This window comes from Silene latifolia, chromosome Y (genome assembly GCF_048544455.1).
Source record: "Silene latifolia isolate original U9 population chromosome Y, ASM4854445v1, whole genome shotgun sequence".
Lineage (NCBI taxonomy): Eukaryota > Viridiplantae > Streptophyta > Magnoliopsida > Caryophyllales > Caryophyllaceae > Silene > Silene latifolia.
Genome location: NC_133538.1, coordinates 454,366,582 through 454,438,670, shown reverse-complemented (window position 1 = coordinate 454,438,670; position 72,089 = coordinate 454,366,582). Strand labels below are relative to the sequence as shown.

Below are 72,089 nucleotides of genomic sequence, written 5' to 3'. Positions count from 1 at the left end.
ACGCATTCCGGAGTACATTCTGCTTTGAATGTACTCGATCGAGTAGGTGCAACTCGATCGAGTAGGCGGTACTCGATCGAGTAAGTCGGATTTTACGGACTTTTCCGCCGGAGTTGATAGTAAAACGTGGAGAGGTATTTAAAGTTTCTATCGATAGTTTTGTCACTTTTACTTTTACTTTTCTAAACTTTTCACAAGAAAACAAAACGACGTTCAATTCTCTCCTCCTTTTGCTATCAAATCAAGGCTAGGGTTGTCGTATTCCTAAGATCGTTATACCTTTGTGATCGTTATCATTTGGATAAGATTTCTATGTTGTTTTTATGTCAGTTTGTTAGTTTTGACTAAACCCTAATTGGGTTTTGAGGGGTTTTGGGAGTAATTGTTGTAGTAGATTGTAATTATATGATTATTGTTATAGGAGGTGATTTCGTAAAGGAAGCTTTTTGATCTGCTGCTTTTGGTTGTTGGTGATTCCGTCTCAGGCAGGGTTTTCTTACTCAGTTGACTATATAATTAAGTATAAGATAGTGTGATTGGTTTATTGGCATGATTAATGTTATTGTTACTTTGGATTTGGCATGTTTATATTGGTATTGTTGTTTTGGTTGTAATTGTATGTGGTTTGCAAGGTGCGCCCTCGGCTGAGTGGAGTCATTTTTGGAAATTGCTTTACGCCCTTGATTCTCCCCTTGTGGTTCCCGTCACAAGGGGGATTGGCACATTAATGGACATAGGTTATTCGCTCTAAGGTTTTGAGCGAGGCTTAGGTGGTACGGCTGCGGTCCCCACTGGCGGTGTGGAATATCTGTTGCGATGGGTATTCTAGCAGGGCTACACACTTTAGTGTGTAGTCAAGTGATTGGTGTTGAGCTGAAGTTGGAGGAATGTCCTTATTGTAACTGGATGTTGTTGTTTGCTTATCTTCATTATGCAGTAACTGACCCCGTTTAAATGTTTTGAAAATTGTGGTGATCCATTCAGGGATGGTGAGCAATTGATTAGCAGGTATTTCTTTGGAGTATGCGTGGAATCATAACTAGTCCGAGTCTCTTAGTCTTCTGCTGATAGATATGAAAATTTTTATTTCAGTTTGAGACGGTTGTATTTTATATTTCTAGTTTTGGGTTAAGTTGATACATTAAACTTTTAAACTTAAAGTATGTTTCTTTATGGTCTCCTTTGATTACTATACCTCGGGTAACCGAGATGGTAGCATCCCCATGGGCTAGGGTGGTCTTGGTAAGGCACATTGGTGTATGGGGGTGTTACATATCTGCACATGTATCCAAAACCATCAAAGCCTCCAACGGATCCCTAATCAGGTTGCCCGACCAAATATCATAGACTGACTCATCAACAATATCAATAGCATAACAAGTATCCGTAATCATAGGCCTTGCGAGTGTGCTTTCCAAATTAAAGGTTACTTTATCACCTCTCACCTCAAGAGTCAAGCGTCCTTGCTTGACATTTATAATAGCCCCTGTTGTACGTAAAAATGGCCTACCCAAGATTATAGGGATCTGCGTATCCTCGGCCATATATAAAACAATGAAATCAACAGGTATAAAATATTTACCTATCTTAACGGGGACATCCTCTAAGACACCTAGGGGCATTTGACCGTTCTGTCAACCATCTGAAAGGTCACATTAGTGACTTTAAGGTTTCCCATATTCAGTTTCTCGCACACTGAATAAGGCATGACACTCGCACCTACATCACATCGACCCTTATCAATCACATGAGTTCCTATTGTACAGGAAATGGAAAAACTGCTCGGGTCTTTCAGTTTGGATGGAGATTTTCTTTGTAAGAGTGCACTACACTCCTCGGTAAAAGCAATCATCTACATTTTGTAAAACCTTCTCTTACAAGTCAAGATTTCTTTCATAAATTTAACATAAGAGAGTACATAGGTAATTAGCTTAGTAAACGGAAAGTTACCTGGAGATTTTTGACGACGTCCATCAATTTATCGAACTGCTCCTGGATCTTTGTATTCTTTAACCGATTTGGAAATGTAATTTGAATAACAATAGGTGGCTTAGCAGCTTTCTTCTTCCCTTTATCAGAATTGGGCGTCTTATCAATGGTAGAAGACAACCCATCAGCAATGGCCAACAGATTAACAACTTCGTCAGACAAAAAAGTTGATCGACCAACTATGCCAATCGATAGACAACTCACTTCAGCCGATCGACTGCTTTCCCCTGCCGATCGGCGCACGGAACCAGTTGAACAACTTTTTCCATCAAGATCAACACCCTTGCCTACAATCTCATTCTCCGCGAAAACATCTAACTCCTCAGTAATGACATTTTCACTCACTTTGGGTACCTCCGGTCCATCATATGTAAGACCGTTTCGAAGATTTATCGCATTAGCCGTGTCATGTGGCTTATCAGGCTGAGATAGCAACGCACCCGGTTGCCTAGTAGATTGTTTGGACGCCAATTGCACCATTTGAGTCTCTAGCATCTTGATAGATGCATCCTTTACTTGGTAACTCTTTTGAATGTGCACCATAAGAGACTTCATCATACTCTTCAATTTCATCATTTCACTTGGATTTTGAGATGTACTTTGTTGAGGCGATGGAAATGATGGAGTTTTTAAAACCCGACTTGCTGATTTCTATGCGGCGGGACGTGACATACAACTGTTGTTGCGGAGGTGGAGTAGGATTCAACATATTTTGGCTCTTCCAAGAAAAGTTTGGGTGCTCCCTACTTAGCTCATTATAGAAATTGGAAAATGGGGTACCTTTCTTGTTGTGTTGGAAAGCAAGCATCTCTTCCTTTTCCGTCATACAATCCGCCGCATAATGTCACTCTGAACCTCATCTTTCACAAATAACCTCCTGCTGCGTCATAGCATTAACTGTATGTTAACCACTTGAAGCCTGGCCAGTCTCGAGTCTATCAAACCTGGCATTCAAAGCCTCCAATTATACAACAACAACACTAGATTCACCAATACCCTTACGCACAATTCCCCTCGGGTTTCCATACTCCGCTGTATCTATAGCCATCTCCTCAATAATGTTCCAGCCTTTATCATTGTGAATATTTTTTATGGAACCTACTATTACCAGAAGCATCAAGAATAACCCTGTGATCATCAAACAACCCATTATAGAACTGGTGGCAAAGGAACCGCTGTTGAAAACCGTGATGAGGAATAGAGCGAACAAGCCTCTTGAAACAAACCCAAGCTTTGTTTAGATCTTTAGTTGGTGATTTCTTGAAGCTAGTCATTTGTCCCCTCAAAGCATTAGTTCATTGAGGAAGGTTGTATCTGTTATAGAAAGTCATTGCCAGTGAATTACAATCAGTTATACCAACAACTTCCGTGTCTAAATCGCGGTACCACTCACGAGCATTATCCCTCAAGGAGAAAGGAAATAGCATCTCCTTCACCTTTTCTGCTGTCACTCCAATAGTAAGCAGAATAGTGGAGTAATAATCGGTAAATATCTCCATATGCTTTCTGGGGTCTTTACCTCCTACACCCCCGAATTGATTTCACTCCACTAGATTGATGAATTTCCTTCCAAAAGTTTCGCCTAGCAAGAAAAGTCTTCTTTGGTTCGGGATCAAATGGTATGAGCTCAGACCAGTGTGAGACCTGGGCATAAACAAAAACTAAAGGAAAAGAATAAGAATGGTCTCAAGGAACTAAAGTTCCCTGAGACAAATGACAAACTAAAACAAACAAATGGAAAGTAAAATGTTCTATTCGCTAGATTAAAATCTGTCTAGTCACAATTTCGGGGTTTGTTTGTTTGTTTCCTAAATTAATGTAGCGAAAAAAAGAGAAATAAAGTGTAGGAAATGAGTCTAAAAATATAAGGAGAAAGAGTTAAGACATCGGGTCACCCTGGAAAACAACGGTCAAGTCTAGGGTCAAAGGTAATTCATAAAACGGTCTCCGGGATAGTGAAAAGGTCCCCTCGGATCATTATCCGCCCTAGAATACTTCTAACGGGCTCTCACAACTTATTAGGGCAGTTTATTGATTGTAGCAGGTCTAGCTCTCATCCGACTTTTAATCTTAGGTCGGAATTGACCGGTTCAATTAATTGATTACGTGCACTTAACCAATTGATCATAATTAATTGCTACAATTAACAATACAGATACGATAATTATGAAAGATCTAATAACCGATTTAAGACCGTCATTATAACCATGATTCCCCTAAATCCTAGCAAAGGTGTTTAGCTACGCATAATGGAATGAACGAAATAACAATAATGAAGATAGCGAATGATTTCATGATTAAAAGACAAAAAAAAGGATTAAGCATAAAACTAATAGCAAAGAAAGAGAAAGATGAAAGTAAAGTAATGATTAAATATAAACAACGAAGGTTAATTAAATTACCGAATTCGAAAGATTAGAGAAGAAAGGTTAAAAAGTTTAGATCTAAAAGTTATAGAGAAAAGCAACGTAGAATTGTTTAACAATATAAAGAGATAACCTAAAATATTTACAAGCTTCTCTTAAATACTAAGAAGTCAAAAGTTATCACTCAAGAAAGAAACAAATGGGCTGAAATAACAACTTCGAAATCACGGCCAGAGTAAAATCAAGTCGATCACTAAAGGTAGTAGTCGATCGACTTATACGAACTCAGCAGATCCAAATCGAACACGTCAATCGATCGACAGGTTAGGGTGGTCGATCGACTTATGCACCAAAGCAGCAGTACCTTTCTTCACTCTAACTCGCCTCTCATCGTCTTCACGCATCCCGAGGAAAAGGTTCCTAACAGATTATGTACCAAGGACGAGGTTGCAACTCCGGAGATGAGTTTTGGCTTGTTTGCGTACACTTGGGCGTACACCCTGCATAGAATATAATGCAACCCAAAGTAACCAAAACAAGGGAGAATAGTAGCTAAACGCTCTCAATATGCATAGAAATGCGTGTAAAACGATGGAATAAATGCATATAAAAGGCATGCATCAGGGACGTTTGAGACACTAAGTACTAATAGAATTGAAATATGATTGACATCCTTGTTGAGCTACTTTGTTCGTCTTTCTATGGGTTGTTCCAAGGTTAGGTTAGCTTAGGATCGATTAGCTTCATATTTTGTTTATCAGGTTGTATTAGTTCATAATTATTAGGTTTTTTGTTTCAAGTTTATCATGTTGAAACGAATCATTTTCAATCTTCTATTTATCTGAATTGAGTCAGATCATTCAGATCAAATTAGTTTTGAAAAAGGTCCATTTTCAAGCATGTACTTTCCTTTCAGTAGTGCATTAAAGATTTTTGCATTTTTGCAACTCTGTAAGACCAAGGATTAGTGCTGGAAAGGTTGATACGACTGATTCGCTCCACAAAGGTACAAAGGCTTCCCATTCGAAAAAAAAATTGGTACCTAGACTCTGGTCAGTGCCATCGACCAGCCTTGTCTTCGAGTGAGTACCTATTTTTGAGCTCAAGTAGTCTCCACATCTGGCTTTGACAGTATGTCCAAGTGACGTAAAATCCAAGGTGAATGCGACCTATTGACCTCTTCAAAATTTGGCCAACTTACAATGTTTGATATTGAGTATCCACGAAATAGAATTGACAATAATTAATCACACCGAATCGACTTCGCTTTCCTAATAGAACAATTCGACCCTTATTTGTGCCCAGGTTAATACGAATTTTCTATTAGAGATAAGACGGTGTCCCTCTATTTTTTGGCACAAACAAAAAATCAGAGAAGTAATTCAGAAGTATTGTGTGTAGATTGTTATGTCGTTCTATGATACAGAAGATGAGATTGTTTTTCTATATTCAAAACATCTTCAATCCATGTCTATTTATATATATATGAAAACGTACAGGGAAATGTATTTGTAAAGAGTTGTAACTTTTCACAAATTGTGATATATTTAATGTCTATTGTGGGAATTAAAACCTGTCAAAGTTTCCCGGGCATTGCCCCAAAGCCCCTCGTCGTAGTTGTTCAAATGAAAACTATTCCGTAAATTCGTAAATAATTATGCAAATGTACACTCCGTACTGCCCGAACTTACATTTTATTATAACGAACTTACCCATCTACGAACCAAACTTGAACACGCTAAAATGTATCAGTAATTACACTTAAATTACAAACATTCCTCCCTCATTTAAGCGTAATTCAAGATTTTAAATAAGCTAACAAACATACCAATTTATGCATAAATGAAAATGTCACGAAGATTGAATTTCCACATAGTGAAATTACACTTTTTAAATATTCGAGTATCGGGGTATGACTTAGCATTGAACCCTTTCTACCCATTTTGAATATATGAAGATAACTCACATATAAATTAATTTACTTCTAAAGTTACGAAATCGATACTTATTTTCAAGCCTAGTGTCACATATCTATTCATAAACATATCAGGAGTCAAACCCATACTCCCTTGAAGCGGTTGTACTTCATGTTCATATAGGTTGATTCTTTTTATCATGTCCTTGCAAACACATTTTTTCAAAAGATTAATTAAGAAGATAGACTTCAACCTACAGCATGCAAGTCTAAGCACACACCTCGGGATATAAATTATCGTGTGCTTCAATCTCTTAACAATAGGTCTTCTACATTGAATTCAGCCTTTAACATTGTATTAGAGGGGGATTGGGTATCCTATTGCTAACGATTTATAAGAGTTTTAAACTCATCCCGTCAATTGACTTTATAACCAAGTCCTTAATTGATCCTTTATGCAAAGTGATCACTAAGAATTGAGATCTCACAAAACAACCGATATCATTCTATTTTGACAGTTTATATATAACGTTTGTATAACGTCTTGGTGCGGCCGTCACCATAATTAACTTGATTAAAAACTTAGCCAAATTAACATCCCTATCAGAATATAGGTCGACTTGGTCTCCTTCATAAATAAAACTCATAAATCAATTTCTTTAGCCAATTAACCTCTTTACCGGCGGCTATAGCCAGCTAACACTACGAATTCCTACTCTAACGCCGACTTTGTAATGCGAAATTGGCTTATATGAAACCCATGTTGAATTACTCAAGCAATAATACACTACCATTTGTAGAGAATACCAACTACAAAGTAGTACCATTTGCATACAACCATTCTTTTAAAACCGAAGAAAACCGACATATGACAAACCATAATTCATGATTTACTTTATACATTTTCACACTTGCCTAATGACTTTTCAAATATGAGTACTAACTATAGTAGCTATACTTACCCAACATGTCAGAACACAATACTCAAGCCCTTGTGAAAACCCGAGTCATGACTCCACAATCATTATTGGAAAAAAGCATCATACTCGACCCTTGGGAGTATTATCTGGAGAATAATAATCATACTCTTTATGGTGATTTAAGTTAATCATGATATCATTTGAATGCAATCGGAATTTGGGCAAAAATCGTAGCAAGTTTGACCGTTATAATATGGGTTAGGGAGTGTGGAGTACACGCTCATATAAACGAGTTTGAATGTGCGATTTTAAAGAATAAGTTACAATGCAAATTAGTCGATATTATCGTAGCTCGAAAATGAAGAATTGGCTAACCCCGATAGGGGTTGCTAACCCCAATCAGGGTTGATGATGCTTAGCCAAAAATTCAACAAGTTGAATTTACATAAATTGGGAAAGCTAAGTGCCCAATCGGGGACACTAACCCCGATCGGGGTGAGTGATGTTTATCGGATTTTTTCAATTAATTGCTATAAACCGTGTTGCATTGTTTCATACTTGTCCTAAAAGGTACCACTTGGAAATAACCAATTATTTCCTTTAGGGTATCCATACAGAACATGTATAAATACATGTTGATGCATAATTGAAAATGATGAGAAAAATCATAGAATTTCCGACTTTAAAAGAACAAACAAATTACAAACTTCATTTGTATTCTCTCGATTATATTTGCCTAGAACGAGAGGGAGTCGATAGTCTTATCCTACAAGAGATTTCGTGCAACCCGAGGCAAATGTAAGGGTCGAAATACTCTTTAAGGAAAATGACTCGTGATTCTATCATTATCCAAGTTTATCATTTGCCATTTGCGGTCGACGGAGTGTCAACCACCATGTATATATCCAACATTCTTAAAGAGTATTTTTCTATTTTGGATTAATGATAGAATCAGTACTCGATAGTTCATCGAATTGAAATGGTGTAGTGGCTGTATGAAAATGTGGGAGTTTGATGATTGGGAAAAGCATGTTTGGTCAACGACAAGTATTGGTACACCAAATCTGTAAAATTCATGTACTCCGTATGTTTCAATGATGAGAAACGGTTATTCCATTTGAATTGTGGAGGCTTCATTTTGGAAATTATGAATCTTATAATGCAACTTTACAAGATTTAGGATTCAAGCAACCGATTAGTATATGGATGTTCGGTTACGGATTCATGATGATTTCGGTTACGGATTCATGATGATACGAATATCTTACACTCTCAGTGACGCGGTGGAGTACTAGCCAAATATATGTACATCACAGTCCATAAAGATATGTTTACATACTGTATTTCTATATTATGTGCATGTGATGTTTAATAGTCAAAATGACATGAAACAAATGACATGGTCATATTTTCTATCTTGAACTCCATAGTTAATATGGTTGACTTTCGTTCACATGCATGTTTCATAGTGTCAGGCACTATGATGTTTGTTGGTTTTGGTTTGGAAATGATTATTTAACAAAGTTAATCATTAGTGGTTTAACTAAGGTGGCATAAATTTGGACTTTCTTGATTTATTTGTTTCGGGAATTATGATTGACATGCCTTTACTGTTTGGTTGATGTTTGACATCATGGTTATTTATGTAAAATGAATATGTAACGAAATATTTATGAATTATGATGTTTTGATCAATGGATATTTGATCGGCTGTTTAATATGTTATTAGTGTACTAACTGTTTGTAATGATTGTTTAACATGTTTATGTTTTGTGTAAAGCATTTTAAAGTTTGATTATGTAATTGATTTTACCATATAGTCTCGGAAATGATGGTTTGTGATAACCATGGTGAGATTATGGAGTCATGATGGTTTAGCCATGTAAGAGGTACATCAATAGCATTGAATGTACAGTTATTTGACGAGTCCGGTAAAGGAATAGTCATTTGTTGTAAGATTATTGACATGTTGATCTTTGGCATAGACTAAAGATGATTTACCTTGTAAAAGGTAGTTCTGTCATCATGTTCTTCTATGAAGGACATGGGGGAGGTAATATGATTATTTTTATTAGGATCAAGTGTGAGAGTATGATTATTATTCACCGGTAATTGCTCCCATGGTTCGAGTATGACGTTTATCTTCAATATGATACAAGCGGAGTCATATCTCAAGTATTCACATGGTCTTGTATTGTTTATGCAATTCATAAGATTGAGTAAGAATGGTACTCATGTTTGGTAAGAATTAAGACAAGTGTGAAAGTATAAAAGTAAGCCATGATTAATGATTTGTATTATGTCGGATTTCTTTGGTTTAGAAGAATGGTTGTATGCAAATGATATTATCTTGAAAGAAGGTTATTTTCTACAAGAGTGGCGTATTATTGCTTGGGGAAGGAACCATTAGTATATTTGTTTCCAAGAAGCTAATTTGCATTACAAGGTCGACATTGGAGTATGAATTCGAAGTGTTAGTTATAGCCGGTAAAAAGGCTAAAGGATTAAAGAAATTGATTGACTAGTTTCAATTTATGAATGAGACCGAGTTTACCCATGTTGATAGGGGATACTAACTTGACTAAGTTTATAGTCAAGTGAATTATGGTGATGGCCGCACATGGACGTTATTATTATAACGTGATATATAAACTATCAAATATGGATGATATGGTTGTTTTAAGAGATCTCAATGTCTAGTTGATCATTTTGTATAAAGGATCAATTAGGGACTTGGTTCATAAGTCGGTGTCGGGATGTTTAAAGCCTGTATAAAACTTTGGTGGTAGGACACCCAATTCCCCTCTAATATGACGTTAGAGGCAGAATTCAATGTGGAATGCCTATTATCAAATATTGGAGCACATTGTTTATATTTCCTGAAAGTGTGTGCTCGGACCTGCATGATAAGTTAGGGTAAAGTTAATCTTTTTAATAGATCTTTTGAAAAAAAGTGCATTGTAGGGCACGATAAAAAGAGTCCACCTAAATGAGTGTGAAGTATGGCCGCTTCTTAAAGCTCGGGCATGGCTTTGTAAGCACTCATGAATGGATAGGGACACTAGGCCATGTAAAATAGTGTCGGTAATAAACTTATGGAGTTGTCTTGAACTTGTATGTGTTCTATCTTCATGTATTCATATGACTTGACGGGTTCAATCCATAGAGACACCCCGATACTCGAATGCAGAATGCATAGTTCACTAAGGTGGAAATTCAATCTGCGTGACATTTTCACTTTATGTATGAGTTTGGTTTGGTTTGTTGTTTTGAATCAAGGATTACATTTAAATGGGGGAGGAATGTTGGTGATTTAAGTTAATCACGATATCATTTGAATGCAATCGGGATTTGGGTAAAAATCGTAACAAGTTTGACCGTTATAATATGGGTTAGGGAGTGTGGAGTACACACTCATATAAATGAGTTTGAATGTGCGATTTAAATAATAAGTTACAATGCAAATTAGTCGATGTTATCGTAGCTCGAAAATGAAGAATTGGCTAACCCCGATCGGGGTTGATAATGCTTAGCCAAAAATTCAACAAGTTTAATTTACATTATTGGGAAAGCTGCGTCCCCGATCGGGGACACTAACCCCGATCGGGGTGAGTGATGTTTATCGGGTTTTTGTAATTAATTACTATAAACCGTGTTGCATTAGTTCATACTTGTCCCAAAAGGTACCTCTTGGAAATAACCGATTATTTCTTTTAGGGTATGCATACAGAACATGTATAAATACATGTTGATGCATGATTGAAAATGATGAGAAAAATCATAGAATTTCCGACTTTGAAAGAACAAACAAATTACAAACTTCATTTGTATTCTCTTGATTCTATTTTCCTAGAACGAGAGGGAATCGATAGTCTTATCCTACAAGAGATTTCGTGCAACCCGAGACAAATGTAAGGGTCGAAATACTCTTTAAGGAAAACGACTCGTGATTATATCGTTATCCAAGTTTATCATTTGCCATTGGCGGTCGACGGAGTGTCAACCACCATGTATATATCCAACAACTCTCACCCTTGATCCTAATATCAAGGATCATATTACCTCTCCCGTGCCGTCCTTCATACAAGAACACTATGACATAACCACCTTTTACAAGGTAAATCATCTTTTGTCTATGCCAAAGATTGACTTGTCATTAATCCTATAACAAATGACAACAACCGGACTTGTCAACAATTGTACATTCAATATTGTTGATTTACCTCTTACATGGCTAAACCACCACGACTTCATAATCTCATCATGGTTATCACAAACCACCATTCCCGAAATTATATGATAAATCGATGATATCAACAAACTTTGAATGCTTTACATAAGACATTAACTTGTTAAAACTATCATTACAAAACAATTAGCTCTCTAACAACCATTATTAAATAAATGATTAAATATCAATTGATCAAAACACTAATTTCCATAGATATTCTTCAGACATATTCATCTCCCACTATTAGTAATTAATGTGAGATTTAACACAAAACTTGAATATTTATGCTCCGTCCTACATGGGTTCCTTGAATAAAACATGCCACTTAAGGTACCATATGCAAGTCTTTTATACCGCCTTAAATCAATACACTGTGTGTTCAAACCACATATGTGAATCCATATGTTACCACTCATTATTCATATTTCAATGTATTACATTCAAGAAAGCTTATATAATATACTCATTTCTACTCTATAGGACTCACCTTTTTGTTATACTACACTGTATAATGATGAAATATAAATAAATAAAAATAACAAAAGTGTATGTTTTAGTGTACAAGCATAGTATAAATACTACAAACAATCATATCAAGAGCTAATAGAGTGTCATAGATATACCAATTTAATACCATTATTATCAAAGTTACAATGATACCCATCATAAACATAGTCATCACGATATGATATCACATAATCTATCTTAACATGATTATAATTCTTACTACTTAATGATCAAAATAGCAAAGAGAATATTAATCATATTATACATACTATGACGACGATTCATGATGGACAAAATAGTTCTTTAACCACAACACAATTCAAATCTCATCTTTATCATTAAATCAAATATTCATACAAATCTTATTAAATTAAATTTGCCCCTTATAAGATACAAGGCTAAGCATCTATGAGACGAAACTTGACATAAACTATGTCCGTTTTTCATGGGTGAGTTTCCAACTACTCCTTAAACCGACCTAGGGTATCTAAAGTTACCCTTAATACCGAAAGTTAACACCATCCAAAAACCAATACACTATTCTATTGAGCCATATGATCACATATATGATATCGCTCAATCCCGTATTCTTGTATATCATACTCCTTCCATACCAGACAAATGGTAACGTGGTAAAAAATGTGCTTTTTGTGACACCCCTCGATGAGGCATCAAAAGAACTATTAAATCTAAGCGGAAAATATGGGATTTTTAAAATCTTTAAAGTTTAAAGTGTGAAATCCACCATAAGTGATTAAACGAAAATGAAAAGTAAGATGAATAAGTTTTACAATTAAAAACAAAGTGCGTTGGGGAAAAGATATCCCACGAATAGGCACAAGTCTAAAGATAGGTGAGTCTAAGAAAACGATAACTAAAGTCCAAGGGTCAACGTTCTCGCTAGCTCACACGTCTTCCCCATAATCTGCATCACAAACCTGTCATTCATGTAAACATGAACGCACGGTCGGTGGGGAGTAACTCGTGGTTCTCCCAGCCACAATATGTCAAAATGCACATAAGCAAGAACTTAATTAAACATATTGATCATGCATCATACTTGAATAATATGAACAAGGGAATATAAACGATAATCATAATGAGATAGGCACATTGCATTCTTAATGAGATAGGCATCGAATCATATGAAGAAGGTAAACAACGGATCAATTGAATAGAAAATACATGGATGGAAACCAATAGCCATTACTTGAAAACCTCTTAACAACCATAGCACGGGACGTGGCTACTAATGTCACATTCATACTTATGGCTTGCATCTCACCATAAGAACGGATGGGAACATCAATCCCGGCGATCATATCGCAACTAGGGGCTTGCATCTCACCACTAGTATCCGATAGGACCAAGACTCTCACAAACAATCATAGAAGACGTGCACTCTCGTATATAAGAACACGCCAATGACCGTAACAAGCAAGACATTTACAAAGGATTGACTCAAAACAAGACAAACCCCTAGACTCCAACCTCCTGGTAGGACGACGCTCATAATACGGTCCTAGTCTAAATCTGGCCGGACTCTCGGGATGGGCGACACCCGATTTGACATACAATCCCAAATCGTATCCAAGACTCGATCCATGACACCTAGCCGTGCCCCAAGGTCGAGTAACCCCAAATCGGAACCATGGTACCTAGCCGTACCCCAAAGTCCGAAGAGGCGGAAGGAAGATAGCCCAACTCGGAAACAATGGCACTTAATCGTGACCCAATGTCCGAGGGCAAATAAATAAGGAATGTCGAGTAGTCACACAATGTAAATCGTCACACTTGGGTCCAAAAGAGAGCAACAATAATTCGCATTATCATAACATAAACAAATCCTAAATTGACCATTTACCAATCATAAGAAGGATGCATAATTAAATAAATGATTAATAGAAGTTATAAGTGAAGAGAAACCATAAGAGAACTCCCAGCCGGTTGGGGACCAAACCCGCACCATTTATGAGCATTGGAGCAAAGAGTAAGAAGCTTATGAAGTAAATCGTGCAACATAACGTATAAAAACACTTAACTTAACCAAGTAGATGGTCACTTGATAAGAAAACAACCTTAAAATGAATGTTGTCCACAATGAGCTGAAGCTCAAACTTTACAGCATTTAAAATGTCACTTCCCAAAAATTCTGTCAAGGATGAGCTTTGGCTCATTTGCACCAGAATTTAAATAACACCATTATAATGAAGAAATTCAACCAACACACCACCAATTTTACCCAAAGTTGCTTCAACATCATTGTTGGACACATAATCAACCTCCAAGCATCAATTATACAATGAAAAACAAGAATCCACAACATACAACATTCATAAATTACTCCATGTTCATGAATAAGACTTAATAAGGTAAACTCAACATAAAGATTCCATCTTTTTCACTCAAAAGCTTAGATCTCAACATACCCACATACTAAATCACCATTTAAGACATATTTCAAAACAACCATACTACCAACTTCATCATTTATAATATTAATCCAATAAATAATCTCATGACATAATTAAACATGTCAACTAAGCATGATTAAGACGGATTTTTTTCTCTAATTAACATATGTAAACAACCCATTTAATCCAATTGAACAAACATGTGACAAAAGACTAGAAATTAGTCAAACAACCATAAGACGGTTTCAAAAACCAATTCATCCAACAATGAACATGTGAAACATGTAAAGATTCATACTTTAACAAACACAAGAATAAACCACAACATATAAACACATTAAATTGACATAATGTCGAGTAACCCATCACCGTTACCTTTTAGCTCTTTAATCCACAATAGAATCGTCTACCTTTCAAGAATCCACTTCCGGGTCAACTAAACTTTCTCCTAAACATAAGAAAACACAAAATAAGACTAAGAATCGAAACTAGAAAAAGGTTACCAAGTGTAAAATGGTTCGACAGCCCTTTATAAGGAGGAAAGTCGGACTCTTTCTTACCTAGAAAGATGGAGGGCGATGGGAGGAAGAGATAGACGCGAAAATCACTTGATTCGAACAAGAATTGAGCAAGTTATGGAGTTTTGAAGATTTGTAAGAGGAAAGTGTAAAAATGGTGTTTGTGTTTGTGGTGGTGTTGCTGAAATTGTGAGGAAGGAGGAGGGGTTAGGGTTTCCTTCATTATTCATATGAGGAGGAAGGAGTAGTATGTGAGCCCATTGGTCATACTAGGCCCAATAAGCAAAATTGAGTCGATATACACATGAATTTACGTCTCAAGCCCACTACAACTCAAGACGGAGAATATTATTATTATTATCATTATTATCCGACCAAAATATTTATTTTGTATAACTTAAGCTTTAAAAATATAATATTTATAAAAATCATGTTTAATAATGTAATTAATTAAATTAAATAATTAAAAATATAAATAAGACAATAGAACGGTTAATTAAATTATAAATGTCAAAGTGGAAAATTCGCGGGTGTTACAAGTCACCCCATCTTTTTAAAAAGTTTCGCCTCGAAACTTGAAGGTAGAAAAGAAGGTTATAAAAAGTAAAACTGAACTTTTAAAATCGGTAACCAAAACATTAAAAGGTTACTTGCTTGTAAGAATTAAAATTCTTTTAGAAGTTCCAAATAAAATTTTCCGACAGGACCAACTTCTCATCAAAGGAACGGAAGTGTTCTTGTTACGTATTCAAGAATATCACATTCCAAATCAAAGATATGGTCAAAAGCAAAACATTTGTATAAATCGAAAATCAAAACACTTTCAAAAATATTAATGAAGAGTTTTCAAAAGTATAAGTCTCATTCATGGAACGAAATTGCTCTTGTCGTGCACACAAGAACGCTAACTTTCCAAGTCAAAGACAAATCTAAGACAAAAGTAACTCGTCGACAAGCGTAGAACAAGTTATTAAACGTTTCAAATAACGAGTTCTAACATCCGATCAACGTCAAAATCAAAAGAAAAGGCAATTCACTCAAATTTTCTTTTGCAGAGGTCAAAATAGAAATAGAGATTTCATTTCTAAATTCAAAAGGAAGTCAAATTCGAAAAATATAATATTAAATTCTTGACAACGAAATCATAAGTAGATCAAAGCTAGTTAGAAATTGAGCAAAGTTAAAAGTAACTCGGGTTTAGCAATTAAAATCAATAAAAAGGAGTTGTACTCATAGAACAAAAGGAGAACTAAATAAAATTCCCATTTTCAAACCTTTAAAATAGGTAGGGTTTTATAAAAGTAACATAAACTTTTAACAATGGATCAAAAGTGGTAGCTTGAAATGTTTAGAAATAGTACGAAATGAAGAGAACTTAGATATCATGAACACAAGGTACGCTAAGAGGGTTCAAACTTTACCAACGAAAGAGCTATGATGAACTTCCTAGGAGAAGTGTTGAAATCGAGTCTACGAGGATATCAAAGATTGAATTTCACAAGTTACGAGTATCAAATTTAAAGGAGGAGCATGATGAAGCGAAGAAGAGAGGTATGAACGGAAATGCTCATGCTTAAGGAAGGAAGGAATTTAAACAACAAGGAAACGCAGAAAGTCAAATATCAAACAACAAAGTCATCCTGAACGGTAACTCATGACCACATAACTCCCAAGAATTTCCTCAAAATACTTGCACACTTTACTCCTATGCTATCCCGTGGGTCAAGTCACTCCACCACAATTGTGATTCCATAACCCTCAAATATAAGTCATCTATAAACGATTTCCATGAAAGATCAAAACTACTAACAGAGTTACACACATAACCGACTATCGACTACTAGGAGTTCTCACTATGGTAAAATCCTTAATCAAAGGTCAAAATCTCAAGGTCTTCATACTTTCTAACACTCCAAACCAAAATCTTATTCACACCCGAATTCACAAGCATAGATGATCACATTCCCCAAATCATAAAGACCACCAACCAAAAATAAATAGGTTTGTCATACAATTTTTCCTACCCAACTCAACTCGAGTTCCACTAATCCAATTTTGACGAAATCAAGGTTCACAAAGAATCCTCAAAGAGCATCTCACTCACTCTACAACGTAGCCAACAATGCCATCACTCCACTAAAGAAACAAGAGCAATAACTAGGTCAAGAAATGATAGGAAATTTCAATGGGATACATGAACATGACGAGGTGTGAGATTAAAGGAGTCCATAGTAAAGGTAACTAGTTAACACCAGTAAGAGACATTAGAATTAGAGAGGTATTCAAGGCAAGGAAACGACAAGTAAACTTTTATACTTAAGAAATAAATCTAATCAAGGTATGAACGAAGGGAAGGAAGATGAATAAAGGTACGAGGGGGATTTTAGGGCTTAAACCATACACTTTCTAAGACTTAAGGTTCTCTCTAACAAGGTCACGCCTATTAGGATATTGTACCATCATAACAAAACGACCAAATTCCAAAACGAGGGTCAAGACAATTCATCTCATTCCTTATATGCAAGTCTCTCTTAAAGGATTACACCTCTATGATTGATCAAGGTAAAAATAAACGCTCGCTTAAGGGTTGATGAATTGGTTAGATTCGTTGTTCACCTATCCTATCACATATTAGGATTTCTCTAAAGCAAATCTACCACTCAAGTATAAAAGCACCCATTTATCTCAAGTACTTGATACAACCTCAATGTTTTAAAAACCAAAGAAAGAATTAACAAAGACTTCTCAACAAAATTCCCAAGGGACAACTAACCTCAAATCGCATCACCAATCTATACGGAATCATTAACATCTAAAAATGGGTCTCCTTCCAAGCTCATATCATAAATTTATCTCATGTTTACTCCTAAGGTGACGACGCTCAACCTACTAAGCTTTCAAATCCCAAACATAAACAACAAAGCCAAGTTCTATAACTATAATCACATAGGCAACTCATTCCTAACACAAAGAATCCACCAATTAATTATACTCACTTGGTCAAGGCACTAGGTATAAGAATCACTAAGTATTTATCATCACATTACCTAAGCCTTTCTAACATCACGACCTCTCAAAACCGGGGTTAAGGGTCAAACACAAACAAACTCCACAAAAGCCAACTTATCTGACCGAAGTTAACATTCCATAAGGCAAAAATGAAGGTATACAAGAGGGGCATTATAAGGAGAAAAGGTACAAAGACTGCTCCCAAGATATGGAATAAGAGTTGCGAAAGGCATAGAAGCACAAGGATAAGGGAATATGACAAGGTGCTCGAAGAGAGGGAGGTATCTTCAAGACGGTAAAGACACCCTTCAAGAGAAAGAGATCTACAAGCAAGATGTTATGGAAGGAGAAACAAAAACGAAGGATAGGTCGGGTGGGTACCAAACTAGCTTCCAAGGTAAAGCAAAAGGGAGTTTAGAAAGGAAGGATGAGCATCACGGGATAAAAGTAAGGAAATGTGGATCAAGGATAGAAAACACACCCATAACGGTGTCGGGAGGAACGGCGGTTCCGACTTGATTCTCGACAAGAATGACTCTTCTTGGCTCGGCTTTCGGAGCATGAGGGAGAGGAGGGGGGGTAGTCTTCTTCTCGGGGCAATTCTTGAAGAGATGTCCAGGCTTCTTGCAATGGTAACACTTCAAGGGCATATCATAGCATCCAATCCCGGGGTGATAAGCTTGCCCACACTTGAAGCACTTGCGGCCCTCCCTAAGCCTATTAGTAGATGTAGGGACTTGTCCTTTTGGCTCTTGCACTATTGGTTCTTGTCCTCCATGGTCTTGTACTATTTGTCCTTGGACTCTCGGCACCAACCTCTTCTTGCTAGAAGGTGATGAAGGTGAGGGCACAAAGGGTCTCTTGCCACGACGGATAGGGCGATGATTCACTTGAGCATTGGCATTCCGTTGATTCCGAAGAATTAGAGTAAGAGCTTCCATGATAGTATTCTCCACCTTGGTTGGTCGTACCATCTTCTCAAGACACCCAAAGAGTCAACCATGTTAGCACCTAACAAATAGCATGCACAAAGAGACTACAAACTTAGGTCCTTAGTTCCACCCATCTCTCATTCATTATTCAAGGTCAAGTTCAAGGTTAAATTCGGGGTACACGTGGGTGCGTCGGGAGCAACATATGCTCTGATACCAACTGTGACACCCCTCGATGAGGCATCAAAAGAACTATTAAATCTAAGCGGAAAATACGGGATTTTTAAAATCTTTAAAGTTTAAAGTGTGAAATCCACCATAAGTGATTAAACGAAAATGAAAAGTAAGATGAATAAGTTTTACAATTAAAAACAAAGTGCGTTGGGGAAAAGATATCCCACGAATAGGCACAAGTCTAAAGATAGGTGAGTCTAAGAAAACGATAACTAAAGTCCAAGGGTCAACGTTCTCGCTAGCTCACACGTCTTCCCCATAATCTGCATCACAAACCTGTCATTCATGTAAACATGAACGCCACAGTCAGTGGGGAGTAACTCAGGGTTCTCCCAGCCACAATATGTCAAAATGCACATAAGCAAGAACTTAATTAAACATATTGATCATGCATCATACTTGAATAATATGAACAAGGGAATATAAACGATAATCATAATGAGATAGGCACATTGCATTCTTAATGAGATAGGCATCGAATCATATGAAGAAGGTAAACAACGGATCAATTGAATAGAAAATACATGGATGGAAACCAATAGCCATTACTTGAAAACCTCTTAACAACCATAGCACGGGACGTGGCTACTAATGTCACATTCATACTTATGGCTTGCATCTCACAATAAGAACGGATGGGAACATCAATCCCGGCGATCATATCGCAACTAGGGGCTTGCATCTCACCACTAGTATCCGATAGGACCAAGACTCTCACAAACAATCATAGAAGACGTGCACTCTCGTATATAAGAACACGCCAATGACCGTAACAAGCAAGACATTTACAAAGGATTGACTCAAAACAAGACAAACCCCTAGACTCCAACCTCCGGGTAGGACGACGATCATAATACGGTCCTAGTCTAAATCGGGCCAGACTCTCGGGATGGACGACACCCGATTCGACATACAATCCCAAATCGTATCCAAGACTCGATCCATGACACCTAGCCGTGCCCCAAGGTCGAGTAACCCCAAATCGGAACCATGGTACCTAGCCGTACCCCAAAGTCCGAAGAGGCGGAAGGAAGATAGCCCAACTCGGAAACAATGGCACTTAATCGTGACCCAATGTCCGAGGGCAAATAAATAAGGAATGTCGAGTAGTCACACAATGTAAATCGTCACACTTGGGTCCAAAAGAGAGCAACAATAATTCGCATTATCATAACATAAACAAATCCTAAATTGACCATTTACCAATCATAAGAAGGATGCATAATTAAATATATGATTAATAGAAGTTATAAGTGAAGAGAAACCATAAGAGAACTCCCACCTACTGGGACCAAACCCGCACCATTTATGAGCATTGGAGCAAAGAGTAAGAAGCTTATGAAGTAAATCGTGCAACATAACGTATAAAAACACTTAACTTAACCAAGTAGATGGTCACTTGATAAGAAAACAACCTTAAAATGAATGTTGTCCACAATGAGTCAAGCTCAAACTTTACAAACATTTAAAATGTCACTTCCCAAAAATTCTGTCAAGGATGAGCTTTGGCTCATTTGCACCGTAATTTAAATAACACCATTATAATGAAGAAATTCAACCAACACACCACCAATTTTACCCAAAGTTGCTTCAACATCATTGTTGGACACATAATCAACCTCCAAGCATCAATTATACAATGAAAAACAAGAATCCACAACATACAACATTCATAAATTACTCCATGTTCATGAATAAGACTTAATAAGGTAAACTCAACATAAAGATTCCATCTTTTTCACTCAAAAGCTTAGATCTCAACATACCCACATACTAAATCACCATTTAAGACATATTTCAAAACAACCATACTACCAACTTCATCATTTATAATATTAATCCAATAAATAATCTCATGACATAATTAAACATGTCAACTAAGCATGATTAAGACGGATTTTTCTCTAATTAACATATGTAAACAACCCATTTAATCCAATTGAACAAACATGTGACAAAAGACTAGAAATTAGTCAAACAACCATAAGACGGTTTCAAAAACCAATTCATCCAACAATGAACATGTGAAACATGTAAAGATTCATACTTTAACAAACACAAGAATAAACCACAACATATAAACACATTAAATTGACATAATGTCGAGTAACCCATCACCGTTACCTTTTAGCTCTTTAATCCACAATAGAATCGTCTACCTTTCAAGAATCCACTTAGGGTCAACTAAACTTTCTCCTAAACATAAGAAAACACAAAATAAGACTAAGAATCGAAACTAGAAAAAGGTTACCAAGTGTAAAATGGTTCGACGTGACCCTTTATAAGGAGGAAAGTCGGACTCTTTCTTACCTAGAAAGATGGAGGGCGATGGGAGGAAGAGATAGACGCGAAAATCACTTGATTCGAACAAGAATTGAGCAAGTTATGGAGTTTTGAAGATTTGTAAGAGGAAAGTGTAAAAATGGTGTTTGTGTTTGTGGTGGTGTTGCTGAAATTGTGAGGAAGGAGGAGGGGTTAGGGTTTCCTTCATTATTCATATGAGGAGGAAGGAGTAGTATGTGAGCCCATTGGTCATACTAGGCCCAATAAGCAAAATTGAGTCGATATACACATGAATTTACGTCTCAAGCCCACTACAACTCAAGACGGAGAATATTATTATTATTATCATTATTATCCGACCAAAATATTTATTTTGTATAACTTAAGCTTTAAAAATATAATATTTATAAAAATCATGTTTAATAATGTAATTAATTAAATTAAATAATTAAAAATATAAATAAGACAATAGAACGGTTAATTAAATTATAAATGTCAAAGTGGAAAATTCGCGGGTGTTACACTTTTTAAGAAAAGAGGGTAAAAGAAGGGGTAAAGAGGGGAAAAAATAGGTGTGGTATGTAATTGTGGGTTCATAGGTGGGGTATGTAATGACATTTTGTGTAAATATAAAAAAGGTATAAGGATAACTTGGTAATGTTGTGGGCCAAATAAGAAATATTACCGTTGGTGTGATACGGTCGTATTAAGTAAGTGTTACCATTGATCTGGTATGGAGGGAGTATCAATTAAGGATAGGACAACCACCAACGGTGTGACATTGTAATTTCAATAAAAGAGACTTTTTCATAGTCATAACAAACCGTCAAAGCTTTGTACAACCACTCAATATTGACCATATTAAATATTTAACCAATTAATATACATGTCTCACCGTGAAAATTTGAGTCATCGTAAAGCCATAGACGTAAATTATCGTACAATACACTGTACATTGATCAAGAATGCCACTTCTCGGATAGTCATGAAACAAAACAATTTCAATTACAATCACAAAATATATTCATATTTTTTTTTTTGAAGGGGTGTAGACAACATATATTCATATTTTTTTTGATGACAAGGGGGTTGAATTCCCCCGGGTCCATGCATTCCCGTACCACCACATGGACCATGTAAGCCACCCCCTTCGGGGGCTGCAGTGGCCAAGTGATCATCGCCCCAGCTGATAGTCAAACCCGGAACCTCTCAACTCCTGCATTTCTGCAAACTTTAAGGTTTAACCCGGCTACCACTGGACTAACACCACTTGGTTAAACATACATCCCCTTAAACATACATCCCCTTAACATTATATTCAAACAAACGTAACATGGAGGAAGCCACTAACTTTCATATTAATGATCATGAATCTTTAATACAAACATACATCCCCTTAACTTTATATCATGGCAAGATTTCAACCATAACTTACAATGAATAAACATGTTCCAAAAGGTCTAAAACATTTGATACTACTATCATCCAAAAAAAAGAACTTATCAAAACTTATCATCAAACAAGAACTTGCATTTCATAATTATTAACATAATATGTGCATGAGCAATTAATCGTGTTTACATAAACGAAAACAACAACCATCATGATCATAAAAATTGAACTGATATCGTCATCAATAATGGTCTATTAGCAGTAGATATGAAGACCGCAACAATTATGCATATCAAACACATTGCAACTTATTACATTGAATGATCATATGATTATTTCATTTATGAGATATTCATTGTAAATTTTTTCATGAGGCAACCGTGGTTCTAAACTAAATATGGAAGTGCAAAATGCAAATACAGTATCGTTAATTGGCGAAAACGAAATGCCGCCAAGAACCATAAACCATTTGACAATGTTACACGCATTCACCGCTGTTTTTGTCAAAGCAACAAACAACATTTCACCAAATTACCACTCTCAGAATTAAAATTAACATGCATTTTACTGCAAAATATAGTGAAGTAAATGATTGTTATAAGCACTTATCTCATTTGAAATTTTCACGTTGGAAGAGCCATCAACAGTCCCATAAATTCTTATCCAATAACCCATAACCCACTTGAAATACATAAATTTCCAAAGCAAATTCTTTTTTTTTCTTTTTTTGACAGCACTAAAAAAAGGGTAGCTTACACCTTACATCTCTGACTCTCGGAGTCGGATTTAATTATTACATTATGCGACTTAGAAATTAAACTAAGGGTTGGGGTGCTAATCAAAGTAGACTTCTTTAGGGGACGACGAGAACTCGCCAACGGATCAAACATGTCTTTTCTCTTCTTCATCAACCGAGCTTCGGAGGAGTACCTACAACAAGACACACTTACACCACCAGGACGTAGGAAGTTATGGGTGAAAGATCTACTTTTAAAAGAAGTAGAAAAATTGTGTCTTGGAGATTCTTCTCCTCGGCTAAAATTCTTCTTAGAAGTGAGCATTCTCCTTTTGTGTTTCTCATGACGTTTAAAAGGGTACATGCAACGTGACATACTAGGTGTGATACTACGGATTTTATTAAGCTAAGTACTTGACCGAGTAGAGCCTACTCGGCCGAGTAGTGCTAAGTGTATGTTCTGTTTAGCTTCTTCCGAGGAATACTCGGCCGAGTATGATGAATACTCGACCGAGTAGAGGATACTCGGCCGAGTATACTCTATAATCGACCGAGTATCAGGTCTAGCGAGTAATATTTTAGCGGTTTAATTCGGAAGTAATTAGAACGATATATATTTCGTTAAGCAATTTCCTAAACATAATTTACAAAACCTAATCATCGTACGACGCTCTAATCACTCCGAATCTCTCCTCTGTGTGTGTGGATAATCGTAGCAATCGCATTCGATCCTTTATTCCTCTGTCTGTAAGTCTTTATCCCCATGTTTGTTGATGATTATTCTAGGGTTTGTCTTTGATTATGAATTTGGGAGAAATGGGGTTTTGCATATAGTGTTTGCGTTATGTGATTGTTGAATATCATTGTTGTAGGTGACGATGTGGTATTTTTTATGCATATTGTATGATTGATTGCAGCATAGCGGGTTGCGAAAAGGTAGGATTTCCCTACTCAGTTACTGTTAATTGATTTAAGACCGTGCTTGTGTTGTAATTGTTGTTATCTGCTGATCATCGAAGTATGGGTGTTGTGATGACGGTGGTGATGTGGTTGTTGTGACGGTTATGGTGTTGTGACAGCTGTGATGCTGTGGTGTTGTGTGATTGTGGTGGAGTCACTTGCGGGAGTGGCTTCACACCCTAGTTCGCCCTCCGTGGAACCCATCACGGGAGGGGATGTGCACATTAAGGGACAAGGATTGTTAGTCGCTCGTTGATGAGCTAGACTTGGTGGGGATGGGCTGTGGTTACCCACTGGCGGAGTGGATTACATGTTGTGATGGGTAATCTGGCAGGGCTACACACTTCGGTGTGTAGTCAGTTACTGTGGAGGATGATGAACTGGTTACATTATTTGTTTGTCGTATCTTGATGGAACGGTACTGACCCCGTGTTATTGTTTTGTAAAACCTGCAGTGATCCATTTGGGGATGGTGAGCAGATTATGACAGGTAATGCAGATGTTGAGCTATGGGACAGTCATGGGGAGTCATCACTCGAGTCTAGCTTCCGCCGTCAAGAGACTTAGCTTGCATTCTTTGTAGTTGTTAGACCTTTCACAGTTATACTTTGGTTTGGTTTTGGAAACATGTGATCACTAACTCTTTATACTTTAATAAAGGTTGTTTGGAATTGGTAACTTTGATATGCTAACCTCGGGAAACCGAGATGGTAACAGTCTTTCATGCTGGGGTAGTCCTTGATAAGATACCTTGGTATGAGGGGGTGTTACAAAGTGGTATCAGAGCCGAAGATTCTGGCACCTAAAACTAATCAATCCAATGAACTTAGCGAGTCTAAATAAAATGAACCCAGGGAGAGTTGTTGGGAGCTACCGCAAAGACTTAGGAGACGTCCCGAAGTCGCACTAAGGCCCTTACGATCTCTAACCGGTCACATGGGGGAGTCTTGGAAACTGTTGTATGTCGAGTCATGTATGTGTATTACTTGTAACTTGAATTTTGTGATATGAATGGATGAAATGATTGGATGAAATGGTGAAATTGATGGAATATTGTAATATATGAGAGGTGGATTGTGAATTCGTATATGATGGATCTTGAGCATGAAGAATGTGATCATTTTACCTGTTTGATAGAATCTTTAGCATGAAGTATGGAAGTAGTATTTGTACATATGAACATGATGATGTTAATGTTTGGTTGTTGGTAGTAGCATGTGATTAAGGTCATGCATCAATATATATGAATTTTATGTTTAATTTTCATGTGGGTATGATAAAAGTTCAGTTATGTACTGGTTTCTTGAAGTATTGAGTTGTTGTTTTTGCCTTATGTATGTTTAAATTTTTTTGGTTTAGAAAATTTGATTTGTATGAAGATCGGTTACGGAAGGGTTGTCTTAAAACTGTCATAAGTCGAGTTCCAGTAATGATATTGCTGTGACTCCAAGTTGAGGTGATAGCTTGTCTTCTTACGATTCTAACGATAGGTCACACGCCCAGAATGACCAAGTAACGAGTGGGATATGACTGTTTTACGGAAAATGGACGATGCTGAGAACTTTGTTAGTACTCGACCGAGTAAAGTAATACTCGACCGAGTAAGGGCTACTCGGCCGGGTATTCCCAATACTCGACCGAGTAATCCTGTAATACTACGGATTTTCTTTGGTGACTACTCGACCGAGTAGAGCCTACTCGGCCGAGTAGTGCTGTTGTTGTAGTCTGTTTTGGTTCTGCCGAGTAATACTCGGCCGAGTATAGTGAATACTCGACCGAGTAGAGGATACTCGGCCTAGTATACACTTTACTCGACCGAGTATCCGGTCTGGCGAAGCGTATTTTGAAGGTTTGGTTAGGGAATGTTTAGGGTTATTTTTATATCACGCGTCAGTTTCTAAAACCTTATTTCAAACTTCATCATTTCCACAATTACCCTAATCACTTCCTAATCATCCCCTAGCATCGTGGTGTGTGCGATATTCGTGGTTCTTGTGTATAATTCCTCTTTCTACTGTTGGTAGGTTCTATTTCTATGTTGTTTGTATTCTTTGGGGTTACTGTATACATATATGGAGTTGGGATTATGGGGGTTTGTGCAATGTGTAATTGTGTTATGTGATCATTGTATAGGAGAAGACATCGTAGAGGAGCCTTTCTGATTGTCCGAGTTTCGTGCTACTGTTGATAGCTAAGGTAGGGTTTCCCTACTCAGGTTACTGTTCATTGTTAAGACATGTTTGTTTTGTAAAAATTATTATCTGCTGATCATCAGAGTATGGGTGTTGTGGTGACGGTGTTGGTGTGGAGATGTTGTGACGGCTGTGATGTTGTATGATTGTGATTGTGGTGGAGTCACTTGCGGGAGTGGCTTCACACCCTAGTTCGCCCTCCGTGGAACCCGCCACGGGAGGGGATGTGCACATTAAGGGACAGGGATTGTTAGTCGCTCGTTGATGAGTTGGACTAGGTGGAGCGCAGTGCGGTCCCACTGGCGCCGAGGATTACCTGTTGCGATGGGTAGTCTGGCAGGGCTACACACTTTGGTGTGTAGTTGGTTACTGTGTAAGATCGGGAGACTGGGGTTGGAGGATGATCAGCTGATTGTCTCATTTGTTTTTCTTATATTAATTGAGTAATACTGACCCCGTTGTTGTTTGTGGAATCTGCGGTGATCCATTCGGGGATGGTGAATAGGCTTGACAGGTATTGCTAGTGGTGAGCTTGGGGCAGTCATGGGAGCGTTGTCATCACCAGTCATAGCATCGCCGTCCGAGTCTTAGTTTTGATTTTATTAGTTGTTAGACATTAGAGTTGTATTGTTGAATCAGTTTTTTGTTTTTGGTATGATCTAAACTTTAACCCTTTACGGCATTTAATAAATGTGCTCAGTTCAGAAGCTTTTGATATGTACTAACCTCGGGTAACCGAGATGGTAACACACTTTCATGGTAGGGTGGTCCTGGTAAGGCACCTTGGTATGAGGGGGTGTTACAAAGTGGTATCAGAGCCGAAGATGCCGGCACCTAAACCAATGAATCTAATGAACTTAGGGAGTCTAAATAAAATGAACCTGGGGAGAATTGTTTGGAGCTACCGCCAAGACTCGGGAGACGTCCCGGAGTCGCAATTTGGCCCTCATTAACTCGAGCCGGTCACATGGAGAAGTGTGATGAGAGTTATGTCTTGTATGTGCATGTTTGTGAAGGTTCATGTTGATGATAATTGATGGTTGGAAACGTAAATGTGGAATTTTTAGTTTGGTGATTTGAGAAATAGTTGAGGGGACGGGTTTGTGAACTTTTGGTGCATCGGATTTAGCATGTGCATGATTTATATGATTATATGTGCTTACGTTTCCTTGTTTCTTATCAGCTCAAAATGCCGCCCAAAAGAACCCCCGCACAGATCCAAGCTTCCGAGATGACTCTTGATGAGGTTGCTCGCATGATTGAGCAACAAGAGGCTCTCCTTGAAGCTCTCAAAAATGTGGGATAGGGCAATGAGAAGTCGATGGATGCTACTCAGCTCAGCATCATCATTGCTCGCTTCAACCCTCCCACATATGAAGGGGTAGGTGAACCAAAGCTGCTCGACAAGTGGCACCGTGAGATTGAAGCTCTAATGGAAATGGTTAAGTGCCCCGAGAACATTATCGTTGAACATGTAGTATACTACCTGAGAGGTGAAGCTGCAGTTTGGTGGCAAAATGTCAAGGAGGATGCTAGAGCTTATTACCAGGCTGAGGGTCTGGGAGCTATTCCTTGGTCCGGGTTAAAGAGCGCTATGAGAGAGCAGTTTGTGCCGGAGCATATCCGACACAAAATGAAATCCGAGTTTCATTCCTTCACCATGACTGAGGAGATGACAGTCACTGACTACTATCATCAGTTTCTGAAGCTATCTCGTTATGTTGACGACATGCAGCTAGGACCGAGGGTTTAGCTCTCCGTTTTGAGAGGGGTTTATCTGCCAAGATCGTGAGTCGTATGCCAGCTGGGGTTGCTACTGATCTCAAAGAAGTGTACCTGAGAGTGGGCCAAGCTGAGAGAATGGTGGATCTCTCAAGAGATATTGATGAGAGGACTGCTGCTGAAAAGAGGAAGGCTGATAGTGGAAGCAACAGTCAGTCGGCCAACAAGAAAGGGAACTTTAATCATGCAAAGGCTTTTTCTGGTGGAGCCGGTTTCTCGGGGGGATCTCGTGGCTGGGGAAAGAATGGAGGTTGGAGTGTGAGTGAAAACTCTAACCTTACATGCTTCAACTGTGGTGGTGTAGGCCACAGGAGATGGGAATGCACGAGTTACAGGCTCGACACTGGTTCAGGAGCTCGGCAAGGGAATTTCTCTCGGGGCCAACTCGAGTTTTGCTAGTAACCGACCGGGAGGTTCATGGGGGGCAAAGTGGACGGGGCTACCGGGCGATTATAACCGCAGATGGTGGTGGGTCGTATCAACCGTCGAACAACAAAGCACCACCCAGATTCAAGAAGAAAGCCAAGTACCTCCAATGCTTCAGTTCAGGGTGGAGGACAGAATAACAGTGGGAAGCTTTTCATGATGGACAAACAGGAAGCACAGGATGATGCTCATGTAGTTACCGGTACCTTTCTTGTTCATAATGTATCATCCTTTGTTTTGTTTGATTCAGGGGCTACACACTCTTTTGTGTCTAAGAGTCATGTCATGTCTATGGGTTTGGGTAAGTTTGAGGTTGTAAAAGATGATGTGTTCATACCTTCAGGGGAGTCTGTGTCGTGTCTCAAGTTGTATAAGGGTGTGTCCATGGTGGTTGGAGGGGTAGATTTACCGATAGATCTGTTAGACTTTCCTATGGATGTGTTTGAGGTGATTGTCGGGATGGATTGGCTGGGTAAGTATGATGCCAGGATAGATTGTCGGCAGAAGAGAGTGTCTTTAAAGGGTCCTAAGGGTGTTAGGGTGTCCTATAGAGGGTTTGTGGTAAAACCTAAGTGTAAGTTCATAGGTGTGATGACTTTAAAGTCATGTTTGAGGAAGAAGTGCCCCTTGATTCTCTGTCATGTGAGGGATCACCGAGTAGAGCTACCGACAGCTTCTGAGATATCTGTGGTGAGAGAGTTCGAAGATGTCTTTCCTGAGGAGATATCGAGTTTGCCTCCCAAGAGGGATGTTGATTTCAACGTGGAGCTTAAACCGGGAACAGGTCCGATATCCAAAGCACCTTACCGTATGGCACCTAAAGAGTTAGCAGAGTTGAAAAAGCAGATACATGAGTTGCTAAGCAAGGGTTATATCAGCCTAGGGTGTCACCGTGGGGAACCCCAGTTATTTTTGTAAAGAAGAAAGATGGGAGTATGAGACTGTGCATTGATTACCGAGAGCTGAATCGTGTCATAGTGAAGAACAAGTATCCTTTGCCTAGGATTGATGACCTGTTAGATCAGCTAAGTGGAGCAGGTGTGTTTTCCAAGATTGATCTGAGGTGAGGCTATCACCAGCTGAGGATAGAAGATGAGGATATTCCTAAGACCGCGTTCCGATCTCGATATGGTCACTATGAGTACGTGGTGATGCCTTTTGGGTTGACCAATGCACCAGCAACTTTCATAGATTTGATGAACCGGATCTTTACACCGTTTTTAGACAGGTTTGTGGTTGTTTTCATCGACGACATCTTAGTCTATTCTAAGACTAAGGAAGAGCATGAGGAGCACTTGAGGATAGTCTTGCAGACTGTGAGAGAGAATCAACTTTATGCCAAGCTATCTAAGTGCGAGTTCTGGCTGGAGGAGGTGGCTTTTCTGGGCCATGTGATATCTAAGAAGGGGGTATCTGTGGATCCTAGTAAGATTGAGGCTGTAACCAAGTGGGAATCACCGAAGAATGTTCTTTGAGATTCAGAGTTTCTTAGGCCTTGTTGGCTACTACAGGAGATTTGTGAAAGATTTCTCTACCATAGCACGGCCTATGACATCTTTGATGAGGAAAGAGACCAGATTTGTTTGGGACGAGAGTTGTGAGACAGTGTTTCAGACCTTAAAGGAACGCTTGACCACAGCTCCTATCCTAGCTTTGTCAGAGGGATGCGAGAACTTTGTGGTAGATACCGATGCTTCAAAGAATAGTCTTGGTTGTGTTTTGATGCATGCAGGGAAAGTCATCGCTTATGCTTCGAGGCATGAAGCCATATGAGGAGGACTAACCTACTCATGATCTGGAGCTGGGTGCAGTTGTTTTCGCTCTTAAGATTTGGAGGCACTACCTTTATGGAGCGACCTTTAAGGTGTTTTCTTATCATAAGAGCTTAAAATATATCTACACTCAGAAGGAGCTTAACATGCGACAGAGACGGTGGATGGAGCTTATCGGAGATTATGATATGGAGATCATCTATCACGAGGGTAAGGCTAATGTTGTTGCAGATGCTCTGAGTAGGAAGAGCATTCATTCGCTATGTACCGCCATGTCCTTGCTAAAGTTAAGGGATGAGGTGTCTAGGATGGGAATCTTTATGTTAAGAAAGTGGGATTCCATCGGGGATTTGACGATCGAGCCAGAGTTGTACGAGAACATCAAGAGTAAGCAGGAGCTTGATCTTAAGATCCAAGAGTGGAAGTCAAGAGTAGAGAGTGGGACGGTTTCTAGGTTTTCTATCCATACAGATGGGAGTGTTCGTTTTGATGGGAGATGGTGTGTTACTGAGGATGCAGAGTTGAGGAGAGTTATTTTGACGGAGTCTCACTATACTCCTTATTCAGTTCGCCCGGGTGGTGACAAGCTTTACAAAGATCTTAAGAAGACTTTCTGGTGGCCAAACATGAAGAAAGATGTAGCTGAGTTTGTGGCCAGATGTTTGACTTGTCAGAGGGTCAAGGGTGAACAAAGGAGACCACAATGTAAGATACAGTCTTTGGAAGTACCTGCGTGGAAGTGGGAGTCGATCTCTATGGACTTCATTGTGGGGTTGCCTAGGTTACAGCAAGTTAACAACATGATATGGGTGATTGTTGATCGGAGGCATGTGGTTCGGTTATATGGTATACCTTAAGATATCGTTTCTGATCGTGATGCGAGGTTTATATCCAAGTTTTGGCAAGAACTGCAGGAGTTGATGGGTACAACTTTGGAGATGAGTACAGCCGTTTATCCGGCAACCGATGGTCAAACAGAACGAACCATCAAGACCATAGAGGACATGTTGAGGGCATATGTTATGGAGTTTGGGGGCAGCTGGGAAGACAGGCTTGATCTGATCGAGTTTTCATACAACAACAGTTATCATACGAGCATCGGGATGACACCTTTTGAGGCTTTGTATGTCCGGAAGTGCCGAAGTCCAGTTTGTTGGGATGATAGTTCTGAGATGGTGGTTTTAGGGCCACAACTAGTACAAGATATGGTCGAGCAAGTCCAGTTAATTCGGCAAAAGAATGAGAGCAGCTCAAGATCGTCAGAAGAGCTATTCCGATTTACACCGCAGGGACATTGAATTTGCAGTAGGTGACAAGGTCCTTTTGAAAGTGTCACCTATGCGAGGTGTGATGAGTTTGGTAAGAGAGGTAAGCTAAGCCAGAAGTTCATATGTCCTTATGAGATTATGGACCGTATAGGCGAGGTAGCCTATAGATTAGCTTTGCCACCAGCTTTGGATAGAGTTCACAATGTTTTCCGTATTTCTCAGCTTCGGAAGTATGTGAGTGATCCATCGCATATCCTTGAGATGGAGAACATCGAGCTTGATGAATCCTTGTCCTAAAGAGATTCTTGATCGCAAGATTTGTAAGACAAGAAATGGTGAGACGGTCTTACTCAAGGTCCTTTTGTCTATTCATAATGTGGAAGAGGCCATATGGGAACCCGAGGAATCCATGCAAGAACGTTTTCCTAGTCTTTTTGATCAGGTATGTTTGGTTACGGGGACGTAACCGTTGTCTTTTTAGGGGGGTAAGAGATGGTCGCGGTTGTGTTTTATCTTATTTTGAGTCGGGTTGATGAGTTTTGTGGTGTTTTGTGTGGTTCTTTGGCGTTGATAGATGTTGTTAGTGTTGTCCTTTTGTGTTGTGTAGTGTCTTGTTTAAGGGTGGAGTGTGAACTTCGGGACGAAGTTCTTTTTAAGGGGGGAAGACTGTAATACTACGGATTTTCTTTGGTGACTACTCGACCGAGTAGAGCCTACTCGGCCGAGTAGTGCTGTTGTTGTAGTCTGTTTTGGTTCTGCCAAGGAATACTCGGCCGAGTATACACTTTACTCGACCGAGTATCCGGTCTGGAGAAGCGTATTTTGATAGTTTGATTAGGGAATTTTTAGGGTTATTTTTATATCCCGCGTCAGTTTCTAAAACCTTATTTCAAAGATCATCATTTCTACGAATACCCTAATCACTCCCTAATCACTTTCTAATCATCCCCTAGCATCGTGGTGTGTGCGATCTTCGTGGTTCTTGTGTATAATTCCTCTTTCTACTGTTGGTAAGTTTTATTTCTATGTTGTTTGTATTCTTTGGGGTTACTGTATACATATATGGAATTGGGATTATGGGGGTTTGTGCAATGTGTAATTGTGTTATGTGATCATTTTATAGGAGAAGACTTCGTAGAGGAGCCTTTCTGATTGTCCGAGTTTCGTGCTACTGTTGATTGCTAAGGTAGGGTTTCCCTACTCAGGTTACTGTTCATTGTTAAGACATGTTTGTTTTGTAAAAATTGTTATCTGCTGATCATCGGAGTATGGGTGTTGTGGTGACGGTGTTGGTGTGGAGATGTTGTGACGGCTGTGATGTTGTGTGATTGTGATTGTGGTGGAGTCACTTGCGGGAGTGGCTTCACACCCTAGTTCGCCCTCCGTGGAACTCGCCACGGGAGGGGATGTGCACATTAAGGGACAAGGATTGTTAGTCGCTCGTTGATGAGCTGGACTAGGTGGGAGCGGCGAGGATTACCTGTTGCGATGGGTAGTCTGGCAAGGCTACACACTTTGGTGTGTAGTCGGTTACTTTGTGAGATCGGGAGACTGGGGTTGGAGGATGATCAGCTGGTTGTCTCGTTTGTTTGTCTTATATTGATTGAGTAATACTGACCCTGTTGTTGTTTGTGGAATCTGTGGTGATCCATTCGGGGATGGTGAGCAGGCTTGACAGGTATTGCTAGTGGTGAGCTTGGGGCAGTCATGGGAGCGTTGTCATCACCAGTCATAGCATCACCGTCCGAGTATTAGTTTTGATTTTATTAGTTGTCAGACATTAGAGTTGTATTGTTGAATCAGTTTTTGGTTTTTGGTATGATGTAAACTTTAACCCTTTATGGCATTTAATAAATGTGCTCAGTTCAGACGCTTTTGATATGTACTAACCTCGGGTAACCGAGATGGTAACACACTTTCATGGTAGGGTGGTCCTGGTAAGGCACCTTGGTATGAGGGGGTGTTACAAATCCTCTGTGATAATTGCGTTCACTTATGGAGTCGAAAACTCGGCCGAGTAATATAGTTACTCGACCGAGTACCCTGTAGTCGGCCTAGTATGCCACGTACTCGACCGAGTACCTCAGTGGGCGACCATTTTGAGTCGGTGGCCATATTTTCACCTTAACTTTGAGTCGGTGGCTATGTTCTTACATTTGTTTTGAGTCGTGGGGTATGTGCACACGTATGTTTTGAGTCTTAACGCATTCTTTTATATATGTGATGGTCTGGATACGTAAGTTACCAAAGGCTATGACGAGAAGAATTCCGGCTTGTGAAGGACATGTGTTGGGTAAGGAAGACATGTGTTAATATGGTTGTGAGGGATAGTGGAAAAAGGAAAGGGGGGAATGATTAGCTAATCAAGGTGAGGAACATGTTGGTGAAATATGGTGGGAGATATAGTCGTGTATTGAGTAATATAAAAGTCAGTGTTTATGGGCAAGAGTGATATAAGTGTAAAGAAATGTGAGGATGAAAGGTCGAGATGAGGGATGCGAATAGTGGCAAATTGGGATGTGTAAGGATTTATGGAGGGAGACGGTTAGGATTGTGTTGCTTAAGGATATATGTAATGAAGGGTTACTTTAGAGGGATGAAGTAAAGGGGTATGTAGTGAACGTAGATGGAGTTATGTCGCGACGTGGATTTGTAGATAGTGACTGAGTTTGGGAATTTGGAATATCAAGAGGAGAGCCTAGTGTGTAATTATTTGGGAAATTAACAGTAGGAGATAAATTTTTGGTTTCCTAGAGATACGACAGGGAGATACGGCTTATTGAAGAGTAATCGTTAGTGTGTAGACTTGATGGTGACAAGGGTGAGAGAGAAGCAAGACGAGAGGGGATAAATGATAAGAAAGAATGGCAAGATATTGATATGAATTAATGGAATTTGAGTTGTGGAGTAACAAGAAGGTAATCGGATTATTAAAGAGTTAGGTAGAAGAAGGAAGAAGATAAATTATTAAGTGGTATTACTGGATTGAGGTAAATGGGGAGAACGTTGATCAAAGTTATGGGACATAGAAATAAGGTATCAAGGAAAGGCAAGATAGCATTATGGGAGGATGTGAGTTAATAGTTATATAGGAATTCAGGACGACATGTTAGCTGTCGATCTTGAGGTATTAAGCAAGTAAGAAGCTGGTCGAGTGTTCATGCGATATGAGATTTTGGTGGGAGGTTAGGTTACGACGCGATAAAAGATAGAATTGAAAATAATGTTGAGGTAAATTTTGTTGATGGATTTGATGTTCACTATTTGGGATGCTAACCAAAGAGATGAAAAAGATTGTGATATTAAGAAGTGATAGTAAGAGAGTAGTCACATGAAGGATGTTGGTGTCATAGTATTGTCACTAGTGGTTGAGGATGATGTTACTTTAGGGAAGTTAGTTGTTCTAATGAGGTTGATTTTGTGGAGGTGATTAGTATGTTTGGTTGTGAGGGAGTATAAGATGTGGATATATGAGGTGTTCGCTGGAAGTTGAGCACTGATGTTATGGCTACATTTGCCGGAGGGGTGATAATTGTGTGTATGGGAGGATATGTTATGAAAGGCACTTGAGTTAAGTCCGGATAAGAGGTATTCATTGCCAAGTGGTAACTTACGTGATCAGGATTGGCTAGTTAGATTCGATTATGGGTCCTTGAGGTGTGTAAAACTTTGTGTGAGATCCTGGCCTCACGAGTAATGGTGTGGCGTGATAGATACGAGTCGTTATATGTGTGTCCTGCATCATATGTTATACTTATATGTGTATGTATGATATCTGTAAGTAATGGTGTGAGGTTCCGGCCTCAAGAGTCATGGCATGGATAATATTCATAAGGTTGGTATTTGTGATCCCGTCTAATGTGCTGCTTCGTGATCTGGTAGAGCAGTTTTAAGAAAGTCTTGTGGTCAAGGAAGTTGTGCTGAGTCAGTGTTATGAGATTGTAAAAGTTGTGATGGCTATCGAAGTGGTTTTGTGCACTGTGCACAATAATTCGTGTGGTGATAAGAGTATTTTCGTGGTGTCATAGATTTTTGTTGGTTACTGCTATTTCGTGTCAGTGTCGGTCGGGGAATATAAACCGTTGTTTTGTTTCTCGATGTTTCTTACCAGTGTCGGTATGGGTATGGTTCTGTTGTTGTCATGGTATAGTAATAAGCTGTTAATGGGACATAGTTGTGAGGGGTTGTGGAGTACTTTTGATCTTGTTTTAGATGAGACGTTGGTGGACATAGTTGTGGCAAAAGATTGTGGAGCATGTGTGGTATTGATCTGGAACTACATGTGGTTTAGCACCTTTTTCTTGGGACAGCGAGTACGGAGTTTTAGGACTTAGTATCATGTCAAGTCAAGGGTGAGTTTTGTGGTAATAGAAGAGATGAACTTGAGAAGTTAATGTGAGTATGTGTAACACTTGAGGATTGTGAGATAAGATTGTGGAGATGAGTGTATATGTATATAGAAGTATGTCGTTTTGTGGTAATGTAGAAGAGATGGAGTAGTGGTTATACTGAGGATTTTATGATATATGTTATGGGGGTATAGAATAATTGGGGGCACGAGAACTATTAGAGAAAGAGAGTCCTGGATATAGGAATGGTTGTAGGTGTTGAGGTTATAGTGGGTTATCGTTGTCATGCGGTAGTAATGAGGTTTATGGGAAGCATAGCAAAGGTCCTAGTATTAGTGAGTTACGAGGACGTAACAGATGCGACAAGAGAGTTTGATGGTCATACAGGTGGCAATTGGAAATTTGAGTGTTGGTGTAGAGTAAGGATGGATTTGTGTTGGGGTTGATTTTATCACAGGTAATGGCAGTGCTCGTAGTAGTATGATGTTTAGGAGTGTGAGTAACGGATTGTGTGAGGATGTTTACGTGTGTGAGTAAACTTCGAGGACGAAGTTCGTTTTAAGGGTGGTGGAATGTAACATTCTGTCTTGATGGTTGATCTTATTTTGTGGATTTTCTTGGTATTGAGTTGCTAGTGAGTGTTATGGAAGTGAGACAAGGTTGGCAACATTATATTGTGGTTATTCGATAATATTATGGAGTCAGTATTAGGAGGCTATGTTGTAGTTGAGATGTTATCGTGAGCCGTGTTTTGGAAGTAAGCGTGGTTGGTGGACTTAGCGTTAGGTGTCCAGGTTTTTTATAGGTTGGGTTGGAACTTCGGGGACGAATTTCTTTTTAAGGGGGGAAGACTGTAATACTACGGATTTTATTAAGCTAAGTACTCGACCGAGTAGAGCCTACTCGGCCGAGTAGTGCTAAGTGTATGTTCTGTTTAGCTTCTGCCGAGGAATACTCGACCGAGTATGATGAATATTCGACCGAGTAGAGGATACTCGGCCGAGTATACTCTATACTCGACCGAGTATCCGGTCTGACGAGTAATATTTCAGCGGTTTGATTCGGAAGTAATTAGAACGATATATATTTCATTAAGCACATTCCTAAACATAATTTACAAAACCTAATCATCTTACGATGCTCTAATCACTCCGAATCTCTCCTCTGTGTGTGTGTGGATAATCGTAAAAATCGCATTCGATCCTTTATTCCTCCGTCGATAAGTCTTTATCCCCATGTTTGTTGATGATTATTCTAGGGTTTGTTTTTGATTATGAATTGGGGGAAATAGGGTTTTGCATATAGTGTTTGCGTTATGTGATTGTTGATTATCATTGTTGTAGGTGACGATGTGGTATTTGTTATGCACATTGTATGATTGATTGCAGCATAGCGGATTGCAAAAAGGTAGGGTTTTCCTAATCAGTTACTGTTAATTGATTTAAGACTGTGCTTGTGTTGTAATTGTTGTTATCTGCTGATCATCAGAGTATGGGTGTTGTGATGACGGTGGTGATGTGGTTGCTGTGACGGTTGTGGTGTTGTGCGTTTGTGATCTTTGTGGTGTTGTGTGATTGTGGTGGAGTCACTTGCGGGAGTGGCTTCACACCCTAGTTCACCCTCCGTGGAACCCGTCACGGGAGGGGATGTGCACATTAAGGGACAGGGATTGTTAGTCACTCGTTGATGAGCTTGACTTGGTGGGGATGGGCTGCGGTCACCCACTGGCGGAGTGGATTACCTGTTGCGAAGGGTAATCTGGCAGGGCTACACACTTCGGTGTGTAGTCAGTTATTGTGGAGGATGATCAGCCGGTTACATTATTTGTTTGTCTTATCTTGATTGAAGCAGTCGACCCGTGTTGTTGTTTTGTAAAACTGCGGTGATCCATTCGGGAAGGTGAGCGATTATGGCGGTAATGCGAGATGTTTAGCAATGGGACAGTCATGGGGAGTCATCACTCGAGTCTAGCTTCCGACGTCAAGAGACTTAGCTTGCATTCTTTGTAGTTGTTAGACCTTTCACAGTTATACTTTGGTTTGGTTTTGGAAACATGTAATCACTAACTCTTTATACTTTAATAAAGGTTGTTTGGAATTGATAACTTTGATATGCTAACCTCGGGAAACCGAGATGGTAACAGTCTTTCATGCTGGGGTAGTCCTTGGTAAGGTACCTTGGTATGAGGGGGTGTTACACTAGGGGTACACGATATCTTACCCTTCTTTGAGCAAGCAGAAAATAAGAAATACCGGTGATCATTAGAATCAGAGTGAGCGTGAGTGCAAATTGAAGTAGCGTCATCAATTGTAGAAGAAACAGGCAAACTTGATTCTTGAGAAACGACCGTGCTGCTTGGCACTTTGAGGACGTGACTACCAGAAGGAATCACGTTGTCACATATGGAGGATGTGCTCAAACTTGCATCGGGAACAAGAGGCTTAACATTATTCATATCTGAAGGAGACATGTCTTCGTTCATGAGTGGCATTGCCTTAAACTTCCTCTTTCTCCTCCTCCTCTTTGCCTTCTTCTTCTTCTTCTTCTTACACATAACTTTTGAAATGTCTTTTTCCTTTGTTATCTCATTGTTAAGGATCCGAATTGTTATGGTTGACAAATCTCTTTTATGATAAAAGCTCACCTTTTTGCCTTCAAGGAGCTTTTGATAAGATTGATCACGGACCCTTAGCCGGAACTTTCCTCCACCCTTTTTGGAGAACTCCAGCATTTAAGACTCATCAAAAACATACTCATTCGCCTGAAAACTAGTGTCCATGTCCATGCCACAAATATTTTGAGCATCTGTCATCTCCACAACCACCCTCTCGTTAACCTTTATACTCTTATTCCTTCCCATGCCATGATTATTTTGAGTCCCTGTCACCTCCATCTTCACCTTCTCGCTATCCTTAATACTCATACAAGTTTCCGAAACATGTACAAACTTCTTCGTCCTATCCACATCAACCGCGGGGGTATTCTCCAACACTCTTTTTCCATTTTCCTTTATAAGAAGCTGATTTTTTACCACTTCCAATTCCCTTAAAACATCCTTATTCTTAGGTTCTACTCCCAACGCGTCGACCAGATCAAATTTAGCTTCTGAAAAGCTTTTCAACTTCATGAATGCTAACGCTCTACGAAAAAGAGCCTTAACATTACGAGGAAAAGAGTGCAAAATCATAGAGCATAAGTCCAAAGTAGCTTGGAATTCCTCAAGCTTGAGGCCACATGCAGCAAGATTAGAATTAAGGGAAACATCAAGGTCAGATAACGACAAAACATCTTCGCCCCCAACAACACCCATACTCAAACTTAGCAGCTTACAACCTTCATCGTAACAAGCAGCAGCCCTATCAAAACAATTCTGTCTAAAGAAACCATTACCCCTGTCTTTAAGCTCCTTAACCTCAAGCAAAGGTGACCCCTGAAGATTCATAAGATAGCCTAACATCCTCTCCCCATCACCATCCATAAAACCATCACTTACATGAGCACAAGAAAAATCTTCAAGAAATTTTTGATAACAGACTATAGATGTCATACTTCCAGTGAAACTTGAAAACCCAAAAAACCTAACAATTCAGACAACAACCCCAGAGAGACCAACAAACCCGAGTCTACCAAGGACGATTATTAACCAATTAATACCCCAAAACCAGAGAAATTAAACTATGATAATCAAGGAAAGACACCAGAGATACTTATTAAACTATACAAAAGACTTAAATTAACAATAAAGAACCACAAAAAAGGGAAACGATGTCACCGGTGGTGTTGCAAGAGACGCAAATCAGAGAAGATAAAACGCTCCAAGGTAATCCCATCACAAGATGGTAATCGCGACACTCGATCGAAACACGATCGACCATAAAAGCGAAGCCACAAACCGGATGAACAACAAAATCCCTCTAACTGCAACAACGAACTACCCGACGATCAAAGGTTAAAACGTTCGGCTCGCCGGCGACGAGAAGGATGATATCGCAGAGGAAGGCAGCCGGCGAGCCGAAACAATCAGGCGAGATGGGTAATTTTTAATCGGGGGAACTTTCTCTCACTAAAAGGGGCATAGTAACATTAATCCAAAGCAAATTCTTGAACACGGACATTCTGATTTGAATGTAGACAACCACAATAAAATAAAATTTGACAAAACAAACTTCTATTGTCAATTCCTTAACATTCGTCATCTTGAAAGATTTGGAATTGTTCTATTAGATTGTTGGATATTGAGTATGCACGAAATAGAATTGATAGTAATTAATCACACCGAATCGACTTTGATTTCCTAATAGAACAATTCGACCCTTATTTGTGCCGGGTTAATCCAAATTTCCTATTTGAGATAAGACAGTGTCCCTCTGTTTTTGGGCACAAACCAAAAATCGGAGAAATAATTCAGAAGTATGATGCAGAAGATGAGATTGTTTTTCTATATTCCAAACATCTTCAATCCATGTATATTTATATAGATATGAAAAGGTATGAAAAGGTACATGAAAATGTATTTGTGAAGAGTTGTAGCTTTTCACAAATTTTGACATATTTAATGTCTATTGTCGAAATTAAAACCCGTCAAAGTTTCCTGGGCATTGCCCCGAAGCCCCCCGTCATAGTTGTTCAAATGAAAACTATTCCGTAAATTTGTAAATAATTATGCAAGTGTACACTCCGTACTGCCCGACCTTACATTATATTATAACGAACTTACCCATCTACGAACCAAACTTGAATACGCTAAAATGAACCGGTAATTACACTTAAATTACCAACATACAAGACTATCATACAATATTTACATGTTACAATTGACTGAAACCTGAAAAGAAGAAATTATTTGGGTACAGAAATCAAAGCTTCAAACTAATCAAACCATAAAATTCCTCTTATTTTGCTCTGCTAAAACCCGGCACATAGACTTGTCAGCTATGGGGAGTTCAACGGAAATAATGAAGGTCGAGCTGTCAGCTGATCTCAGATACTGGATATCTCCATTCATTAGCCTCACTAGTTTCCTGCTCACTACCAGGCTTATTCCCTCTTCTGATGCATCTCCTTGGCTCTCGAACATTTGGCTAAGCAATTCTTCTGATATCCCTCCGCCAGTGTGCATTATCCTGATACCATGACGGACACGAGTGAATAAATTGCTGAGCTAAGAATGAAGATTCTAATGAAGACTTATGAATGTGGGCTGGGCCATAAGTTTTCAACCGAAAAACAATGAAATCAATGTCAAATTAGAATTACTTAGCACAATAAATATTAAAATTACCGTAAATTTTAGATGGTCTCACATTTAAGACGTTCATTTATACAAGAAAACAATTCATTTATTGGTGTTAATAAATAAGTTGTTTTTATACAAGGAACCGTGAGATCGTCTTACACAATAATTACTATAAAAATACTTTCATAAATTGAAAAATAATCTATATAATTACTACTCTTTGGTCCGTCTTTTGATTTTTACCGTAACAAGAGATATGCCTAATTGTACAAAAAGGTCATATTATGAAAATGACCGTAACAAGAGATATGCCTAATTGTACAAAAAGGTCATATTATGAAAATGGAGTTTAATGGAAAAATGAGAGGGAGAAATTTATAAGGTGAATCCTACTCTATTTGTCTCAAAATAAACTTTTCATTTGACTTTTATGTGTTCGAGACGTTACTTTTATTAGATTTTTATTTATTTATATTCTACGTTTTTGGTTTAAATAATATATTATGAATTTTTTTAACACGTGTATAACTAACTGTCGTGTTACATTAATTTTATAATTTTAGCTTAATTTTTTAAAAGTTTGACCCTAAAATTCAAACCAAGAAGGTTATTTTGGGATGGAGGGAACAACTATTTACATTTCTTATATTTTTTTTCCAAAAAACTATATTTTATATAAAATTAACGATAATATATTAATGGAAAAAATATAGTCAAAACATCATCTTTAAAACCATATAAGTGAAGACAATGAGTCGTTTTTCTTTATGCATGAAAGCGACTAATTGGCTCAAAATTATTCGCCCCCCCTCGAGAAACCGGTCAAGATCCGCCACTGGCTGAAGCCGAAGGCCATCTCCGTATAGGGTTTCCTTCAGACTATGCTCTGAAGAATCGTTAGCTACTTGAATGCCCTTTTCATTGCTCTTCACCATGACCTGACTTATGGAAGCGACTAGTATGTCTTGCACAGCAAACTCGACCATTTCCAGCTCACAGTACCTGCAACAACACAGCGATCCAAACAGACAAAACGTGAGAAATTAATCACTGTTAATTAGTCTTAAAACGATTAGCACTACTCCATGCCTATAAAGATATTCCCAGGTCAGAACACAATTGACGAATCCAGTAACTCGGGTCTAGATACCCCGTAATAGGAGGGAAAAAATGGCAACAGGCTATGAAATAGAGCCATGCTCCTAACATATTTGGAGCCGTTTTGTTATTAGTTCATTATCAAGAAACAGAAGATTAGTACTCCAGGATACAGTGTTTTTTTGACTTCTTACTTCTACGCGGGTAATTTTCTCACTTATAAACAGATTTGAAAGACTAGGTTCTAGTGATGTTTTCTTGTGTCTTACCCTTAACATAGACATGATAGGCGGTAACAAAGTCGACATATCCGTCAATGATTGTTGGGTTCCTTTGATTGATGATAACATGCCCATTTGATGTGTGTTTTCTTAGTTTACCTTTTAGGATTTATGCTTAAATCAAACTTGGATTAAGAAGTGTTGAGTTGTTGATCATCCCATTGTATTGAGTCTTAGGTGTCATCTAATGTACAAGTTAGAAAGTAAAGTATTTTAGAGTAATTGAAAAGATAAGACGATCACATTTTCACAAGAATTCTAAATGGCACCTGGATTGTTGCTTCAATTCGTAACACTTGAATTCTTTCTTATCTTTCAAAAGCCTTTTTCGTGTCTCTTATTTTTGAAAGATAACCTTCAGATTTTTATAAGGACTTGGCTCTCTAGAAAAAGTGGTTTGAATAATTATCATTTTCAAAATGTTTCCTTTTTGTGCAAATTTGACCCTTTGGTCTTTCATAAAACAAGAAATACTTTTTGCCATATTTGTGTAAACTTGTCATCATGTGACTTGTTTTTCCTTCTTTGTTTTCTGAATTTGCATGAGCTCTTATGGATAATTTTCAAACACTCTGTCTCTCTTTTGCCTTTGAATAAGAACCTTCTTTGGTGTAAGTTTGGGAAGTTGTTCAGACTCATCACATGTGAGGTCTTTGACCCTCAAAACCCTAGCAACTCCCTTGCTCATCCTCTCTATAAAAGGCGTGCCATTTCCTCATAAAAATCCCAAGACTTTTTCTAAGATTTATCTTAAGTTTGCAAATCGTTTTTTCAAAGCTTAAAAAACCGAGTGTTTATTTTGCAAAACTTTTAAAAGTCTTCAAGTTGTTACAATCATGGCTACTGTTACTTTAACATACTAAACTCTCTTATTAATTTTTGATCTTGTAAAAGTTGGCCACCTCAATTCTTGGTTAAGAATAAGCTAGTGGAAACTTAATCCTTATAACATTCTAAGTGTGTGTGTGTAAAGTTAAGGACGGAGTAGTCTTCAACTCTTTGGCAACCGGAGTAGGTTGCGAGTTGGCTTGTTCTAAGAACGGAGTAGTTCTTGGACTTGTATCACAACCGGAGTAGGTTGTTGTCTTTTATTGTACGGGTCTTTTAGTAGTCGGAGTAGATCACTAAAAGAAATCAATAAAAAGTATATTGGACGTAGGCACTTGAGTATTTGCCGAACCAATTCAAAATCTCGTGTTTGATCTTTTATTTTATTCATTTGCTCTTTATTTTGTTTGTTTTGCTTTGCTTAACTTTCAAGTAAGTAACAGATTCATCATCTTTGTCACATTTGGTCTGTGATCATTGTACTCCATAACCGAGACAAATAGCTACAATCGTAAGCAGATTGTTACTTTCATACTTCAGCAAACACTTATTGTATACTCATTTATCTTGCAATATTACTTGAAGTATTCTCTCATCTCGTTCACTCTTACAACTCACTTTAATTCAATAAAGTAGAAGTTAAAACTTTAAAATAGTACCTAATTCACCCCCTCCCCCTCTTAGGTACTTGAATCCATAAACTCAACAATTGGTATCAGAGCCTCTTGCTCTTGATCGAGGCTAAACGCCTTAGAGTTTGATTCGTGGGTAATGGATTCCGAGAAATACTCCAAGATCCCGGTCTTTACCGGTGCGAATTTTGGATGGTGGAAACTCAAAATGGAATATTACATCAAAAGTATAGACTATCAATGTTGGAACATCATCCAAAATGGACCTCTTGCTATTGAGGAAACCGATATCTTAAACGGTTTCACCAAAACAAAAGAGGAAAGAAACTACAATGAAAATGACTTCAAACTTGCCGAAAAGAACTCCAAAGCAATGTCGATTCTTCAACGTTGTGTTGGTGAGGGGGAAGTTAGTCGAATCTCTGGTTGTCCTACGGCAAAATCTATTTGAGATTCCATTGTACTTGCCTATGAAGGGACATCCCAAGTAAGAAAACACAGTGTTGACCTTCTCATGCAACAATATGAGATGTTTAGAATGTCAAAGGACGAGTCCATAAATAGTTTCTCTTCACGTTTTTCTTGTATTATTAATGAGCTTAAGAGTCTAGGAAGGAACTTCGAGTCCGAGGACATCATTCGAAAAATCCTTCGTAGTCTAACCTCTAAATGGCAACCCAAGGTCACCGCCATAGAGGAAGCTAAGGACTTGTCAACCCTATCTCTTCATGAACTAATGGGATCACTAATGGCTCACGAGTTTAATCTCGACAAGCATTCTAGTGAGTCCTCAAAGGGAAAGAGTCTCGCCCTCACATTCTCTCCAAGTGATGGAGAAGATGAGGAGGAAGACGAGTTTGCTATGTTCTCAAGAAACCTAGCCGGGTTAGTCAATGGTCAAGGAAACAAAAGGTTCACTAATAATTACTCGAAAAAACGCTTTCCTAAGAAACGACCTAACTCCACCGTGGGATGCTTTAAATGTGGTGATAAAACTCACCAAATTAAAGAATGTCCCAAGTGGGATGATATCAAATCAAAGGAAAGAAGAGAAAAGGTTAAAAAGGACTATAAATATAGAGTCATGAGTGCCATTTGGGGAATGTCCGACTCCGAGGAAGATGAGGAACTCATCGAGGAGGAACTAGAGACTAAAATGTGTCTTACAAATCATTTTAAAGAAAAAGTCTCAAAAACCTCAAAAATTGAACATTTAAGATGTCTCATGGCTAATCCCGACGATTCCGAATCCGATTCCGACAACGAGGTAAATCATCAAGTATGTAAGCTTCTTGACCAACTTTTTGATAAGTGTCGGTTTCAAAATGATAAGCTTGAGGTAATGCAAAATGAAAATGATGAAATTGCTCAAGAGAACTTTAACCTTAAAAATGAGCTGAAAGCAACAGACAGCGTCACTGTCACCTCTGAGGCTTATGATGAAGTTAAAAGAGTCAACAAGTTAAACAAACATTTGACTAAAGAACTAGAGTGTCTTAAGATGACCCCCACGGACGTCTCTGACCTTGAAAATGTCAACACTACCTTGGTGATGCAAGTTTCCTCACTAACCAAGGAACGTGATGATCTTTTGAGGGACAAAGAAGCTCTTGAAACTGAAGTCTATGACCTTGTAGTTGAGATTGTAGACCTAAGAGAAACAGTGTCTAAGACTGTTGCTTCTGACAAATATTTAGACAAGTCCAATGAAAAGATTGAATGTTTAGTAAATGAAAACAAGTGTCTAAAAGGTGAGGTTGTTTGTCTCAAGAAAGAAATAGAAGTTATTCATGATAGGCTTACTTTTCTTCAAAAAGGTATGCCCGAATGTAGCACTTCTAGGTCTACTCCTCATCATAGATCCGATGAAATCGTTAATCTAAACAAACTTCTTGACGAGATGACGTCTAAATATGAAGAGTCCAAAGAAAGAATCATGTATCTCGTGTCTAAACTAAACAACCACACCCATGACTTCATAGTTGAGAAAAGGTTGTCTATAGAAAGTGTAAACAATGATGAACTCAAGAGAGAAAAAGAAAAGAATTTGCATCTCCTCTCCAGAGTCAATGACTTGACCAATGAAATTGTGAGTGCTAAAACATCACTGAAAAATGGGAAGGAAGTCAACCCGTGTTAAACTTTCTCACGAATCAAACCGAGAGATGTAAAAAAGTTGATGGTTTGGGCTTCAAATGAAACAGTTAGACTGACTGTTACATCCAGAAGCCTAAAACTGATTTTAGAAGAAGGAAATACGTTGGTCTTCCCGAGTACATTATTTGCAATTATTGTGGTAAAAATGGTCATGTTTTCAATGGGTGTACAAAAATTTGATGACATTAACAAGAATATCAAAATAATAAAGCAAATATGGATTAGGAAAGACACCATAAGATATGTTGATCACAAAAGGGGACCCAAGTTTGTTTGGGTTCCTAAACTCAAAGTCTAATTTCGTGTAGGGCTTGGTGAGAGGCGGCCGCAATTGGTACTTGGATAGTGGATGCTCTCGTCACATGACGGGTGATAGAAGCCAATTCCTCTCACTTAAAGCATACAATGGTGGCACGGTAAGGTTTGGTGACAACAAGAAAGGTGAAGTAATTTTCATTGGAAAAGTTGGTAAGTCACCATTACTTTGTGTCGACAACGTGCGGCTTGTCAAAGGTTTGAAGCATAATCTCCTTAGCATTTCTCAACTTTGTGATAAGGGTAATATCGTAGAATTTAGTCCTAATATGTGTCGAATAATTGACGCCACTACCAATGAACTTATACTCGAAGGAAGACGTGTCAAAGACGTGTACTTAACGAATTTGAACACTCTATCCGGTCACACCATGTCTTGCATGAGTGTAATGAACAATGATCCTTGGTTATGGCATAAATGTTTGGTCATGTTAGTACTAAAACTCTTAATACCCTTAAAAGACTCGACTTAGTTGAAGGCATTCCCAATATGAAGTTTGACTTTGATAAAGTATGTGATGAATGCGCTAAAGGCAAACATGTTAGAAGTTCCTTTAAATCCAAAAGAATTGTGAGTACATCTCAACCTTTGCAACTTCTACATATCGACTTGTGTGGACCAATGAGAACTAGAAGTAGAGGTGTTAGTCGTTATGTGTGTGTCATTGTTGATGATTACTCTTGGTTTGTTTGGGCACTCTTCTTAAGCTCTAAGGATGAGACATTTGATGAGTTTCTAATTTGGTTAAGAAAGATTCAAAATAAACTCGATTTAAAACGTGTTTCAATGAAAACCGATCACGGAACCGAATTCGAAAACTCATCATTTAGTGCTTATTGTGGTGACAATGGTGTAGACCATAACTTCTCGGCTCCTAGAACCCCACAAATAAATGGTGTGGTTGAAAGGATGAATAGGACCCTTGAAGGAATAGCTAGAACAATGTTATTATGTAGTAAGTTGCCTAAGAACTTTTGGGCCGAAGCGGTAAATACCGCTTGCTACATTCATAATCGTGTCATGATAAGGAGTATATTGAATAAAACTCCCTATGAATTGCTACGTGGAAGAAAACCCAATATTTCATATTTTAGATGTTTTGGAAGCAAATGTTTTGTTCATAACATACAATGGTAAAAACAACTTGGGCAAGTTCGATCCACGTAGTGATGAAGGAGTATTTATTGGCTACTCCGATCATAGCAAGGCCTATAAAGTTTACAATAAACGAACCATGTTGATAGAGGAAAGCATCCATGTCATTTTTGATGAATCTAGTGTACTTGGACAGGTACAAAACGTGGAAAATGATGACGATGATGATGATGATGATGATGATGATGATGATGATGATGAGTTTGAGATTGGTCTTGTTCGAAAGGACTTCGTGTTCGAGGAAGTAGAAGCTCCCAACGCTGATTTGCAACAGACACAGGGACTGTTACCTTCAAGGGAAGTCAGCAGCTCAGGGGGAACACGTAGCACACCTGCTACTGTTTCCTCTCTGGAAGCAACAGACCCAACGACTGTTGCCTCTACTTCCAGAACTAAATCAACCCAAAACAGTGATGATGAAGATCACTCCAGGCCAAAAGAAACAGTCACTGTGACTGATGCTGCTGAGGGGGAACAAGAAACCGTTGTTCCAAAGAAGTGGAAACATCAAAGATCTCATCCACTCTCTAATATCACTAGCAATCTCAACTCGGGAATTCGAACAAGATCATCCTTCAACAATCTCGCTCATCTCAATGAATTTTGTGCCCACAATGCCTTCCTTTCTCAAATTGAACCTTCAAATGTAACAGTCGCTCTGACTGATACAGACTGGTTGCTTGCCATGCAAGAAGAACTCAATCAGTTCAAGAGAAACGAGGTATGCCACTTAGTCCCTAGACCGCCTAATCGTACCGTCATTGGTACTAGGTGGGTCTTTCGCAATAAGCTTGATGACTCGGGAGAAATTGTAAGGAACAAGGCTAGGCTAGTGGTGCAAGGTTATAACCAACAAGAGAGTATTGATTACGATGAAACCTATGCATCGGTAGCTAGACTTGAGGCCATACGATTGCTTATAGCTTTTGCGGCTCACAAAGGCATTAAACTCTTCCAAATGGATGTTAAAACCGCTTTCTTAAATGGATATTTGGAAGAAGATGTCTTTGTAGAGCAACCACCGGGTTTTGAGGACAATGATTTGCCTAACCATGTTTTCAAAATAGACAAAGCTCTTTATGGTTTAAAACAAGCACCTAGGTGTTGGTATGATAGATTGTCTAAGTTTCTTATTGAAAATGGTTTTAAAAGAGGCTCCGTTGACAAAACATTGTTCTTAAAGTCACAGTTAGACGAACTGTTGGTTGTACAAGTATATGTTGATGACGTTATATTTGGTCCAACAAATGAGCTCCTTTACTTATATTTTTCGGAACTAATGAAATCGGAGTTTGAAATGAGCATGATGGGTGAGCTAGGATTTTTCCTTAGGCTCCAAATTAAACAATCAAAGGATGGAATCATGATTCATCAACACAAGTACATTAAAGAAATGCTTAAGAAATTTGGGATGACAAATGGTAAGTCACACGATACACCTATGGTAGCCGGGTCCAAATTGGACAAAGATGAACTCGGTAAGAATGTTAGCGAAAAGGTGTATAGAGGTATGATAGGCTCACTTCCCTACTTGACCGCAAGTCGTCCCGACATTCTCTTTAGTGTTTGTTTATGTGCTAGGTTCCAAGCAAATCCGAAAGAATCACATTTTAAAGCCGTTAAACGAATTCTTCGGTATTTGATTGGAACACAAAATCTATACTTATGGTATCCCTTACATTGTCCTTTTGATCTCATAGGCTTTTCGGATGCGGACTATGCGGGGTGCACGGTGGATAGAAAGAGAACCTCCGGAATTGCAACTTTCTTGGGTCCTTGCTTGACTTCTTGGGGCTCAAAGAAACAAAACACGGTAGCTCTTTCAACGGCCGAAAGTGAGTATGTTAGTGCCGCACATTTTTGTTCTCAACTCCTTTGGGTAAAACAACCACTCTTGGATTTTGGTATTATTTTTGACTCCGTTCCCTTAATGTGTGATAATACGAGTGCAATAAATATTTCCAAAAATCCTATTCAACACTCCAAAACCAAACATATTCATATTCGTCACCATTTTATTCGTGATCATGTGGAGAAAGGACATGTTCAATTTATCTTTTGCAAAACCGAAAATCAAATTGCCGATATTTTCACTAAGCCACTCGCAAGAGAACATTTTGAGAAATTTAAACTAGAAATTGGGTTAATTAATTGCTTGTGATTTTTAGTGTGAGTTTTGCAAATTTCCTTAATTGATTAAACTAAAATGGACATATGTTATTAAGTGTTCTAAGTGCATTCATATCTTTTTTAGACCAAAAATTGACACCGTATTCGTGAGTTGGTAATCACTCAACCTCATATCTAAATTTACGTTTATAATATACTACCTTGCGTTTTATTTCGAGTGATAAAAATTAATTACTTGGGCCAACTACCCCACTCACCTAATTTAATGTTTGGGCCATCTTTCATCCTCAACCCTCCGCCCAAACTCCCTCAACCCACAAATAAACTCCCTTCATCTCACCTACCCATTACACCCTCCTTTTACCCACCACGGTCAAAACGTCATTTAACACTTCTATACCCATCAAAGCAGTAAAAATGTCCACCCCATTCATCACATCAGACCAACCATCTACGTCTAAAACCATGCCATCTGAAAAAACCTCCCATACCTCTCCTCAACAAAACACATCCACAACTCCATCACCTACACCTAACTCAGAACCACCGAACCCTCACCCAACACCTCTGACCACCATTCCACCAACCACGGTCCCATCTGACGACATCCCCATCTCCACCATGGTCGGGCGTCGTACTCGAGGAGGTCGGAAAAAGGGTGCTACTGTCTCAAGCTCCTCCACTGAGACCGTCACTGTGAGTATCGATGAAATTGAAGAAACTCCAATTGATTTAAATGAGGATCCGACTAAGTCTACTGAGTCAGTTCCGATTCCGGCAAAGAAAGGTAACAAAAGAAAAGCAACTGTGTCTGAAACCTCTTTAACTCCTATCTCTGAAAGCATTGAACAAAGTGAAGTCAAAACCGCACCTATTAATCCTTCTGTTGAACCACCCAGTGAACCTCCCTCGAAAAAATCGAAACCATCAAAGAAAAAATTAGTGTACCTCTCACCTTCTGATTCGGTATCCCTAATCTCTAAGTGGGATGTGGCTCATGTTTGGGAACAACTAGAAATCTTAGATCTTCCCACCTCCATCTACAAAAATTATGAACGGTTGATGACACCCAAAGCCATTCACTCTCCTCGGGTATACAAACAGTCCTGGTTCGAGTCTCCCGCCTTTCACAGTGTCCGGGATATGATTTTGGCTCAAGGATGGGAAAAATTGTTGGAACTTCGTGAACCCGTATTTGTCAGTGAAGTGGTTCAATTCTTTGCATCGGTCCGAGTGGATAAATCGGGTGATTTCCTCACGGCTAAGGTTAATGGTAAGCCCCTCAAACTATCTCAATCTGATTTTGCCACCGATCTTAATATCCCAACCGGAGGTTATGATAATCTCCCCACTGAAACTTGGGTTGCCTTACCTTATGCCTCACCCTTAGGCGTTGCCCAAGTTGTGTGTCCAAAAACCGTCACTTGTGGTCCTGTTAGCAACACCTCCATACCCCCACCTCTCAGAATTATTTTTAACATGCTTTGTCGCTCCATCTACCCTTCGGGTGATCGGGGCAAACTATCCATAGCCCAACAATACCTCATATATCACATTGCAACACATAAAAAGGTTAATTTGATTGGGTTAATGTTTAAGCGATTTAATCTCATTTCGACCAAACTTCTTAAACCCTCCTCTATTGTGCTCCATTTACCCTATGGAATGTGGTTGTCAAATGTGCTCAAGGCACACGGGGTGTTAGTGAGTTCTAGTTTGGGTTCGTTGGACATGTGCGACATCATGAGTGATGGTCAAATGGGGAAAATGCTTATCAAGGTGGATAATGATGAACTGATTTCTGTGAAGATTAAGACCGATCCAGAGGGTGGGTCGTCTAGTCAAGTTGGTACGGGTAATTTACGAGAATTTCTTCAAGCTGTGGCTGATTTGAGTGCTTGGATTAAGCACGATGCTAGTCAAAAGGACATGGCTATCTCGGCTCTTGCCTCCACCATGGACCTGATTCGTTGTGGAGTGGACATCATCTCCACTCTCGTCTCTACAAAGGAACATGGTGATGATGCTCATGTTAACCCGTTGGATGAAGATCCCTTGGGTAGTGACTCAGATGGTGACCAAGCCTCCTCTCCTTAGCAAATCCTATTCATTTCAACCTCTTGACTTTATCCTTGACTCTTTATTTTGTCCCACCTTGTTGCGCCTCTCTAAGACTATTTTTCTTTCACTCGTTATTTTATGCTTGGTGGTGTATATTAAACTCTATTTAGCCATGGTTAACTATGGTTAGACTATGTTTAATCCGTATGTTTGTGTTGACTTTGTTATCTTGTCACGGTTATATGTGTCTTTTTTTGTTTTCTTATGGTTGTTTGCTCTTGAATGCCATTGACATCCTTATCCTTTTTTATGATGTCAAGAGGGGGAAAAGGTAAACTCATGCTCTTAATCTCTTTGCATATTGATTAACTAATAACTAGGCCTAACCTTCTTAGCTTTTACTCTTGTTTTGGGGCAATGTAAAATTGTCATGGTAAGTATGATCTAAATTCTTGCTCTCTAAGGTAATATAGTCCCTTCTCTCCTATGATCTTGCTTGATTAAAATCTTGAATTAAGGTGTTTACATTGCTTACATTCATTTAGGGCTTGTCATCATCAAAGGGGGAATTTGTTGGGTTCCTTTGATTGATGATAACATGCCCATTTGATGTGTGTTTTCTTAGTTTACCTTTTCAGGATTTATGCTTAAATCAAGCTTGGATTAAGAAGTGTTGAGTTGTTGATCATCCCATTGTATTGAGTCTTAGGTGTCATCTAATGTACAAGTTAGAAAGTAAAGTATTTTAGAGTAATTGAAATAGTCAAGACGACTGTTACTTTCACAAGTTACAGCAGCCTGGATTGTTGTCTCAATTCGTAACACTTGAATTCTTTCTTATCTTTCAAAAGCCTTTTTCGTGTCTCTTATTTTTGAAAGATAACCTTCAGATTTTTATAAGGACTTGGCTCTCTAGAAAAAGTGGTTTCAATAATTATCATTTTCAAAATGTTTCTTCTTTGTGCAAATTTGACCCTTTGGTCTTTCATAAAACAAGAAATGCTTTTTGCCATATTTGTGTAAACTTGTGTGACTTGTTTTTCCTTCTTTGTTTTCTGAATTTGCATGAGCTCTTATGGATAATTTTCAAACACTCTGTCTCTCTTTTGCCTTTGAATAAGAACCTTCTTTGGTGTAAGTTTGGAAAGTTGTTCAGACTCATCACATGTGAGGTCTTTGACCCTCAAAACCCTAGCAACTCCCTTGCTCATCCTCTCTATAAAAGGCGTGCCATTTCCTCTTAAAAATCCCAAGACTTTTTTCTGAGATTTATCTTAAGTTTGCAAATCGTTTTTTCAAAGCTTAAAAAACCGAGTGTTTATTTTGCAAAACTTTTAAAAGTCTTCAAGTTGTTACAATCATGGCTACTGTTACTTTAACATACTAAACTCTCTTACTTATGAATTTTTGATCTTGTAAAAGTTGTCCACCTCAATTCTTGGTTAAGAATAAGCTAGTGGAAACTTTATCCTTATAACATTCTAAGTGTGTGTGTAAAGTTAAGGACGGAGTAGTCTTCAACTCTTTGGCAACCGGAGTAGGTTGCGAGTTGGCTTGTTCTAAGAACGGAGTAGTTCTTGGACTTGTATCACAACCGGAGTAGGTTGTTGTCTTTTATTGTACGGGTCTTTTAGTAGTCGGAGTAGATCACTAAAAGAAATCAATAAAAAGTAGATTGGACGTAGGCACTTGAGTATTTGCCGAACCAATTCAAAATCTCGTGTTTGATCTGTTTATTTTATTCCGCTGTTCTTTATTTTGTTTGTTTTGCTTTGCTTAACTTTCGAAGTAACAGTTCATCATACTGTCACATTTGGTCTGCAGTCTGTACTCCATAAACTGAGACAAATAGCTACAGTCAGAACAGTTGTTATTTTCATACTTCAGCAAACAATTATTGTATACTCATTTAATCTTGCAATATTATTACTTGAAGTATTCTCTCATCTCGTTCACTCTTACAACTCACTTTAATTCAATAAAGTAGAAGTTAAAATTTTAAAATAGTACCTAATTCACCCCCTCCCCCTCTTAGTTACTTGAATCCATAAACTCAACAATGATACTATCAAAATCGGAATCATCAAGGATCTTGTTAAGCTGGCCCTGACATCGCGCACTTGTTTGCAAAACATGTCTCTGTTCTTCGTCCATCTCCGTACCATCCAGTATCTTGCCAGAGAACATTATCCCAGACAAAGGATTTTTAACCTGTCTTTTCATATAAGCTAACACTTTTTCTCTCTTCATTGCAGCTTGTTCTGCTAATCTTTGTATGTGGAGTGCATGCTGCAAGCAGGGGCGGACGCAGGAATTTATCGAAACGGGGCACATATTTTTTTCCGATACACTATTTTTTATTTTAAACCGCATTTTTTTATTACGTTTTTTTTCCTCCCAAAAAATAGAAAAATAACTAATTTTAATAATTTTTTTAGTTTAAAAATTAGTATTTTATGTTGAACTTTCTTCTGAAATATTTAAATTTGAAATAAATGTACTTTGTAAATAAAAATAAATAATATCTCATATGATAAGATATATTATATTCTAATATTTAAATAAACATAAAATACAAGTAGTTCAATGGTAGAGAAGATGGTACATAGGTCAAGGGTTCAAACCCTAGGATTAAACATTTTTTATGGGGCACCAAGAATCGAACCTGTGACCTTTCAAAGGTCAACTATATAGCTTACCAACTGAACCACATAAACCTATTGATCATTTAGCCCCCCAAATCGAAATAAAAGACGCCAGTGACCGAACCTTCTCCATCCAATTTCTTGTTCACACAAAGAAGACACATTCTATATACTTTCCAGAACGTGTAAAAAACCCAATGGAAAGTTTCTCAGGATTCTGGCCACTCATGGTTAAGTAAAATCCCGAGATTTACAAACGCCTCTTGATTTTTGAGACGACAGCAAAATTTCTGCGTCCCGAAAACCTCCCCGCGTAACATCTTATCTATCACCTCCTCCCGGCGCCATCCTGTCAATTTAGCCATTGCAGTGTTCCATTCTGAACACCACCCAAACTCGCCGGTTCCAAATATTGGTGGGATCAAAGGGTTTGGACTCTGAATGATTGCTTTGTAATCACCTTCAATTTTTGTGAACTTGTCCATGACTGATTTTTGACATGTTATATCTTGAGCAATCAAACAAACACCAACCACATTTCCATCAACATCTTTGCTTGCACAAGCATTCACTATTAAGCTTATGGGAACGGAATCCGGCATTGACTGATGCCTCTTGATCTCAAATTGAACATTTTTCTCCTCATCACCTGATTTAGTTACAGAACAACATAGTAAGTTGGTTTAGTAGTATCAATAATAGATTTAAACTATTACATGTGAAAAGACTACAATAAGATTATACTAGCGGTTGTACGAGTCCGTCTCACAAAGACTCAATACTATTTGACATTCTTCATCTAATGCAGCAATTGTAAAGCTATTCTGTAATGGAGTATAAATGTGTAAATAAGTAGAATATGACATACCTTGGAGTGTCAACTGCAACATATGTTTGACAATATCAATTGAAGAGTCTTCAACAAGAGATGCAATATGTTTTCCAACAGCTTCCTCAACTGGAATGCCAGTAAGTTGAGATATTTTGGTATTCCAACCATTCAAAAGTCCATCAGAATCAACTGCTAAAATAGGGACGGTGGCGGTTTCAATCAATCGTACCATCTCACTAGTCATGGGTTCAAGTTCCCGTAATCCATGAATTTGTATGTCGGAAATCTTCGAATGAATGACAGATGAATTCAAGTCAGCTGCTTCCACATCTTTGAAAGCATTCCTCAGAATAAGTTGCACGGAGTGAATAACATCCATCTCATAATCCTTCCAAGGCACACTCCTCTTCTTAACAACCTCGAGAAAAGCCTTGAATGACGATCTCGGGTGCATTTTTTTTAGGTGAAATGTTAGTAATATTAATTTCAACCAGAGCACCCATTACAACCTTTCCACTACTTGATACTCCCTACCATACACTCTTTTCTTCCCATTTGAAGTGGGCACGGAAATTAAGGGTGGGGAGTATAATAATATTGATAAAGATAGTGGGGTTTGGTAGTTGGAGAGAGGTATGAATAATTAGGATTAAATATTAATAAAGGAGATGGGTGGGGTTTGGTTATTGGAGAGAGGTAGGAATAGTTAGAATTAAATATTAATAAAAGTTATAGTGGGGTTTGATGAGTGGAGAGAGGTAGGAGTATAATATTAATAAAAACTTTATCAAAAAGGAAAGGGGAAGAAAACCTGAATAATCCGTTTTAGGAAATAGGGAAGAAAAGAGTGGATGGGAGGGAGTATATTTCTTATACAAATAAGATAAGCCTATGTAATAAAGTGTATAAAAAAACTTCAAATCAGACCATGGTCTCTACACCAGGTCTTATCAAAACTGGTCATAACTCCTTGAAATTCGCCTGCAACTCTTCTTCTGCAATCAACTTGTACCAATTTCATAAGATGAGCAGGGTACATAACATACCCATCAATTCTGCCAGTATTCCTACTTTTCCAAACTCCATAATGAACACCAACTATAGCCGCCAGGATAACTTGTCTTACCAACACGGATAGCCTTCTGAGCTTCAGTATGCAATCAGTGGCTAAGAGATTACACACAGGGATTTGTAACCAGGTGGATAAAAATTGGAAACAACGTTTGGTGAATAAGCAGGACCTGAAGAGATGCAAATGAGTCTCTGCTTCTATGCCGCAGAGGTAACAATCAGTAGGCACATCCAATCCAATTTTCTTCAATCTGTCAAGAGTAAGCAATCTTTGATGTTGTTTTAGCCACATAATAAAGCCCCATTTAGGTAAATTACACCTATTCCATACAATCCTAGCCCAAGGAACCTTCAAATTAGGCTCGTTCAATAGCCATTTGTAACCATCAGAAATAGTGTAAGCCTTATCAGTCCCTTTCCATTTGTCATCAGTATACCCCTCTTTAAGCATATTTTTAACCTCACAGATTTTTTCCAGGCCCATGAACTATAAGGAGTAGGTTCATAATCTTTCCAATACATGCCTTTAAGGTAAATATTATTTACCCAGCGAATCCATAAATGATCTTGCTTGGAAGCTAGCCACCAAACAAGTTTCCCTATGACTGCAACATTCCATACTTTGCTATCAATTAACCCCAAACCCCCTTTGTCCTTACTCTTACATAAAACATTCCAGGCCACTAAAGGATCCTTAGAGTACTTGTCTTGCCCTTCCCATAGAAAATTTCGACACAAAGCCTGAATTTTATCCATGACCCCCATAGGTAGAATAAATAATTGAGACCAGTAATTGTGTATAATGGATAAGACAGATTTTACAAATACCAGCCTACCTGTGTAAGAAATCTTCCTGTGATTCCACCCTCTTATCTTGCTGATCATTCTATCCACTAAGATATTAAAGTCCACCCTAGTCAATCTCTTGTGTGAAATATGCACACCCAGATATTTGAAAGGGAGCACTCCTTTCTTAAAGCCAATGCCTTGAAGCACCTTCTTTACCACATCAGGCCTCATTCCATTGTATTAAAAATCAGATTTCTCCGAGTTAATATGTAACCCTGATGCATTAGAGAACCTCTTAAACATCTCCATAATTATGCAAACTGATTTGACATCCCCTTTGCAGAATAAAAGAAGGTCATCCGCAAATATAAGGTGTGTCAACCTCAAATTCTTGCATAAGGGATGGAAATGGAACCCAGATATACCACTAGCTAGGTTGAGCAATCTACTGAAATACTCTATACATAAGGTAAAGAGCAAGGGAGACATGGGGTCTCCTTGCCTTAAACCTCTACAGCCATGAAAAAAACCATGATTTTGTCCATTCAATCCAATGGACTAGGAGGTGGTACTGATGCATTGCATTATAAGTCTTTTCAAATGAGAGGGAAAATTAAGAGCATTTAGCATTTGTTTCACAAACACTCATTCTATCGAATCATAAGCCTTCCGAAGGTCCACTTTCATCATACAGCGTGGTGACACACTCTTCCTTGTATAAAACCTTATGATGTCCTGGCTAATGAGAATGTTCCCCAGAATGCTTCTCCCCTTAATAAACGCACATTGAGCTGGATTAATTAAATGAGGAAGACAGCCACTGATCTTGTTGCAGATGAGTTTAGATATCACTTTATAAATCGTATTCCAACAGGCTATGGGCCTAAACTCTTTGACAGATATAGGATTATCCACTTTTGGCAACAATACTAATGTGGTACTGTTAATTTGCTTCAGCATTTGGCCAGAAATAAAGAAATCTTTGACAGCTTTACACACATCCCCTTTGATAATAGACCAGCTAGCTTTGAAAAAACCACTGGTATAACCATCAGGGCCAGGGCTCTTCTCAATAGGTATAGAGAATACAGCCTACCTAATGTCCTCATCAGAAGGAATACTGCACATGCTATGCCAATCATTTTCATTCACTCTTGGACCTTGAGTTACAACATGAGGGTAGAAATCAGAGGTCTGAGCTTTTGTGCCAAGCAAATCCTTATAATATTCCAGAAAAGCTTGTAAGATAGCATCAGGCTCATTGCACTCAACACCTACTGTGTTTTCAATTTTCAGCACCTTATTATTGAGTTGTCTTTTCCTGATGACCTGGTGAAACATAGTAGAATTGGTATCACCTTCTCTAGCCTAGTCACACTTTGCTTTCTGCTGTAGGTAATCATTCATGGATTCATTCAAAAGCTAATAAGATTCCCTGACTTGTCGCTCTTTGTCCATTAACATAGTGTTCATAGGATCAGACTGTAATTGGAGTTGACATTCAGTAAGCAAATGGAATGCTACATCAACATTCCTTTCAATATCAGAAAATAAAGCTCTATTAAGACCTCTCAAGGTAGGCTTTAGCAGTTTTAACTTCCTGGCAACCCTGAACATAGGAGAACCAGACACATGTATGTCACAGTTATCCTTAACAAGGATATCAAATTCCTTCACCTTTGTCCACATGTTATAGAATTTGAAAGGTTTCCTTTTTCCACCAATACAATTCCCATGAGCTATGATACAAGGACAGTGGTCAAAGCTCCCTTCTTGTTGATAATGAGCAAACCACTCAGGCCATTGTGTCAACCAGTCCCCATTTACCAACACTCGATCAATTCTACTGAACACTCTAGTTTCACTAGGTTGCTTATTGTTCCAGGTGAAAAAAGCTCCAGTGGTTTTCATATCATGGAGATCATAATTACTCATTGTTGATTGAAAAGGCAACATTTAATTATCCCTCACAAGTACTCGGGTGCATTTTTGATCCGTCATCAAATTCACCCGGATCATGCTTTCCCCACCCCATTTAATCTCGACAGCAGTGTGGGAGCGAAACTAAAAGAGCACGTCATTCAAGGTTATCCTGACAGTAGCCATTCCACAAACGTCGTCACCAAACCCCAGTGCACCCGGGTATCCGGCATCATATAAACTCTCTGTGCTCAAGCCCGTTGAATCCACATGATCTCGTGAAAGCCAAACGGATATATATCGTAGTTGGTAATCCGTGGGAGTAATACCGAGTTTCCATATTTGATTTTTGTACAGAAGAGCAGCACCATCACACTTAACAAGGTCCATTATGTTCGGATTTTGAGTGATTATGCCCAAAGGGTCATCACGCATCAGCATATCAAATAAGAGAGTCTGAGTTCGGAGGATCTTCTTCTCGAGAAATTGCTTTTCCAACTCTAGTTCTTTATTTACATGGATATCAAATACTTGAGCAAGAAACTCACAAGCATAACACAAAGGAAATGGAACAAACCGAGAAGTATGATGCAATGCAACTAAACCCCAACGCCTTTTCCTCTTATGGGGTTGTGGAGGAGCAGACCCGCCATCAGCTTCATCATCCTCGTCATTAACCACGACAGACATAACCAAAGACCCAATAGAATTCATATTCTCCATGTACTGAGCATGACAACCATGAGGTGCCCTAATAGTTGACCCACATAAATTCAATTCAAAAGAAAGGTTCTCATCATGGATCACTCTCACAAATTTCGCCTGACAATCACATATCATGCGGACTTTATTCTTCATAAATAGGAAGCATGCTGCCTGAGGAATATCAGTTGCAGGATAATGCAAACCCAGATAAGGGTCAAGTCCCGGCTTTGTAACCTCAGAGACAACCTCCCCATGGTGATCATCATGAAACTTATAAGCCATAACCCTGTCATATCCTGTCAACTCAAACACCTCTTGAACCATGGTATCAACTAACCTATCCATGTTTCCACTAGCCAAAGCCTGCAACCGGGTGATTGCTTTAGCTGCAAGCTTGTACGATTGCAAAGCTCGGGATACAGTTATTGGAACTTCATATGGCTTTACGGGTTCAAAGTCAATGACTAAGCTACCAGTTACCCTATGTAAAATTGCATAAAAGGGTTTTCCAGATGTTTTGCAATGGACTAAAATTGGGTTCAAAAGAGAAACATCGGTAAACCCGAGTGCTTTGTGAAGTGCTGAAGCACTTGGGGCAGTGAATATAGTCCTTATATCGGTTCCAACCCCGATAACCGGGAGATCCCCAACACTTGGGACAACATGACTAACCATTGTGAGCATTTCGGGGGCATTCTCACTAAAGGTGATCACCCTGAAAGTCTAATCATCAAGGGCTAGCAAGCATCCAAAGGGCTGAATGAGTTTTCCTCTTTGTATTTGTTGAAGATAAGATGACGTAACCTTATTGGACTTTAGGGATTGATTTTTTCCACTGGTACTACCTCTAACAGAACTCGAGTAATCAAATCCAGTACCGGAATCATCGAAATCTGCGTGAATCTTTGCGTTTTGAATCGTCTGAGAGATGATCCTTGACCTGTGTTTAGAACAGCATGTATTGCTGGAATTTTGACTTTGTGTTGGCGAAGCCATTTTGTTGACAATCTAATAAGCTATACCAGGTGAGACAATATAGATAGAGATGACGGATACTTGTAGTTTAAATAAGCAAGAAAAATCAAAAGACAGCAATAGTAAGCATTTATACAGAAAAATCATCAAACCTATTGGGTCTTTCATAGCAAAATCAGTATAAACATTAGTCACACATAGCAAGCATATATATAAGAAAGTGATAGCAAAGCATTTATAGGTCGAGTTATCGAACCTGTGAGGACTCGACACCTCACACTTTTGTTAATCCCTTGGCCAATTTTAGTGGCTATAATGAAATAGACAAAAGTTTTCACTTGCTAAACCCACCCACCATTTAGCACACAGTAACTTACTAAGTAACAAAATGGAAAGATATGAACCCTAGACAGTACACCTAGTTTATGAATCATGATCCCCACTTTTCGGAACCAAATCACATAAACAGTTATTGTTAGTTCAATGAAAAGGTACCAGTCATTGCAACCTCTCCAATCTTTCAAGATGATCACATGGAGGATACATGGTCCAACAAAATTTCAACATCAAATTGACAAATTTTTATGTCATAAAGATTGAAAGTACAAAGTGCAACTGCATTACTGTCAGCAGTTCAGAACTACACAACCTAAAACCAATCACCAAATAAACAACTGCCTCCGTCTCGATCAATTCTTTACCCTTTTTTTCCCAAGGGTATTTTAATCGTAGGCAAATGAATGATTGACATGGAGCGAGTATTTACAAGCAAAATTGACACCAAGAAACACATTGTAGACAGTAAAACCACAACACAATGCTACATACAAGCAAATTCAGTTAATTACTCACATAATTACATAATCAAAGATAAATACTAACAACAAATGTTAACAAAAGAGTACAGATCATAATCAAACCTTTTAGCTTTGTACTTGAGCTGCAAAATTCCCAACAAAAACCAACTTATACAGTAATAAAAAGGGTTATTTTACGTGAATAATCCAACCTATGACCCATCTGCTCAAAATAATCCCAACTACATTTAATCCCATAATAATCCCAACTTTTAATACTATCTTCTCAAAATACACTCATTGAATTTTCACCTGTTATATTGGATAAAAATTGGCTGGTTCTTTCTCTCTCCTTTTTTAGTCCCCTTACCAGATCCTTCTTCTACCCCCCATTAAAACACCTCCCTCCAGGCCTCCATTAACACCACCTTAGACCATCTTCAACCCCGATGCCTTCTCTGGCTGCCGTGAATCCCTCCTCTACCTCCGTGCTATGAGCTATATTCGTCTCGCCTCTCCGTCATCGCCCACAATCCAAATCTCACCTGAAAACTATAAAAAAAACCCCAATTTCTCCAAAACCCTAAACCCCCAAAATTGATGGATAAGCCAGCTAACGAATCAATTAATCAAGCAAAAATCAACAACAACGACGTGAATTTTGGATCTCTGTATCAAAAAGTACCTCTCGCAAACGATTCATTAAATCGATGCTTTTCCCGCTAAAGCCTCACGACAACAAATCCGATAATTCGTTAAAAACGAGGTGAAAAAGGCCGAGGAAATTAAGGTTGTTGATATTGTAAATAGAAGGGGAAGCATATATAACAGCTATAATATATTACAAGAATATGTAACAGCTATAATATATTACAAGTATGGAAGGGGAAGATATGGAGCTTTGATTGAAGGAGAGCAACGACTCTATGGCTGGCAGGAATATTGTGCTATAAGTTGATAATATTGTTGGTGTTAGGCCCTGTTCTTTTGGACTTAAAGTCACTTAATTTAAGTTCACTTCATATCCTATAAGTTGATTGATTGATTCGAGATCCAATAAGTTGATTCGATCCAATAAGTTCTGATTCGCCCGAGATCCTATAAGTTGATTCGATTCGAGATCCTATAAGTTGATTCGATTCGAGATCCTATAAGTTCGATTCGAGATCCTATATGTTGATTGATTCGAGATCCTATAAGTTCAGTTCAAGTTCAGATTCTATAAATTCAGTTCAACAAAATTATATACGGAGTATTATTTTTAAAACCGATGCAAAAACATTTGACATTAATTATTCGATACATATATACATTATTATTTTTAGTACAAAATTATCACTCCTCTCATTATTTTTTATCGTAATGTAATCGTAGTATAAAGTATGAACAAACCAATGTATATAAAGCAGAAAAATGTTATTATCTTACCTTGTGCTTTAAACTATATTTTCTTATCAATGTTCTTGGCTACCCACTAATTTATTTTAAAAAAATTATTTCATCTCAATAAAAATTTGCGTTATTTTATAATACAATAAGTCTCTCTTGTGACGGGTATATCCACCACAAACTTGTAATTGGTCAAATATCACCGACTTGGGTAGATAAGACAAAAGTAATAGTGCATAGGGAATCACAAAAACCATGTCTTCATCTACCTAAATGAGTTTTATTTGACCCGTCACAAGCTTGTGATGGATATTATCCGTCACAAATGAGAATTTGTGTTTACAACAACAACAACAACAACAACAACAACAACAATAATTAAGTTAAATTAAATTAAGTTAATTTAAATTTGGATTCTATAAGTTCAGTTCAGATCTTATAAGTTCAATTCAATTCAGATCCTATAAGTTCAGTTCAGATCATATAAGTTGATTCAATTGATTCGAGATCCTATAAGTTGATTCGAGATCCTATAAGTTGATTGATTCGAGATCTTATAAGTTGATTGATTCGAGATCCTATAAGTTGATTCGAGATCCTATAAGTTCAGTTTAGTTCAGTTCAGATCCTATAAGTTCAGTTCAGTTCAGATCAGATCCGTTTCAGTCCAAAAGAACAGGGCCTTAATGATGATGATGATGTATTGATATTGTGGAGTGTTGTGGAAGTCAGGGAAGAAAAAAGGGAGGGAGACCTAAGCTTAATTCTACGCCTCTGCTAAATTGTTTTGGTCCTTTTACGAAAACGAAGATCGGATGGTATTTTTGTTAAGGTTTGAATTGAATTAGTGTTAATTGAGCGGGATTTTGTTTCATGATTGCATTGGCTTGATGAGAATCGGAGACATTTTGACGTGATTGATAACATTGAATTGCCTTCTTTACATGTTTATGACGAAAAGAGGCATATGGATGTCGTTGAGAGGGACACGATTTACAATGATAGGATATTGTTCATGATGGTTGGAAATGTAGGGATGTTTATAAGGATCATTAGTATTACTGATTTTATGGGGGAGGAGCACAGAGTAAAAGTTGGGGATGACCTATTAATCAGGTTACAAGTCACCAAGTCTATTTTGAGAATACGATACCCATAGTTGGGATTATTATGGGATTAAATGTAATTGGGATTATTTTGAGAAGATGGGTCATAGTTTGGATTATTCACGTAAAAGAACCCTAAAATGAATGCAAACTTCAGAATAAATACTCTGTCTGTTTGTCGCAACAGGTAGACCCTGTTCTTTTGGACTTAAAGTCACTTAATTTAAGTTCACTTCAGATCCTATAAGTTCAGTTCAGATCAGATCAGATTAGATCATATAAGTTCAGTTCAGTTCAGATCCTATAAGTTTAGTTCAGTCCAGATTCTATAAGTTCAGTTCATTTCAGATCCTATACAAAAATAATAATAATAATAATAATAATAATAATAATAATAATAATAATAAAAATAACAACAAGAACAATAACAATAACAAGAGTTTTTTTTGTCAAACACAACCTTTAAAAAAAATTTATTTTCAAAGACCACCTTTAAAAAAAAAGTTTGTCAAACACAACATTTAAAAAAAAATTGAAATCCGTCAAAAAAGTCGTGTTTGACACAAAAAAAATTATTAAAGGTTGTGTTTGACAAACGTTTTTTTTAAAGGTGGTGTTTGAAAATATTTTTTTTAAAAGGTTGTTTTTTACAAAAAGGCCCTGTCCTGCTTGCTCTCGGGTTTTTGCTGGGGATGTCTTTGGGGACCACGCTGTCTCTTGTGCTGGTACTGTGGGCATTAAACATCGGCATAACTTTGTCCGGGACACTCTTTACGACATCTGCTATAGATCTGGTATTGCTGCGGGGAAGGAGGTTGATATCGGTTTGGTTGATGGGCATGGTGGCACTCTTCGTCCTGCGGATTTATTGCTTTATTCTTGGGACAGGGGGCGTGATGTGTGCGTTGACCTGACAGGTTCTTCACCTTTGACTCAGACTGGGTTGGCAGATTTTGTGCCGGGCCGGGTTGTCGCTGATGCTACTCAGCGTAAGTGTGCTAAGTATGGGGATTTGTGCGCGGTAGCGGGTTATGGTTTCCTACCTTTCTCTTTCTCTTCACTTGGGAAGCTGGGTTCGGATGCTGTTGCCTTGCTCAAGCGGGTCCAGAAATTCTCGGTATCTCAGGATGTTGGGGCTCGGGTAGCCGCTTACATTTTTACTAGACTTAGCTTTGCTATTGCTAAGGGTGTGGGAGCCCAGATTGTCTCTCGGCTCCCCACCAATTTCATGTAAACCTTTTATTTTTATTTTAATGAAAGCTGCGCGCATCTTATAATAATAATAATAATAATAATAATAATAATAATAATAATAATAATAATAATAATAATAATAATAATAATAATAATAATAATAATAATAATAATAATAATAATAATAGTAATAATAAAATTAAGTTAAATTAATTTAAGTTAATTTAAATTCGGACCGTGTAAGTTTAGTTCAGATCTTATCAGTTCAGATCCTATAAATTCAGTTCAGTTCATATCCTATAAGTTCAGTTCAGATCCAATAAGTTCAGTTCAGTTCAGATCCTATAAGTTCAGTACAGTTCAGATCCTATAAGTTCAGTTCAGATCATATAAGTTCAGTTCAGTTCAGTTCAGATCCTATAAGTTCAGTTCGGTTCAAATTAGATCTGTTTCAGTCCAAAAGAACAGGGCCGTAGTTACCATTTAAAACATAGAGTAGATAACTATTGACGGGGACAGAGGAGTACATATTATCTGCAAAACCCAATTGAACCCACTTGCTAAAAAATCATAATTACAAGCCACAAACCAATAAAACAAGTACCCATACCTCTGTCAGCTGTATGATCTCTCTATAATTAGCAGAAAACAAAAGGGGACCATTTAAGAACCGGATTCGTAAATATCGACGACGTTTTAGTAAACATCGACGACGTTTTTTTAAAAAAAAACGCTCACTGCCCCTACTATCTCACTAACCCATTCTCCCTCACTCTCTATTCTCTCTACTCAACCTCCAACTTCCACTAACACTCAACCACCACAACCTCCACCACCACACTGCCATCACCACGCCGACCACCCCGCCTCGACCTTGCCGCCACCACGTTGCCGCCGACATCACCAACAAGGTAAGTGCCGTTTTTTTTTGTTAAATTAGTTTAGAAATTAAAACTCATTGAATTAAACTATGAAATTAAATAGTTTTCTTTCCTTTATTGTTATTGTTAATCGATTAAATTGATTGGATTTTGTTTTGTAATTGAATTAGTTAGTAAATTAGGTTATGTGTTAGGCTTTTATTAAAATTAATTGAATTAGTTTAGAAATTGTTAGTTTTTCTATTAAAATTCATGTTAATTAGTAGTTAACATGTAAATTTTGGTATTGTTATATGTTGTTTGCGAAATATACTTGATTGGGAGTGATTTTTGAGTCGATTTTTGTTGTTGTTAATCGGATTGGGAGTGAATTTGAAGCGTTTTGGGGCCGACACCACGGGCAAACGTGGGGAATGGACGTTTGGCCGTGGCTGAAACGTGTGATTCTCACGTTCTACTGTGGCTGGACGTTGGGAATGGACGTTTGGCTGCGGTCAAACGTGTGATTCTCACGTTTGGTTGTGGTCAAACGTTGGGAAATCTCGTTTGGCCGTGGTCAAACATCCAGTTTTGTTGTTTGGCCGCGGTAAAAAAAAAATGTTTGACCATGGTAAAAAAAAAAATGTTTAGCCACGGTCAAGCAAGGGGTTTTTTTGTTCAACCGCGGTCAAAGAAGGGGTTTGTTTTGTTCGTCTGCGGTAAATTAATTTTTTTTTTTAAAAAACCGTGTTTTATGCTATTATTTGCTTATTTTTGTTACTTTATATGATATTTAGTCGATTAACGTGTTTTCTAACAACTTATAATTTGATAATGCAGATGGCAGATCGAAATGAGAGAGGAAAGGCAATCATGAATGCTCCGCCTCCGCCTAACATACACGACCGTACCGTTGGGCATAATGTTACGGGCTCGAAGCGTCGTTTGCGAGTTAAGGAGGCCCACAAGCAGCCACCCCCACTTCGAGAGACGTCTGGAATGGTTATGATGCCTACTTTCAGTCACGTCGTTAGCGAGTCGGAGGAGGCGAGGTCACTGGAGGTTGCTGGTAGTTACCAGCATGATAGAGAGGATGAGCCGTCGGGTGACGATTCCGGGGAGGAGGAGGAGGATGCTGGAGAGTATGTGGTCCAACCGAACCCGCCACCGCCGAGAGTGTTGAGTCTGAAGTTGGGCCGGGATAGGAGTGAAAGTTATTCGAGTGTTAGAGAGTCCTCTAGCACCGATAGGTCGAGGAGGCCGAGGAAGGATAGTTCTTGGATCCTAAGAGAGCCCGTTCCTGGTGGTCCTAGGAACATTGCCACCCTACGGAGTTTTGGTGGTCACGTTGCATTCAACAGTTGGTCGGACCCTAAACCGGAGAATATGAGGTCGTGGATCAAGCTCTACGAGAGGCCGAAAGCTGCGAGGGAGATTAGGCACATGGTTCTCACTGAGGGCGTTGCAGCTAGGGTACATGCGAGCGGGCTTGGGGTTTTGAAGGAGTGTTTTACCACCGGTCTAGATGATAACCTCCTTATTGCTTTTATCGAGAGGTGGCACCCGGATACTAACACTTTCCATATGCCTTTTGGAGAGATTAGTATCATGGTCCATGATGTCCAGCATATTCTTGGGATACCTGTTAGTGGTGATCGGGTGCTTGTGGGCGGTTCGGGCGAGGATGATGACAGTGGTCTGAGGGGCAAGATTGCGAGGTTTTATGGAGTTCCTGAGTCCGATGTTGTACCATCGCTCTACAAGAATGGCGGTTTACTTACATCGGACTTGAGGAATGTTGTTTACTTAGAGAACGAGCATAACTCGTTACGGGCTTACCTCTTGATTTTACTGGGTCATACTCTTTTCATTGATAAGAGTGGTGATAGGGTGTCCGCTCAGTTGTTGCCCTTGTTTGATAGTCTTGAGCGGGTTGGTTCATATGCTTGGAGTGCGGATTTTTTGGCTTACTTGTACCGACAGCTACGGATAGCATTGCGCCGAGATAGTACTGGTGTTAGTGGGTGTCTACCGTTACTCCAGGCGTGGATATACGAGTACTTTCCCAGGTTCCAACCCGGTGGTGGTTTCTTTTTTGAGGACCGTCCTCTTGTCCAGGCTTGGGCCAGCTTGCCTCGGGGTAAGGGCGATTCTCATACTTTGCAAATGTATCGTCATAGTTTGGACGATCTTAGGTCGGAGCATGTCCGATGGTTGCCTTACGGGGACCGTCCTCAGGGAGCTTGTAGAGTATCGCTTTACTCGGGTTTTATCAGGCATCTTGATATAGTAGAGCTGTACCAGCCGGATCGGTGCATGCGTCAGTTTGGGTATATTCAGGCTCTCCCGATCTCGTTGCCTATTGCGGTGAGTGAGTCTCGGTCCGCGAAAGGGACTTACAAGCTGGACTTTGGGCAAGAGCCCGATAGGACATGTATGACCGAGATATCCATCACACACTTCCGAAACCTGTCAAAGAAAGCATATATGCCTTTCGAGTGTACTAATGGATACATGTCTTGGTATGCAGACCATTCACACCCCTACCTTTATCCTCCCTCACATCGCCTCCATTTCGGTCTGTCGAGATTCATGAGGAGCCGGAAGTCGCCCTAGCTCTTAGTCGTAAGTTCAAGAATGTCTTCCAGCAAGTTGATGAGGAGGCTGAGAGAGAGACTATAGAAGATCTGTCTCACCAGATGCGTCCTTACTATGAAGACGTGTATGATGAGTAGTTTGTTTGTATTTTCTTATGTTTTTCTATTTGTTTGGATTATGTTTGTATGGATATTTTAGTATCTTTGTATGGATAATTTTTATGTTTTTTTTTTTTTAATTTTCAGATGTTTGTCTCTTTGTTTGGAGACGGTCATTGTGGTTTCCTTTTAATATGCAACGTTAATTAATTAAATGACTTAAAACGTAATTTAATTAAAACATTCCTTAAAACATAATTTAATTAAAACATTCCTTAATTTAAAATAAAACGACATTACATAAACCACTTAAAACATAATTAACACATAACCAAACCCCAAACCCTAAACCCTAAACCCTAAACCCTAAACCCCAAACCCCAAACCCTAAACCCCAAACCCCAAACCCTAAACCCCAAACCTCAAACCCTAAACCCTAAACCCCAAACCATAAACGATTATTACTTAAAACATAACATAATTAAATAACTATCGAACTTAATTATCTTCCGATGATGAAGACGACGATTCCTAACATATGCTTGTTGCCTAACATATCCCTCGGTAGAACCCCGGCCAATGTTTGTTGCCTAACATATGCCTTCTCTTCCGCGTCCAATCCCGCAAAGTGTCAATCCCCGTCCTTACAAACGGCTATATTGTGATTGTGTAGTCCAGCACCCTCGGAGGTTACAATGTTCAACACCACCGTCTCTTTATCATTTTTAGACACTAAATTTTGAACGGCACGTATACGAAACTTGCATGAACACTTCTGCGACCTCCTTAGCTTTTCAAGATCGTCCGATTCATTTGGTTTACCATGTCTTTTACATCGAAAATAATTTGCCAACAACCCGTTCTTTTTCCTACTTTTAGCTCCGTTATTTGCTTTAACCAAAGCAAACCCATTCTCAAATGCGATTTTCTGAGCCCAATTGAAAGTATCGTCACGCGTTTCGAAATCTATAGTAGTCTCGAACAACGGGTTGTAATCAATTGGATTCTCGCCAAAATCCTCCCACGATTCCTGTTACAAGCAATAAGGACTATAGTAAGACAATAAAAAGGATTCATAAACAACATAAATTGCGTAAAACGAAAGAAAAACATGTAAAAACGAGTAATTCATGCCTAAAACACGAGACTCAACAAACGACCGCGGCCAAACATTACTTTCCATCGATCAACCACGGCCGAACAACGAAAACCAACTTTAATCCACGGCCAAACAATGAAAATCAACATTTGACCACGGCCAAACAATGAAATCCAACGTTTGACCACGGCCAAACTAAGAAATCCAACGTTTGACCACGGCCAAACATTGAATTCCAACGTTTGACCACGGCCAAACATTGAATTCCTACGTTGGACCATGGCCAAACGTGGAAATCCTTCGTTTGGTCCGTGGCAAAACATTGGTTCCAACGTTTGGACCGTGGTCTGAATGTTGGTTTCCAACTTTGGCCATGGTTCATCTTTCGGGGGACATTTTTCAGATTACGCAACAAATTCAAACATTCGCTACTACTAAGTTAATACGTCAAGTAATTCAACTATCGAATAGAATGAACGATGCGCAAAAAAAATTGAAAAATTAAGCAAATGATTAAGTTGTTTAAGTACCGTTGAATCGTGATCCGACATATTGTTAATTGTTGTTGTTGTTGTTATTGTTTTTTGTTTTTAATTTGCTTGAGTTTGAGAGCATTTTTTTTAGAGAGATAAAGTCAAAAGGGCAGTCATCGTCTTTTTTATGAAAAACGTCGTCGATATTTACTAAAACGTCGTCGATATAAATCAGCCCTCTTTAATAACTTTCCCAATAATTCTTGGAAAATTAAAAAAACCCAGAAATTAATTTACTAGTTTAAGTAGTTAACTTAAACATGTGAGGAAATCTAAGGTTAAAAGAGTAAGTTTTGAAGGGTTTCTAAAGAGGGAAAGTTAAAGGCGGTTCATTTAGTGATGAATACCCTCCTACATAGGGTAATGTTTTACAGTTTCAGTGTAATAATTCGTCATTGCTTTCCTCAATTATGTATACTAGTTGGGATGTCGTGTATTGCACGCGGCTCTCATTAGGATCATGTTTAACAATATACATGTTGAATGTCCTAAAAATTTATTGAATAACGTATTGTAATACATGTCACGATTTGGTAGTAAAGTCAGTTAAGTTGATAAAAAAAAGTCCAACTATGTTGAAATTGGAACACACATGGGGGTGATTTAGTTGATTATTAATGGATCACCAGTCCCTTTAACATAAAAGGTACTCCCTTTTGTATTATATCGGTTGTATAACATTCAAAAACACAGTTATATTATGTAGTTATCTATTTTTATCGTTGTACGCGCCATCGATTTTTAGTTAATATAAAACGTGATAACTTAGGGTGACCTTTATGTGATTCGCAAATTAGATTAACCTACAAAATCTACCAATACATTCCAGTCCGTAAGAATACGATGGTGTAAAAGTTGAATGGTGGTACGCAAAACAACATGTATCTCAATTCTATATGTAGCCTGTTTGGAGAATTTGTTAGATCTCTAAACAATAGAATTTATTTAAGATTATCTACAATTTAGACTGGTTGTTCCCGGTGAACTTCATGCAAAATATATAATACGACACCTAATTTGGTAGATATGTGAAAACTTCTTAAACTAATACGGAGTAATATTTATGCATCTATGTAAAACTAATAAGAGGCTTCTTTTAACACAGGTAATACAAAGATATCTGATAGACTATATATAACGATATGACTCATTAAAACTTTATTTAAAGTATATAAATAGATGTATGCTCATTCTTGAAATATAGCTAAAAAATTATTTTATTTCTAAGAGATAGGATAATAGGCTACTAATACTCTTAAATCTGATTAGTTTGAGATTAATTTTAGAGATTTTCTACATGGTACCCTCGCGTTTTTCCGATGTTTACGTGTTACCCCTCGGTTTTTAAAAAACATCACCGGTACCGTTAACTTTTATAAATTTTGCACA

The 72,089-nt window shown here is 38.4% G+C and overlaps 1 protein-coding gene and 1 pseudogene across 1 annotated transcript in view; one reads left to right on the top strand and one right to left on the bottom strand.

Annotated features, from left to right (window-relative positions):
• The window catches only part of LOC141632814 (uncharacterized), a 1,156-nt gene extending 808 nt beyond the window's left edge, over positions 1–348 (top strand). The window contains exon 3 of the mRNA XM_074445325.1: positions 331–348. Within this exon, the coding sequence (XP_074301426.1) occupies positions 331–348 (18 nt within the window). The remainder of the gene's footprint in view (positions 1–330) is intronic.
• A 38,578-nt stretch (positions 349–38,926) lies between these two features.
• Positions 38,927–61,047, bottom strand: LOC141632813 (phytochrome A1-like; annotated as a pseudogene).
• Between the last annotated feature and the right edge of the window lie 11,042 nt (positions 61,048–72,089).